The sequence below is a fragment of the Ornithorhynchus anatinus genome, chromosome X1 (genome assembly GCF_004115215.2).
Source record: "Ornithorhynchus anatinus isolate Pmale09 chromosome X1, mOrnAna1.pri.v4, whole genome shotgun sequence".
Lineage (NCBI taxonomy): Eukaryota > Metazoa > Chordata > Mammalia > Monotremata > Ornithorhynchidae > Ornithorhynchus > Ornithorhynchus anatinus.
Genome location: NC_041749.1, coordinates 46295947 through 46367763, shown reverse-complemented (window position 1 = coordinate 46367763; position 71817 = coordinate 46295947). Strand labels below are relative to the sequence as shown.

The following is a 71817-nucleotide window of genomic DNA, read 5'->3' as shown; positions in this document are numbered from 1 at the left end:
CCTGTCACAAAAAGTAAAAAAATTGTAAGCAAAGGATTCCAAGCTTCACACACCTCTCTCCCTCTTACCTTGCTGCTTTCATTCAATCACATTTATCGAGCACTTACTGTGTGCAGAGCACTGTACTAAGTTCTTGAGAGAGCATCCCAGCTCTTTGCTTTTCCCAAGACAACCTCTTAACTATCTCTTGCTCATGATCACCCCCATCCTAAACCTATTTCTCATTTCTTGCATGAACTCTTTCCCCTCACAATCTCCCTTCCTTACAAAATCTCCAAAAGCCACTTCATCCAAGAGGCCTTCCCTGATTAACCCCCAACCTTCCTCATCATGTGACCTCATCAGTTACACTTCAGACACTCAGTCATAGATCCTTTTATGTAATCATTTTATTGACTCATGTTTCTCTTTAACGTGTATCTATTGTAGAGAAGCAGCATGGACTAGTGAAAAGACATGGGCCCGGGAATCAGAGGACCTGTGTTCTAGCCCTGGCTCTGACACTTCATCAGCCGTGCGGTCTCGGGCAACTCATTTAAGGTCTCTCTGCCTCAATTTTCTCATCTGTAAAATGGGAATTCAATACCTGGGCTCCCTCTTACATAGACTGTGAACCCCATGTTGGACAGTGAATATGTCTGACCTGATGATCTTGTATCTACCCCAGGGTTTAGTACAGTGTTTGGCACATAGTAAATTCTTAACAAATGCTATTATTTTTATTATTACTGTCTCACTCTTTTAGCTATTGTATGTCTGTGTCTCTCTGTTCCCCTGACTAGAGTGCAAGCTCCTCCAGGGAAATGACTGACCACACACTTTTTACTTTCATCGTTGGCATTTCCAATGCCTGATATCGGTGTCATACTCTGGAAATAATCCAGGGTAGTGCGCCTCACTGGTAGGAATCAATTACAGAGCTTCTTGTACATGGTAGAAAAACCAGGACAGTGCTCCTTACTGGTAGCAGTCCACTACAAAGTTCTGTGTAGACAGTAGGTAGTCCAGGACAGTGCTCCTCATATAGTTGGAGTCCACTACAGAGCTCTGCGCACACAGTAGTTGCTCAGTACAGATGGGAAAGTAAGGAGGACTCATAGGCAAAGAGGGAAGATCATTAGTTGTGTTTTAGATGTGATGAGTTTGAGAATTCTGTGAAACAAGCAAGTGGACAGGTCTTGGAGGCAAGAGCAGATGCAGGATTTCTGGCAGAGGAGAGGGAGAGGTCATGGAAGTTCAGAAAAAGCAAGCGACACATTCTCTGTCCACACGGAACTCACCATCTATTGGGGGACGCTGACATAAAATGATTTACAAAGAGCAATCAAAATATGTAATTGAATTTGCAATTGAATAAATGTGTATATCTCTATGCTACTTATACACATGAGCCCCATGTGGGAGAGGGACTGTTTCACTTAATGAATACCATAATTATATATTCACGCAATTATCTATGAGTTAACAAATAAGGATGAATCTTAGGTGTGGGTCAGCCCTGCGCCTGTATTTCAACCTACATACAGCGCTCTGCAGCTTGAGCACCAGCGTGGAGGAAACGTGCTGTGGAGGTGATCCAGGGTGATCCAGGGTGGGAGTTGGGGTGTGATTGACATGAAAACAGAATGAGAGAGTTGAGTTGGAGGGAGAGGGCAGTGGAAAAGGTGTGGTTGGGTAGGTAGTCCAAAGGGGGCATGATGGCTTAGGATCAGTAGAGGGGCCATCTACAGATCAAAGGCTTCAATCTTTTCTCTGCTCTCTAAGCACAGGTAACCCCTTAGGTTCATTCATTCATTCAATAGTATTTATTGAGCGCTTACTATGTGCAGAGCACTGTACTAAGCGCTTGGGATGAACAAGTCGGCAACAGATAGAGACAGTCCCTGCCGTCTGACGGGCTTACAGTCTAATCGGTTAGGTTAGGGGTAACCTAATCTAATAGGTTACCCCTGGGTGTAGCAGTGCCAGCCAGTATGTGCACCCAGGGAGAGGAGCTGCCGGTGTCTGCTGCCATTTTCTCCGGGGACAATGCCAGTGGAGAGAGAGAGGCCTCAGTGCCCTTGCCATCTCTCGGGAGAGAGAGGAGGGCAGTTTGGGAACCTTAGACTGGGCAGCATTGGGGAATACATTTCAACACCGAGCCATGACTGGGGTGGCGGGTAACTGGCAGGGTGGCTTGGTGTGCTTCTGGCAAGGTCCCTGCAGTGGCCAAAACCCATTCAAAATTTGACGCAGGAGCCCTCTGGGGGGATTAAAGTGGATTATTTTCATGCTAATTAATCCCATGTGTCAGTGACTCTTTTAGGATGGTAAATCTGGCTGGACGATGGATCTGGGGGTGATGCTCTCCAGAAGAAGGTGACGGTTTACCATCCTCTAGGGCTTGGTTGACTCTCATGCCAGCCTGGGCAGGATTCAGAAATAGAAACAAACACCAAGGGGAGGCTGATCTCTGGAGGCATGAAGCAGCGTGGCTCAGTGGAAAGGGCACGGGCTTAGGAGTCAGAGGTCATGGGTTCGAATTCTGGCTCTGCCACTTGTCAGCTGTGTGACTGTGGGCAAGTCCCTTAACTTCTCTGTGCCTCAGTTACCTCATCTGTAAAATGGGGATTAAGACTGTGAGCCCCATGTGGGACAACCTGATTACCCTGTATCTCCCCCAGCGCTTAGAACAGTGCTCTGCACATAGTAAGTGCTTAACAAATACCAACATTAACATTATTATTAACTTCTCTGTGCCTCAGTTACCTCATCTGTCAAATGGGGATTAAGACTGTGAGCCCCACGGGGGACAACCTGATCACCTTATATCCTCCCCAGCACTTAGAACAGTGCTTTGCACATAGTAAATGCTTAACAAATGCCAATGTTATTAATATTATTATTATTATTATCATTTTATATGTGGGGAAGAAGAGGATTCCTATTCCCCTGTTCTCCTCCTCTTCTACCCCCTTTCCAGATCCCTGTAGCCCTCCAGCCCCAACTCCCAGGGAAATATAGCCAGTTGGGGGTTCAGGAGTGGCTAAAGGAGGGTCTGGTGGAAGGCTGGGCAGAGGATGAGGGCTGAGGGCAGAGGGGAGGTGGTGCAGTCATTTCCCTCTCGAACCTTGGTCCTGTCTACTTTGGCCTTACCAGGAAGAGGACTGGAACACACGTACCAAACTGATTAAAAGGCTTGGTGTGTGACCTTGGGCAAGTCAATTAACCTCTCTCAGTTAGCCTCAGTTACCTCATCTGTAAAATGGGGATGAAGTCTGGGAGCCCCATGTGGTTCATGGACTGTCCAACCTGATAACCTTGTATCTACCCCAGTGCTTTGAACAGTGCCTGGAACATAATAAGTGCTTAACAAATACCATCAAAAAAGAGGAAAGTGAACAAGGAACAAACAAGGTCACTTAAAAAACCATCACATTTTAGTGAGGTCCCAGGAGCCCTGCTGTCTCTGGGAGAAAATTTAAGTGAGGAGGGAAGAAAGGAAAAAGGGAAGACAGGAAAAAGAGAGCTACAGAGAGTGAGAGACCTAAAGAGAGGCAGAGGGTTAGAGACAGAGAGAGAATAGAGAGAAGGACAGAGACACGGAATGAAACAGAAAGAAACAGACTGAACAGACGGGCAGAGAAAGAGGCACCAGAGTAAAGAGAGGGACAGAGACACAAAAGGACAGATAGAGATGGGGGAGAGAACAGAGTCACAATGAGACCGAGATACTGAGAGTGACAGGGTCTGAGAGATAGAGACAAGGCCAAGAGAACAGAAAGCCTCAATGAGGCAGTCATTGAGACTGAGAGGGACAGAAGGGAAGACACAGAGAGAGGGTCAGAGAGATAGAGAGACAGACAGGGAGAACAGAGAGCCACAGTAAAATGGAGAAGGACAGAGCCGGAGACAAAGAAAAGAAGAGGGTGAAGAAGAGATGGCCATGGGCCAGTGAAACAGGTGAGATTTACGGGTGTTAGCTTTCATCTGTTCCTCCTAGGTAGTGATAAATCATAGAAACAGAACAGTTTTCCTCTGAAGGCAAGCCACTGACTTTAATTCTCTTGGGGATGATGATTTTTCACAGACATTTATCTTGCAGTCTTATGACCCAAAGGACAGAACTGACTACCCAAAGGCTCTGAAGCCTCTCTTCCTGTATAGTAAGGTCCAGTTAGCTGTCTTGTTGCTTCAGTTCTCCTCCTCCACCCTATTGCTCAACCTCATTCCACTGAATGGGTCTGGTTATTGTTACATTGTACTCTTCCAAGAGCTTAGTACAGTGCTCTGTAAATAGTAAGCGCTCAATAAATATAACTGACTGCCTGGAATGTCTTCACACCTACCAAGCAGCATCCCTCCCTTCCTTCAGACTCCTAAGAATCCAACTCTTCCAAAGGCCTTCCCTCACTAATCCCCCTCATCCAAGAAGCCTTCCCTAACTTCTCCCCACCTCCCTGGTCATGTCATTCCATCAGTCGGTTTAGCACGTATGTGGACGGATATCAGATTTTCAATTCTCAATCATTTCTTTAATTGTTTGGTTTTGTTCTGGTCTTTTGTCTTCCCTCTTCTTTTACCTATTGTACGTATATCGTCCGTGCTTTCCAGTCTCTTCTGTTGGACTGCAAGTTCCTGGGGGCTAGAAAGCATGTCTTCTTTTATCATATGTTCTTATGAACCTAACACATGCGGTAGGTGCTCGGTATAGTGCTCTGCACATAATAATGTTGGTATTTGTTAAGCGCTTACCATGTGCAGAGCACTGTTCTAAGCGCTGGGGTAGATACAGGATAACCAGGTTGTCCCACTGGGGCTCACAATCTTAATCCCCATTTGACAGATGAGGTAACTGAGGCACAGAGAAGTTAAGTGACTTGCCCACAGTCACACAGCTGACAAGTGGCAGAGCTGGGATTCGGACCCTTGACTTCCAACTCCCAAGCCCGGGCTCTTTCCACTGAGCCAAGCTGCTTCTCTAAGTAGTTGCTTAGTAGAGTGCTCTGCACACAGTAGATGCTCGGAATAGTGCTCTGAACGCAGTAGAAGAGCAGGACAGGGCACGTATTAAGGTAGCAGTGTGTCTTATTGGAAAGAGCCCAGGACTGGGAATCTGAAGACCTGGTTTCTAATCCCTACTCCCTAACTTGCCTGCTATGTGACCTTGGCCAGCTCATTTCAGTTCTCTGTGCCTCCTTTTCCTCATCTGTAAAATGAGAATAATACACCTGTTCTCCCTCCCCTTTAGACTTTGAACCCCACATGGGACAGAAAGGAACTGAGTCTAATCCAATTGTATTATATCTACTCCAGTGATTAGCACAATATTCGGTACATACTAAGGGCTTAACAAATAACATTATTGTGATCATTATTATTATAATTATTAAATGCTCAGGAGAAGGCTCCTCACACGGTGCTAAATTACGGCTGTTGTTGTTGACGCTGCTGATGATAGGTGGGTGGAAGTTGGTGGCACCAGGCCCAGTGGAAAGAAGTTCAGTGTGGAGCCTGTATTAGTGCCAAACTTGGCTGGACAACAGGCCTGGGAGTGAACTGGCCTGATTTGCCTCCAGGAGGAGGTGAAGTCAAAGCTGAGTGACTGACTGATCCAATCCCTTATGGCAGTAGCTTTGAAGATTTCTTTTGATCTGCTACTCACAGGACATTTCTTGTTTCACCAAGCTCCTCCCAAAACAGAAACCCACTGGGGAAGCCTCCTTCCTTCTGTCCCTCCCACTCCCTGACCCCAGCACACTGCCACAACCCCAAATGACTTCTGAGAGCACCAGGAGTTTTATGGCAGAGTGGAGCAGCCCCCATTCCCCGACCCCAGCTTAAACCCACTTCCCAAACAAAAGCTGCTGGTTTTTACTGCCAGGGTTTCTGACTTCTTGTACGGTTCCTAGTTTTTGCTGTCATTTGGATTATAGTGCTATGGGTCTGCCCTCCTGGACCTAGATTAGAAGCCCCTTGTGAGCTAGGACTGTGTCTGGACTGATTTTCTCATATCTACCCAATTCCTTCAGGAGGTCTTCCCCAATTAATTCACAACACCTAAGACTCTTCAACCCCATACCCACCCTTAGGGATAATAATGGTGGTGTTTGTTAAGTGCTCACCACCTGCCAAAAAATGCACTAAGAACTAGGGTAGATATAAGATAATCACATTGGACACAGTCCCTGTCCCACGTGGGGCTCACAGTCTAAGTAATAGGGAGAAAAGGTATTAAATCCCCATTTTATAGATCAGGAAAGTGAGGTGCAGAGAAGTTGTGACTTGCTCAAGGTCACACAGCGGGCAAGTGGCAAATTTAGGATTAGAAACAAGTCCTCTGACTCTGAGGCCTATGCTCTTTCCACTTGGCCACACTGTTGCCCTTAGTACTTATATTTTTATACTTATCATCAGGAACTATATACATCCATGTACTCAAGTACACATTCAATTTTTCAGCTAATTTCACCCTCATACACTTGTGTCATTCATTCATTCATTCATTCATTCATTCATTCATTCATTCATTCGTTCGTTCGTTCGTTCAATCGTTTTTATGGAGCTCTTACTGTGTGCAGAGCATTGTACTAAGAGGTTGGAATGTACAATTCGGCAACAAATAGAGACAATCCCTGCCTCCTGCCCACGGGCTCAGAATCTACCTTTTCAATTGATCAATAAGTAGTATGTTTTGAATGCATACTGTGCATAAAACACTGTAGTAAATGGCTGAAATAGTACAATAGATTAGCAGACAGGATCCCTACTCTCAAGAAGCTTACGATCTACTGGGACAAACAGGTGCTAAAATAAATTCATTCATCCATTCAATCGTATTTATTGAGCATTCACTGTGTGCAGAGCACTGTACTAAGCACTTGGGAGAGTACAAAATAAATGAGTTGGTAGGCACGTTTCCTGCCCACAGGTAGCTTAGAGTGCAGAGGGAGAGACTGACATTATTATAAATCAATAAATTATGGATATGTACATAAGGGCTATGGGGCTAACAAAACAATCCGAGTGCAAACAAAAGTGACGCAGAAGGGATAGGGAGTAGAGGAAGTGAGGTCTTAGTCTGGGAAGGCCTCTAGGAAGGAAGCAAAGAAGAGAGGGAGGAAGTGAAGAAGGGAAGAAAGGAGGGAGGAAGGAAGGAAGCAGTCAATAATACCAATGGTTGGTTGATTGATTGATTGGCCCACAGGTCAAAGAACTCAAAGTTCAGTGTGGAGTCCGCATTACCAACTGTTATACTGTACTCTCCCAAGTGCTTAATACAGTGTTCTGCAGACAGTAAGCACTCAATCAATACACTTGATTGATTGATTGATTGATTGGTGCCCAGGCCATGATGGAAATCAGTTCACGGGCCCAGGAGAACTGCATGTCTTCAACTTCCCCTCTGACTCCCATCTTGCTTGTTTTTCTGGAGCATCATGAGTGGGGAGCTCAAAGGAGGAGGGCAGATTATGACACTGGCTGTGAACAGCAGGAGCCTCTGTTCTCTGAGACAAGTGACATGAAGCAGTGTGGCCTAGTGGATTAGAGCACGAGCCTGGGAATCAGAAGACCCTGGGTTCTAATCCAGGCTCTGTCACTTGTCTGCTGGGTGACCTTGGACAAGTCACTTTACTTCTCTGGGCCTTGGTTCCCTCATCTGTAAAATGGATATTAAGACTGTGAGCCCTTTGTGGGTCAGCGACTGTGTCCAACCTGATTACCTGGTATATACCCCAGCTCTTAGCACAGTGCCTGGCACATAGCAAGTGCTTAACAAATACCATAAAAAAATGGGATGAGTTGTCAATGAAATGGGAAATGGTTTGGCTGGCAGGAGGAGGAGGGGGATTGTAGAGAAGGATGGAAATCTTCCAGGCTGGATTAAGGCACTGAAGTAAATCTCCTGGTCTCTAGTCACCAGAAGAGCTTGATCTAATAATGGAAAATCAAAATATCATCACCCCCTGAGTCTGCGTGGCATTGCTTATTTTCCTAAAGCCCTTTCATCCCACAACATCCTTATAAGGGAGGGAAAACAGGGATCTCATCCCCATTTTACCACTGAAGATATTGAAGCTCAGAGAGGATGAGAGATTTCCTCAAGTTCACACAGCAGGCCACTGGCAGAGCTAAGACTAGAACCTGGGTTTTTTTCTTCCAAGTCTTGTTCTCTCCCCACTAGACCAGTGTGCCCCAAGCAGTATGAGCTTCAAAACAACCCAAGCCAAGGGACCACCGTCTTCCAAGTAGCCTCTCGGCCGGCTGGAGGGCAGGTAGTTCCTTTGGCCAGCACTCTCAGTCTCCTTCCAGTTCCAACCCGGGCGCCTCCCTGAGCAGGTCAGAGGCCGCTTCTGGCCCCATTCTGGGTCAGAGTGAGCAAGAGGGCAGGTGAGCTGACTGAGCCCAGACACTTCTCTGGCTGGATGCTGCTGCCCAGCTTGAAGCCTTTTCTGCTCCAGCTCCAAAGCCTTTACAGAACTGGAGAAATATGTGTTTTCGGCTCAGCGTGCCAACTCCTTTGGAGGGAGCGGGGAGGGTGGGGGTGAGGGGGAGGGTGCTTAATCTTTTCAAGACTCTCTGGAAGAGAGCTGAAAAAAGAAATTACGTGGCCCATGCTGCTGTGGACCAACAGGCCCTGCTGCTCTCCTATAATGATGGCCAGGGCTCTGGCGTTGTGGGGTGCGAGGCTGCTCCATCAGTACAGTGGAGAGAGGACAGGGGAAAGAGTTTCCTGCCCCCAGCTGGCCTCTTCCTCGCTCTGGTGACTGCCCCCATACCCCAGGTTTGACTTCATTCATTCAATTATATTTATTGAGTGCTTACAGTGTTCAGAGCACTGTGCTAAGTGCTTGGGAGAGTACGATACAACAATAAACAGACACCAGAACAATAGATAATTGGCCTCTGAAAGGCCCGTGCCAGGGCAGCATACTTCCTTTCGCCTGCTCGAGGTGGATGTGCAGAGTTCCTGCCACCCCACGCTGACATTGCCCAGGGGACGGTGGCCATAATTGTTTCTTGATCCTCCCCTCCCCTTCCCCCCAAATAAAATTGTTTCCTGCCACAAGTTTGTTTTCTTATGGTGCTTTATTTAGGCAGCCAAGCTGCAGGGAGGTTGAATGATGTGATAGGAGGGAGGGGATGGATCGGCAGGAGCTGGTGAGTGGGCAGTGCGGGGGTCTGGAGCCCAGCCTCAGCTTCTGCCCCAGGAACCAGGCAGAGAAGGGACTTATGGAGCCCATCTGGGGCTTCGGCCCTGTCCATTTTACTGAAGCAGTGTAACTTTGCGGAAAGTGCACGGACATCAGAGATCCTGGGTTCTAAACCCAGTTCTGCCACTTGCCTTCTGTGCGACCTTGGGCAAATCATTTAACTTATCCGGCCCTCAGTTTCCTCATCTCTAAATTGGGGATTCAATTCCTACCCTCCTTCCCATTTGTTCTGTGAACCCTGTGTGGGATAGAGACTGTGTCTAACCCAAATATCTTATAACAAATTACATTATTATTATTAGTAGTAGTAATAATAGTACTATCAATATTATCTGGCTACAGCTCTAGTACTGACTTCTGAGAGTGCCCAGTACTCACGGGTGCCCACTGCTGCTGCCCTGCCCACCCCAGCCATGGCAGCCCCAGAGAGAAGCTGGTGGCTAAGGGGACTAGCACTTTCGAACCCAAAGCAGCCCACCTCCCTAGGGTGAGTCTGGGGCAGGGGCAGGGGCCGAGGGGCGAGGAGAGGAGTGTGGCTCAGCACTCGTGACTCAGCCAATTTAGGCTCATGGAAGAGAGACAGTGGTGGGTTGAGATGAGGAAGGCTCTGCAGGATGGGGAACTATCCAGCCACAATGAGCGGGGGGGTGGCGGGGAAGGGGAGGCTCGGGTGTTGCCCTTCCTTGTGGTCGACTTGTGTTTCCCACCCCTTATGGAAGTTTCTAGAAAGGCGGTGACTTGTGCCTCTCTCTCACAGGTGCAGAAGAAGTTGAGCCGGGAAGTCGGGTCACCTCCTGATGCATATAGGAGCCAAACTAACCTCTAGTTCCCCTCCCACCCTTCCCAACTTGGCATCTACACCACCCGGCCAGCCCTGGTGGGCAGCCAGATGTCTAAGACCCAAAGCTGGGATGAGCAGCTTGGGTTTACCCTCACATATGCAGCAAGTCACATGATATCATCAGGTCACTTGGGAGGAGGACCACCAATTGGGCTCTTGCATCAGGGCAGCCAAATGTCTGAAGCAGATCTGCCCTCACCTTGACCCCACTTCACCTGTGCCTTGGCGAAGTTTGACAACGGACAAGACCATTGCCATGATTTCTGCTACCGTGCCAGGTTCTACGAAAAGTGCTGGGACAATCAGTGGATCGATTGGTTCATGGTTGTTCAGTGAATACCACTGATAGGTTGATCGATCAATTGCCCAGTCAGAGGCACTCACTGAACAACCACGTTCTCTGCCCTTAAAGACCTCACAATCTAAGGAGGACATAAGCAAACAAAAAAATATTTTCAGAGTGGAACCAGAAGGAAGAACGAGGAAAAAACATTGGTTCTTCCTCCTCCACATCTCTCCATCTAAACGTCAATACATTGTTCCAGGCACCTATCCTATCCCACCTTGACTATTGCATCAACCTCCTCACTGGCTTCTCTGTCTCCTGTCTCTCTCCACTCCAGTCCATACTTCACTCTGCTGCCAGCATCAGTTCTTCCAGTGCTTCCAGCGCATGCTTTAGAAATACCATTACTATTATGCACAGGTGCCTTGGGTTTTCAATGGGTCCAGCACTTAGAAAAACCTTCATGTACACTTCTTAAGATGTTGGGCTCCTACCCTCCTACTTGCTCATGGTTCTCTGTGCCCACCAAGAACACAACCAGGTGGGATGAAGAGTGTGTGTGTCTGCACAAATCATAGTACAACCACCAAGTCCATTACGCAGAATTTCCATTCCAGGTTGGGGCTCGTCGGCCATTCGTGGAGTAAGACTCTATTATTGCTCAGGGGCCCGAGCCTTTCTGGGCTGACCTGGATAGCGGTAGCGGATTTCACTCCACCCAACTCCCCCACTCCTTGACAGCTCTTTGTCCACTCTAGGCTGATGGGATCCACCAGACCTTCATTCATTCAATTGTATTTATTGAGAGCTGTGTGCAGAGCACTTGGGAGAGTATAATATTACAATAAACAGACACATTCCCTGCCCACAAAGAGCTTAATTAGCTGAATATTCATTTTTTTTGATATCCATCTCTAGATATAGCCTAACATGATTACTACAGTTCAGGCAGAATCTTTTTTAAGTCACCACTACAATAGGCCCACACATGGAACATGAATCAAATAAAGCCTTCTTTTTATGTATGAAGTCATGCCTATAGTTGATATCCCACTAAGGCCAAAGAAATGAAAATCCAGAAAAAATGAATTGCTCTTGTCCTGAATTATCCAGACAGTTGCCTTAGTTTTCTAATTTCACTTTCCTAATACAAACCTGGCCATTCTGAAAATCCATTTAATGTTATTTCTAAGGCAGTATCACTATTATTTAAATAGAAAGGATACATCACCCATTGCTAAGTACTGAATTAGACCAGACCAAACAGCCACAGCCTAGGCTTAAATGTCTGTCTTCCCCTCTAGACTGTAAGGTCCTTGTGGGCAGGGAACATGTCTGCCAACTCTCTTGTATTGTACTCTCCCAAACACTTAGTACAGTACTCTGCACACAGTAAATTCTGAATAATTTTTTTATGGTATTTGTTACTCTGTGTCAAAGAACTGTTCCAAGCGGTGGGGTAGGTACAAGTTAATCAGGCCTAATACAGTCCCTGTCCCACATGGGGCACACAGTCTAAGTGAGGGAGAACAGGTATTGAATCCCCATTTTGCAGTTGAGGAAATTGAGTCACAGAGAAGTTAAGTGAGTTGGCTAAGGTCACCCAGCAGGTAAGTGGCAGAACCAGAATTGGAACTCAGGTCCTCTGGCTCCTAGGCTCATGCTTTACCAGTAGGCCAGGCTGTTTCCCAATCAAGTGAATGACTGATTCCTATCACTGGGGCCAGATCCTCACTGCTGGGAAATGCCCCCTATCAAACCCAGGAGATCCAAAGAGCAGAGACCCTGGCTGCTTCATGGGATCCCCGTTAAGGGGGTGAGGTTTGGTTTGTGGGAGTGGTTGCCTGTCAAATCCTCCTCTGTGTTTTCCCACCCGGCTTGCCTGGGGCTAATCAGATGTCCTTGTTTGGGTGATAAGAGTTTTCGTAAACTCATGCTTCCCCTACAGGTCAGAATTTCTCCACTGACACCGGATGTTGCTGGTGACCTGCATGAGAACTTTCCTTTCACTTCCCCTACCAGATGTGTTGCGGAAGAGTTTCGTCATCCACACCCTTCCTCCCCCAGAATGAGGCAGGCTGAGGTGGGGGATTGTTTGGGCCATCGTTCTTGAGTGGCTTGAGAGAGAGAGAGAGGTTGAGGTCAGGAACTCCACACCCACAAAATCCTATGTGAGACCGGTTCTGGCCCAGGCAGGAAACCTGCTGCCAGTCCCTGTGAGTCCCATGATGACATTGGTAGGTCTGAAGCTAACCACAGTGAGAAGCTTGCAGGAGCCCATTAATTTGAGGAGCCAGGAATCACCTGGGCAATGGCTGTCTAGATTTTTCCTCCTGTGGGAGGCATCTCCTGCTTTGATCTCTCTTGAGATTCACAAGCCAAAGTGAATAGAGCCAAATAAAAGGGGAACCCACTCCTATTACATTGCTAAGGAAGTAACTGTGCTGTTGGGCTTTACAGCCAGGAACAACCCCTAGAGGAAAACCCTCTGGCAACATTCTGGGTCCAACATAATAATATTAATTGTGGCATTAAGTGCTTGCTTTGCTCCAAGCATTGTGCTAGAAACATGACAGTCCAATCTTTCCCAATCCCTATCTTACTTGGAAGGACCTGAGTTCTAGTCCCGGCTCCACTGTTTGTCTGCTATGTGATCTTGGGCAAGTTACTGAACTTCTTTGGGCCTATGGTACCTTATCTGTAAAATGGGGATTAAAACTGTGAGCCCCATGTGGGACATGGACTGGGTCCAACCTGATGATCTTGTATCTGCCCCAGAGCTTAGTACAGTGCCTGGCAAGTAGTAAGCACTTAACAAATACCATTAAAAAACAATAAAGAAAAATCCAGGCATCTCATCTCCATTTTCCAGATGAGGAAACTGAGGCCCAGGTCAGCCACTAGACCAATGTCAAGTTGGGACTAGAACTTGGTTTCACCAGTTCCTAGTCACACTCTCCTTCTTCCAGGCCACGGTGCTTCTCTGACAGGATGAGGAAAACCTAGCAGAGAATGATGGAAAAGCTTGGCTTACTGAAACTAGGGAAAAAAGGCAAGGAGTTATGATTGAGGAAGGGAATATGAGGGGAGGACTAGTAAGTCTACGATGAGAAGCTGGACTATTAAAAGTCTTTTCATCTGTGAAGGTCTGTTCTTGACCATTCTGACCTGTCCTTGCATGTTTTGTGGGCCCAAACAATGGCTGGCCTATAAACATTCCATCTCATCCCAGTTATGATTCACATCACACATGATTCCAATGTATTTTTCTCTGATTTTATTATTACAAACAATTGTTTTCCACACTTCTCTCTCAGAGGATCTTTGCACAAACCACGACCTTTTATCTCTGGTAAGAAATGAAAAACGTCCCAACCCAAAGCATTCACCACACACAAGAAACCAAATCATAGCTTATATCATGCAGTTTCTCTAATTGAAACAGATTTTTCAAAACACACACCTCACACCTCAGAGGACCCTCATCAAAACAAGAAAGATAAGAAACATGATCTGAAACACTATTCAGAATCTGCAGTTACGTGTCATAAATTTGAGCTTTTCTCCTGGCTACGGTTTCTTTTGAAATGTATATAAAACAACTATTTCCAGGAAAATGAGTAGTCACACACACACGCGCACACACACACACCCCTCTCCCCACGCCCCCTAACACATGCACCTTTGGTCATCATCTTTCTCTAGATGGAGCCCACAGAGGTTGAAGTGTGATATTTGAATTGGATAAAATTCAGTATCTTTGGCCAACCAATTGTAACTGTGATCAAAAGCATTCACTGTCTGTCCATTCATCCAGCTGCTCTGCTGGTTATTGTTTCATCCTCTCTAACAACCTCCGATAGGCTGGAGCTGAAAGAGAAGGGGAAGAGAAACACACTTATCAATGGACAGTGCAGAAGACATGGATATGTATCTATCCAGGAATGTACTTTTCTTGTTTTCAGCTTCCTCCTCCACAGAAAGTGCAGAGGACAAGAATCCTACCATTCTCCTTTTCTTCTGGGCTAAATCCATTGGACTCCCCTGGCTTTTGGGAATTTCCAACAAGCCCCCTTGTAGTTGCCCCAAGCTACAAGCCTTAAACATGCATCTTCCATTAGTATCTACTCTCCATCATGTTGGCCTTTTGGGCTGTAGGATTTGGAAGTCTGTTTGGCAACAGACTGCAGTTTGCATGTCTCAGAAGGGATGAATAGGCATGCATATGCCCTGTTCTGGTCCGTTAATAGGCCACTGTTGAAGTAAGTGATGTTTGAACTGGTAGCTTAAGGTAATTAGGCAGGAGATCCACAGCTGAACTGACTGAAAAGCATTAGAGATTCTCCACGAGTCAATGAAATAAGAATTCCATAACTTACCCAGTCGTATAGATCTTTGAGAAGTCTGTAAGAAAACCAAGGGCATAGTATTTTAGAGGGAAGATAACATCAGGGCTTATCTTTGATTGGGAGTTACAACCTTCCCTACCCCTATCTAAATAACACAGCAGGTGAGTGTGGGTTATCCATGGTCTGAAGAGAGACAGGGAAAAATGTGCATAATTGGAACAGAGTTCAACAACCTCACTCTCACTGGTGGTTTCAAACTCCTCAACATGTTATTTTCCTCCAAATGGTTAAGAAAAAGCAAAATTTGAGTTTTGCCTCCTGCCACTGTCTCTGTCCTTTTCTGAGGATGGTAAACAATGAATGACCAAAAACGAGGTAGGAGTGGGAAGGTGGAGGTGGAGGCGGAGGAGACGGAGGAGGAGACGGAGGAGGAGGAAGGAACAAGGAGGATTAGTCCCTGCTGGGTGTCTAGAAGTTGAAATGCACCTACCCCATTCCTGATACCTGCCACTAAAACTGGGTGAGAGGAATGAAAATGGAGGCATTGCCCAAGAAGAAGAGCCACTGAAACTCACTTTGGAATACGCGGATGCCTGTTTGAAGATTTCCAGTGCCGAGTCTGCAAGCTCATCACCCCTTTCCTGGGGTCTGTTGGCTAAACACACAAGATTATGGTTTAGTGGATTTCTTCCCCTTCCTGTTTGAGTTAGTTACAACTGGTCCTTGGATGCTCCAACCTGCTGGAGTCTCCAATGGGAATGTTTTCCAACCACCCTGCCCTGAGGGTGCAGGGGAACCTGGATGGGGGTGCCCGGCTCATTCAGGGAGCCAAATATTATATTATTATTGTATTTATTCCAGGTTTCCTCTGGGCCAGGCAGTGTGCTAAAGGTTGGAATAGATGCAAAGGGCCACTGTGGGCAGGGATTGTCTCTGTTGCTAAATTGTACCTCCCAAGCATTTAATACAGTTCTCTGCACACAGTAAATGCTCAATAAATATGATTGAATGAATAATTGGATTGCACCCAATCCTTGCCCCACTTGGGTCTCACAATCTAAAAAGAAGGAAGAGCAGATAGTTTAATCCCCATTTTAGAGATGATGGAACTGAGGCCCAGAAGGTTTAAGCAACTTGCCCAAGGCCACACAGCAGGATAGTGGCATAGCTGAGACTAGAATTTGGCTCTCCTGTCTCCCACCCCTATACTCCTTCCACTGTGTCAGGCCACAGCTTCGTGTATGAATGACGCTGATCGAATGAAAAGGGCTCCGTTTCCAAGTGGAAGACTATGTGACTGGTGAGAACGTGGCTGAAGGAGAGCGTGCTGTAATTTGGTTGATGTGAATGGAATTAATCGATCAGTAATATTGATTGAGGGGCTATTGTGTGCAGAGCACCATACTAAGTCTTTTGGAGAATACGTGATTTCTACCCTCGATATGTTTAAAGTCTAGAGAGATTCTCTCTGTCTCCTCAGACCCGACAGAGAAATAACAAAGGAGTGAAGACTGTGTCATTGATTTAATTGTACTGTAGCTACTCCAGTACTTAATACAGTGCTTAGCACATAGTAAGCACTTAAATAATGATACGATTATTATTGTCATTATTATTTACTGGGAAAGATGTAGTGACGATGACTGCACTTGTTTGCTTTATATCACTGCTTTTAACTGCCTAGACCAGAGTAGGATTAGATACTGGAACATTCTGGGCAATTATCAGCCATGCTTCTTTTAGGACAGGCAGTTATAATTCTTTGGATTTCTATAGCATCTCTACTAAAAACTTACATCCCTCTTAGCTCCTTCACCCTCCTACTATTCCTACAAATAAGGAGCAACTGAGGCCCAGAGAGGATAAGTAGCTTACCCAAGGCCACGTAGCAAATAAGAAGACTGGGCTACAGACCAAATTTTCTGGCTCCTAGTCAAGTGGTATTCCCACCAGTCTTCCTTATTCTATTTCTCTTCCAAAGTGCAAGGGCTCAGGGCCAAACCCTTGTCTTACCTGGAGGTTGTAAAACACTGTTGATGGCGTAGATCACCCCATTCGTGGCCATAATGTCAGTCTCAGCAACCGGCTCTTTGTTGATGTTCACAACACTGTTTTTCTAGGAGGAAACAATGAAAAGCAAGCAGAAAATATAGAACTATGGATTCTTTCACCTGGATCCCACTCCTCTAACCAAACAGAGCCAACTTTCAATTACCCATGCTATGAAGGGGAAGAAAAGGGTTGGGGGAGAGCATGGATAATGGAAATACACAGAAAATTCAATAACTTCATTTTATTTCATTTCATTTCAGCTCAAACATTTTATCTCCCTCTTGAGTAAATATTTTATGAGAGCTAGAACAAAGAACAAAATCAACCCAAGTTCTGGGGGCAGGAAAGAGAGCATGTGCTAGTTAGCAGGGGAATAGACAGGTCGGTAAATAGGAGGAAAAGCGATAGGCCTGGTTAATTCATAAATGCAATTTATCAGGGCCTGTGCATAGTTGAGAATTGGCTGCCCCAACATCTTCTCGCTCATAAAATAATGATAAAAGTATGGGGAAGAATCCCAGATGCCTAATACAATGTCATGACTAAGGTCCCATTTTTACATCCATTTACTCACTAAACTTTTAGAATTCATCATAAGGGAGACTTGCTACCATCTTAATTCCCTTGGAAGGGTGAGAGGTGAGACAAAACCAGTCCTCTTTTCTCCACTCCAGGGAGATAACTTTGCAAAACACATTTAAATGGAAACAGGAACCTAAATTCTGCATTTCTAAATCAACAACTACTTGGGTTCCTCTTCTGCGGAAGAGGCCCGAAGATAGTTCTAGCATGGGGATTGGCTGCTTCTGGTCTTTTTCCAGAAGCTCAGCTTTTTCCATTCAACATTTAAGAGGTAGGGAGAACAGGGATTCGAGGTCCAGAGAGGTTAAAGGGAGTTGCCCTAAGTCACATTGGGCTATTTTCATTTTGGGGAGCTGGAGTTAGCCATTTCAAATCTGCCTCTTTGGGGCCAATGACCTTCTGAAAACATTCAGCAGTTCAAAACTGCCAGCCCCTCAAAGTTCCTATGGCTCCACTAAACTACCGGTGCTAGAGGGAATTGCTTAGACAGAGGGGGTGTATATTTATCTACTGGATGATGAATTGTGGTATTTATTGTCATATGAGGTAGAGCTTACACTATGAACCCAAGGTGGGTCAGGGACTGTGACCAACCTGATTATCTTGATTCTATCCAGTTCTAAACAAATACCACAATTCTTATTGTTATGAGTCAATCAGATTGAACGTAGACCCTTTCCCATATGGGTCTTACTATCTAAGATGCGGGGAGAGAAGGCAAGCTTATCCCCACTTTTACAGATGGCAAGGCTGAGGCCAGAGAGGTCCAGTGACTTGGTCAAGGTGGCAGAGTTGGACTAGAACCTGGATCTCCTGGCTCTGAAGCGTGTGCTCTTTCCATAAGGCCACACTGCCTCTCTTGCTGAACAAGACCCCAGTCAATTAATCAATGATATGTATTGAGCCCTTACTTTGGGCAGAGCACTTCCCAAAGCACAGAAAATCCCAGTTCCTCAGGGGAGAGCACTCACCGAGCTGACTTCCAGCTTGTCCCCTTGCAGGGATTTTAACCTCACCAGGGCCCCAACTGCCCCGCTCACCAAGATCTCATCCCCAACGTGGTACTTCAAGACATTGGCAAGCTCCTTGGTGTTTGCTGGAAGGATAGAGACATATGTGGTAAAACAAGAGGAGACGATGTCGCTTATTGTTCTGCTGTTTCTGTTCCTGAACTATGAGAGCAAGAACCACCAGAAGGGCCAAGCCTTAGTGGGATCTCTGCCAGCTCTCCCAGAATAAGTGGTCCAGACTGCCCATTCCTTCTGACCAGTTTATCCTGATGGCTGGAATGGCCTGCCTTTTACCCTCTTACAGGTCTGCCCCCAAGGCTATCATGGACTCATTCCGTAACATCTGAATACGGATGGAGAGGGTCTCAGCTGGCAAAGATGTTTCCTGTGCCTCAGTTTCATGAGCTGCAAAATAGGATTCCAGACACTAATGGGGGGTGAGGATGTCAGTGCCTGAAGAGCACATTGAGTTGTTTGAAAGAGAGATTGACAGCCCTGCTAGATCTATCCCTTTCAGATTTCTTCTGATCCAACAAGGTTTGAGTTAAACCTGTCAATATGGCCATCTCATCCGGGTGGAGCGATAAAGAGGATGGAGATGCGATTCTCCTGGCACCGGGACGACATTAGGTCATACAGGCTATGAGCATGACTCACATTTCACTGAGCTAAATATTTGCTTGGAAAGTCAGTGACATTTCCAGACATCCCATCTGGGGTGTTTTATCACCCAATCAGCTACAAATAGTTGCAAAATAGTAGTAAAAGATTTACAGACATTCTCCTCTTGTGTCCATTTGCTGTCTTGGACTGTGTTTTTTCTAAACTATGCAACTAAGAGGATAAACAGCTGGTCTTCGCAGAGGCTGTAAAAGTGGGGAGCCAAGAGGGCCATGGGTATCCTCTGTAATTCTCCAAGTCACGCAGCCCTGGATTCTTTCCAAGCCATGGCAAACCTCCGAATCACAAAAGAGAACTTTCTATGGCGTGGGGGAAATCTGTCGGTGAATACATTCACATCTCGACACCCTCCATTTTTTTGACTTGCTGGCTGCTCTGTGGTCTCCATTTAAGTGTAAGAGCCCTGTGGGCAGGGAACATGCCTTGTGCACCTGTGGTACTTTCCCAAGCACTCAGTAAATGCCATTGAAACTACTGATTTTGCTGGTCTCTCCTTTAGCTGTAACCTCCTCCACCTCACTGCCCTTGTCAGAGAGGCAGGAGGCAGGGGAGCCGGGGATACGGGGACACATTGAAGACAGGGAAGATTGAGGCATGCCCAGGGATCAAGGGCATTTTCAAAGCCAGCCAGGAGCCCCGCTCTCATTTCCACCACCAATGTCCAATTCAATCCAACTGAACATGCCATAGGACCCCATCTCATTTTTCCTGCCACTTTTCCAGGATGGCTGAGATGTGGTGAATTCCCAGACTGGATCCACATTCAGAGGCAAATGGAAGTGGATTGGGAGGAGCTGGGTCTGACCCAGGGAAAAGATTGAATGCTACTTTTGGAAGAGGGAACTCATGGTGGGTAGGAACTCCATAAGGGCTGTGGAGTAAATTCTAATAGGATCATTTTTTTCTGATGATTTCACTGGGTCACCAACCAAATGCATAAGATGTTCGACAAACTGTACTAGAGATATACACCAGGGGCAGCCATCAAAGAGTTAGCTGAGTCATGAACAGGTGACTATAATGATAATAATAATGATAATGGTATTTGTTAAGTGCTTACTATGTGCCAGGCACTGTTCTAAATGCTGGGGTAGATACTAGATAATTGGATTTCCACTTAGACACTGGAGAGGATCAGAGACTGAGTTGGGCATTTGGAATGATCGCCACCTCCATCATCAATAGCATTTGACAGGTGTCCACCATGTGTAGAGCATAGTACTGAGGGTCTTCTGGGTGCAGAGCACTTTGTAGAGAGTGCTATTTTGAGCACTTACTGTGGGAAGAGCACTCTACTGGGCACCTACCAGGTGCAAAACCCAGTACTGAGTGCCAACAAAATGCTGTTGGCATTTTGTACAGTGTGTACAAAATGCTGTTCTGATCACCTAGTCAGGGCAGAGCACTGCACTAGTTTCTGGGGAACCCACAGTAGATGAAAAAGACACACACCTCCTAGCCTTGAAGGCAAAAACTCGATCTCTGGAAAATGTTTAAGGCTTGGGTAAGATGGCCCTGGTGAGAGGCGGGGAACAGATCAGGTGGTGATGAAATGAATGAAGAGCCTGTAGGCCTTACCCACATGATGAACATCCATGTCTTGAGGGATTCAAATGTTAATTTGAAATGTTTTTGCAAAGGCAAGAATCTTCCCCCAACCAAGATCTACAATGACAACATCACTTACACATGGACATGTGGGGACCACATTGCCCAGCTGTCAACATTTTGCCGAGCTGGAGAGGAGGAGGAAAATGATGATCAAGAAATTCCACTACTCAGAGTGAACAGAAGAAGTTCGGAACGGGGAGGCCCAGGTGGCAGGTTTCAGAACTAGGGAAATGGGATGGGGGAAATGTGGGCCAGCCCAGAGGCAGGAGATGGGCTAGAAGAGCAGTGTTCTCCAGATGGACTGTCAATTCTTCTAGAATGCAGGGGGGTTCTTCAGAACCCCACTGAACTTTCTTGAAAATCCATCATATACCTGCTGTGATCAAACTGGGGCACACACTCACAACTCTTTCTTGATATCACAACACTCCCAACATTTCTTGACATAGAGAAGCAGCAAGGCCTAGTGGAAAGAGCACAGGCCTGGGTTCTAATCCTGGCACTGCCACTTGTCCGCTATGTGACCTTAAGCAAGTCACTTCATTTAGTTCCCTCCTCCTCAGTTCCCTCCTCTGCAAAATGGAGATTAAAACTGTGAACTTATGTGTGACAGGGCCTGTGTCCAACTTGATTATCTTGTATCTACCCCAGTGCCTAGTTCAGTGCCTGACACATAGGTAAGTGCTTAACAAATACCATTAAAAAAATCCTTGTATCATGCTGCAGGGTGCACTATAGGAAGGCAGATGTGACAAACATATTCTTTTGGAAGAACGCTCCCTAATTTCCCCAATAAAGCTCTGCCCCAAATGCACAATGACAGTGTGCATTATAGAAAACCAGACTGCACTAACAACTAAGATTTATAAGTGAAATCATGAGAGGCTAGCATACAGGGATCAGAGGATCCTGCATTCCCTTTCTGACCGATTTAGTCTATCTCTTGGACTCTCAGCCTACCTAACTGTAAAATGAATACATGCTGCCCTGCTCAGAACCAGTCAGCAACTGACTGGGAAAAGCCATGCTCTATGTGGGAGCAGTTCAACTCCCCCAGGCATTCTTGTGGGAATTACTGGACTGAGATAGGGATAAGTCCCTCGGGCCTTCTGGAAATATAGCTCTAGACACGAAGCGGTCAGGTTTGCCATTACCCATGAGCTTATTCAGTTCTCCAGGAGGCAAGGCCCGGAAGGCTTCATTTGTGGGAGCAAAGACGGTGAAGGCCCCTTCTCGGTTCAGGGTCTCAGTCAGTCCCGCAGATTGAATGGCAGCCACCAGCATGCTGCAAAGACAGAGGAGAACATGACATGAACCTAGGCCGATCCTCCCCCTCCCTCCCCAAAGCACCACACCACCAAAGCTCATCTGTCATGGTTGTGGGAGACAGCGTGGCCCGGGCAAAGGAAAGCCCCTATCATTTCCATCGTTCTCCCTGCCTTCTCCAACTCTTCTCCAGAGCAGGGAACCATGGGGACCATCTCTCCATCTCATCCTCAGAAGACCATAATGAGCAGTGAGGAGCAGATAAGGAGCAGAGAGGGAAAGGAAGGAGCCAGGGATGAAGCTGGAATATCAAGAGATTTAATCCCTGCAGGGGCACAATTCCTAGGGGATTCCAGATCTACCTTGGGTCTTCTGCCATTTGATAAGCATCTGCGATTAGGGGTATGGCAAGCCAATCCCATTCTCTGGACTATTAGGGCCTTAGAAACAGAGGAGGGCTGAACCAGTAACAAAACTTATATGATTAGAAGATATAAATTTGAGGAAGTTTTTGCTTACACTCTGGTTCCTAGGATACAGGGCAATTGCATTTTACAAAATGACCCTTCTTGGTACTAAAAAACTGGAGCAAAGTTTCCTTTCTATTTCACCAATTAGTAAGTTAGTAAGAAGGTTAAAAGCAGGGGAATTTTGCTACAGTATGGCAGATAATTAGGGCCTATGCTTTAATAATAATAATAATGTTGGTATTTGTTAAGCACTTATTATGTGCAGAACACTGTTCTAAGCGCTGGGGTAGATACAGGGTAATCAGGTTGTCCCACGTGAGGCTCACAGTTAATCCCCATTTTACAGATGAGGTAACTGAGGCACAGAGAAGTTAAGTGACTTGCCCACAGTCACACAGCTGACAAGTGGCAGAGCCGGGAGTCGAACTCATGATCTCTGACTCCGAAGCCCAAGCTCTTTTCCACTGAGCCATGCTTTCAGATTTGAGGCCCCGAGGCTTAGTGAAAATGGCATGGGACAGGAAGCCGGGTCCCACCTCTATCACTGGCTTGCTGCGTGACCTTGAGCAAGCTTCTTTCCCTCTCTGGGCCTCAGCTTCATCATCTGTAAAATGGGGATGAGATACTGCTTTCCATCCATCTTAGAGTGAGAGCACCGAGTGGAACAGAACCAGTGCCTGATCTGATTATCTGTGTCCACTCCAGCACTCAGTCCTGTGCTTGGCACCTGGTAGGTGCTTAATCAATCCCCTAATAATAATCAGGTGTGGTTCATTCCTCCCTGTTAGTAATTAAGGGTCTGCTTATGGTGGGGAGGGGGCTCATTCTTCACTCTCACCCTCAGAGTATCTAGAGTATCAACTCTTTCCTGACTTCCCCAGGATGGGATTTTGTTCCTGTCCACCTGTGAGCTCGACGAAGGCTGGGATGCAGGCTGAGGGTCACACCCTGGAACAAGGCCTCAATCCTGAGCCCCAAACCAGCTCAAGCACAGAGGATCTCAGCCAGGAGACATACCTGAAGCGGTTGTCCCCTTTCAGCATGTCCATGACGGTCCCCATGGGAGGAGATAACATCCTGTCCACAGTGAACAAAGTGCCAAACCGTCCTCTCTTGTCATGGGCTGCAATGCAACTGTTCTCAATGCACAGGTTCTGTGCAGGGGATAGCAGACAGACAGACAGACAGAAGGACAGGACTGTTTATCACAACACTCTTGGGAACTTCACCTCCCAGCCAAAGTCATTAGGAAAACCATCACAATCCACTGGGAGGCCACATTGATTTTCAGTGATAAACAGACTGTTTTCTAAGACAAAATGACTAAAAATGCCCATTTTGGGGTTCCAGTGCTCAGCATCATGCTTGGCACACAGTACGTGCTAAATCAACACCATTGGTATTTTCATTCCCTGCTCAGGATAAGTCCAACAGTAGGATGCCAGCATTCCTTTACATGGTAAGCTCCTTGTCGGCAAAGAACACGTCTATTAACTTTATGTTTTACTCGCCCAGGGCTTTAATACAGTCATCTCCCAATAAATACCACTGAGTGATTGATTGATGCTCAGGATTGATTCTCGACATTTGGTCTGGTAACCTGCTAAGGAGAGTAGGGTTTGCTCCTCATATTTCAGGCTGCAATTCAGCAGGGTTGTCTGAAAAATGGTTCGCTGGGAATTGGATGGTTTCTTGGTGCAAGTTTTCAGGTAACTTGAGAATCAGAGTGATTGACAGCTGCTTTCTGGGAGTGCTGGTCGTGGGGGACGGGGAGGGAGCTCTGGAGGGAAAAGCTGGGAATGCTGCCTGCCCATCACGATGAGCTGGTTGCCAGGATCCTGAGGTGGATTTAGGACTGGACAAGATACTCTCCCTCCATCACAGTTTGTGTGCTTTTGATAACCTTCATGTGGTCAAAAAAAAAAAGTCGCACTGGCACAACCAATATTTCAGTGGTAAAAAAAAGATTAGAATGAGAATGGCTGGAAAACATTTGAATAGTTATACAACACGTCATACCATGTGAAATTCAAGAGGGTTACATGTGACAAGAAATCTGCATTATCTGACCCTTTTTCTGAAAACTTCTTAGTGGTCATTAGCACCCCTCAGAGAAGCATTTTCAAATTGCTGCAAAGATAGCGTCTAGTAAAGAATTAATTTTAAATAGCGACAATTGATTTCCTTTGCAAAGCTAATGATTACTATAATAATGTCACCAAGGGATCAGGCCATCTGGCTTGAAACAAGTTGTACAGATCATTCCTGAATAGAGTTGTAAAATACAACCATGTTATGGTAACCATATTCTTCTATTCTTCCATTACATTCTATCCAAATTGGGCTCATAAATGTTGCATTCTGGCAGGAATGCCAGTATGTGATTCCTTTTCTGCTTGCTTGACTCACCCATTGGTAACATTCATTTGGTACATAGGGCCAAATACAGATTCAGGACCCTAATGGCTTTTCTTAATCAAAAACAGGCTTCAAAAGCTTGTCCTGGACTGGCGTGGCCCTTTGGAACTTTGGCTGTCGGAAATAAGTAATGGCAAGGAAAAAATGATCTCAAGGAACATTTGGTTGCTGCAAAATAACTTTCTGTACATTCATATTGTAAATTTTCTTTTATGGAATCATGTGGGCGGGACTGTGTCTACCAACTCTTACTATATTTTCCCAAGCATCTAGTGCAGTGCTCTGCACATAGTAAATGCTCAATAAATACCACTGATTGATGGACTCTCACAGGGAGGCAGCAAGGCCTAATCTAATGAAAAGACCCAGGTCTGGGAGTCAGGAGATCTAGATTCGAGTCCCAGCTCTGCCACTGGCCTGCTTTGTATGTTGGGCAAGTCACTTCATCTCTCTGTTAAAAGAGAATGGGGATAAACAGTACCTGTGAGGGACAGGTACTGTGTCTGAGTCTGCAGTCTTCTATCTACCCCAGTGCTTAGCATATAGTGGGTGCTTAATAAGTGCCACGCATAATATTATTAAGTCATGCCCCCACCTCCAAGCATGACTGTTTTAAACTGATCCCAGGTGCAAATCTGTTCCAGGTCTGAGCCGACTGTTTTGCAATGAGCCAATCTTGGTTAAAAATTAATATCCACCACTGGAAAAGCCCTCCAAAAATTCCTTGGCTTCCAACAAGCTTGCTTTTTCTGGAAAAAGCATTGTTTCCCACAAGCAAACTTAACTTACATTACGATAGACAAAAACTCTCAGCTTCTTGCCACCCAGCGTGTCCAGAGTCTGCCCATGATAGAGGTGTTTGGAGGCCAGCTGATCCTTAATAATGTGATTCAGAAGCAAATTCTTTGTGTTGCCATCGACTCGAGGAGTTCCATCTGTAACACAATGTTTATTAGGATTCAGTGGGGCATTTTGCTGCCAAGAACAAAGGGCTGTGAGTGGGTAGATCCAGTGCAACAGTCCTACCTACTGAACCTTTCAGAGCCAATCACCACTCGCTCCTCCGTGAGCCCTCAGGAGCAGGAAGCTGAGCTGTGGCTCTGAACAGGCAATCGAGCCTCTCTGGGGAAGTCATGTTGGCAATGGAGAGTGATTCAGTAGTGAAATGTAGAGGGAGATGGGAGGCAGATGGGACCGGGAACCTGGCTGTGTTTCTCGGGGACTCCACTCCAACAGCTGTGTCTCAACAAACTTTTACTCTGCCACGCAGTTCTTCAACGACACCATCCTTCATAGAGGGGGTGGGAAAATGCAGACCACCTAGACCACCAAATGAGACCCTTGATCACTCCTGTTACCTGCATTAATGGTGGTATTGATTAAGCCCATACTCTGGCCAAGTAGTACTAAGCGCTGAGGCGGATACATTGTAATTGAATTAGATACAGTTCCTGTTCCACATTGGGCTAACAGTCTAAGAAGTAGGAAGAACAGTTATCATTATCTTCCCCCCATTTTATAGCGGAGGAAACTGAGTCCCAGAGAGTTTAAATGACTTGCCCAAGGTCACGCTGCAGGCCAGTGACAGAGCTGGGACTCGAACCTGGGCCTGGAACTCTGAATCCTGTGATCCTTATCTTCTCAAGTTATAATCCCCCAACTACCTGTTCAGTACTTTTATGCCAACTACAAACTTGGGTACTTACACCCAGCCAAAGCCCTTCTATGCATATCGACTTGCTCTTGTATTTACGGACCAGCTCATACACATAACCACTTCTCTTTCTTCTTAACTGCGAATTATTTCAGTGTCTGTCTCCCAGTACTAGATTGTAAGCTCCTTGAGGGTAGGGGTCCTATCTACTATCTCTATTGAACTTTCCCAAGAATTTAGTACAGTGCTCTGCACACAGCAGCTATGAGAAACAGCATGGCATAATGGATAGAGCACAGGCCTGGGAATCAGAAGGTCATGGGTTCTAATCCCAGCTCTGCTGCTTGTCTATCGTGTGGCCTTGGGCAACTCACTCACTTCTCTGGGTCTCAGTTACCTCACCTATAAAATAGGGATTAAGATTGTGAGCCTTATGTGTCCAACCTGATTTGCTTCGATCCACCCTGGCGCTTAGTACAGTGCCTGGCACTAAGTGAGCACTTAACAAATACCATTATTATTTGATAATTATGGTATGCGTTAATCATTTACTATGTGCCAAGCAGTGTACTGAGCGTTGGGATAGATAAAAGATCATCACAGTCCCCATCCCACATGGAGCCCATGGTCTAAGTAGGAGGGAGAACAGGTCCTGAATCCCCTTTTAACAGAAGAGGAAACCGAGACTCAGAAAGATTAAATGATTTGCCCAAGGTCACCCAGCAGATTTTCAGTAAATACTACTGATTGATTTGGCCACTGAGGCCATGCTGCCTTTTCTGGTTCTACCGTATCGAACAGCAGATGATTGGACTCATGTTGAGTGGACATTCTTCTCCCATGGTCGGATATGCTGAAGAAGCATAAGCATGGGGCTGGTGGTGATGGGCTGGCGAGCTGTGAGGGCATCAAGTGGGCATTCTTTTCCAGGGTTACCTTTGAAAACAGTATTCAGTGGTGCGAGGAGGGTGAGGCGCTCGCTTCCAGAGAGATGAGACCCAAGCCCTGCTTGTTGAAAAAGGTCAATGGACGTCGAAACATCAGATTCTGCCGCCAACTCAAACAAGGTCTTAGCTGCAAGGAAAAAGAAAATCCGTTCCAGAGTTAAAAAGGTTGCTGGCATTCTCTATCCCCGGAACGCCAAGTATCCCCCCTCGAGCATTGCACACGCGGACAGGAATCTCGTCGGCCAGATAAACAACCACTTTAGGTATCCCAGATGTGGGGCAGAGTCCAAGGGCCGAGGCTCATGGGGAGAAAGAACCTGCTGTGGAACAGAATGGGAAGGGGCAGCTCCTTCCCAGGATCCTGAAGATAGACTAGGTTACATCGCTGGGATACACTGCTGGAGAACTAAGTTTGAGCTCCTCAATCTGCTGCTTCTGAATCATGGGAATGTTTAACTGGAAATGTCGGTGGAATCACAGGCCAGAGGTGGTGGTGGTGGGGCGGGGGGGTGGGGTGGGGGAGAGGAGAGCAGTGGTGTGACACACACTTATTATTGAAAGGAGTTTGTAGCGGAAAACTCCATTCGTGACCGAGGATGAATTTTCCCTTAAGGGCGAGCCTCACCAACTGATGTTTCCGGAGCCACGTCCCTGCCTCCAAGCCCGAGAACATGCTGGCCCAACACCCTGCAGTTCAAACTCATCCCTCTCAGGTCCCCGTGGATCTCGCCTCAGGTCTGTCTCCTGTTCTCCTGGTGCCCGGGAAGCCCCAGGGTGGATCCCGGAGATAACAGAAGGTGAGTGGGGCAGGAGTAGCTGGGCAAACCATGCACCTCCCTGACCAGACTGGGAGAGACGAGGCAAAACAGGAAACTAGGGAGACTTGCTGGAGCCAAAAACTAGGGTCAGTAAGAGCTATAACTCATGTGTGGTCCTGAATGAGAGGCACAATGCCCTACTAAGCCTTCCTGTTATCTGTTCCTGATGACTTTAAAGGTCATGCTTAGGCCCAGACCCATATGGGTTGAAATTCGAGTATGGGGAGAGTTTGGGAGAGGCCCCCTCTGAGACCTGGGTGCATCCTTCTCCTGATCTGGCCTAATGAACCTCTACGCTCTTGACAGAGTGGGAGAAGAAATCTGAATTGTGAATCCTTTTAAATCCATAAGCCAAAAGAGAATCAGAATCCTCTCTCCCTCTAGCAGCAGCCCCATCAGGAGCAATGACATTTTCATGGTTCACAACCATGTGAGCACTTTTTCCAATAGAGGTCCTTTTTTCTCCATTCAGCCATAGCCATTGTTGCTGGTAAAACACTTTGAGGAATGGTTTTTACCATAGGTCTCAGAGCCCACTTGATCTTGGTGGGAATTCAGAGCCCCTAAAGGAGACCCCATTCAGGCTGGAGTGATTGAGGGATCCAAAACTCAAGCCCAAACCAGAGGGCTGCCTATAAGAAGAGTGATTTTGTATTGGAAGTTATTATCCTAGAGGCCTGATGAATGGCGTGGGGAGAAAATGTATTTCCTCCGTTAATCCATCACATCAGAACTTAACCACCAAATTGAAAGCTCCTCAAGGGCAGTGATGAAGACTTATATATTGACTGGATGCTCTTAAACTTCTAGTTCAGTGCTCCGCACATACTACCGTCTCAGACTGAATGTAGAGCACTGTTCACGGTGTCCCCTTTGCTGAGAGCATTGTACTGTCTTCTCTTATGCTGTCAATCTGATTCTGACCCATAGCAACTCTATGGATGCAACACTCCTAGAACACCCCACCTCCATCTGCAATCGTTCTGGAGGTCTATCCATAGAGTTTTCTTGGTAAAAATACGGGAGTGGTTTACTATTGCCTTCTTCCATGTTGTAAACTTGAATCTCCACCCTCGACTCTCTCCCATGCTGCTGCTGCTGCCCAGCACAGATAAGTTTTGATTTGTAGCAGATCGCCTTCCACTCGCTAGCCGCTGCCCAAGCTGGGAATGGAATGGGTATGCCTCTGCTTGACGCTCCCTCCCTTAGCCGAGAGGGTGGAGTACTGGAAATTCTCCAGGTTGATCCTAAGAGGCCTACACTCAGTAGGCATTCAATAAATGAATAGCTGCCTGACGACTGTGCCGGAAACCCTCAGAAGAACTCTCTCCCACTGTCAATGGGGAAAACGGATGGAAACACCACACTGACGCAGCCGGGACGCCACATGTACCTGAGTCAGGGATCAGCAGTTCATCGATGTAGTGGACCACGCCGTTGGTGGCCAGTATGTCCTTGTTGGAGATGATGGCTCTCCCATTCAGCGTGAGCACATCACCATTGCAGCCAACCTCCAGCTGGGTGCCCTCCAGGGTCTCCATGGAAAGGCCCGCGATGATGGCTTCGGCACACATGGCTGACTTCAGGATGTGGTGATTCAACAGGTCTACGAGACACGTGGGCTGGGTTACAGAACCGGCACTGGCCCCAAATACAGGGCTGTAAAGGCGATTCAGGCAGGATTAAAAAAAGCCTGTTTTCTGCTGAACCCTCTCGCTTGAGCTTTGGGGACTAGTAGCCCTCCTTCCTCTGGTCAGGGGGATCCATTGTCTAGTGGGTCTGGGAGTAGGGAGACAGCCACTGGCCTGCTGATTGATTGCTGATTACTCTTGGGTAAGGCGCTTAACCTCCCTGAGCTTCAGTTTTTCCATCTGTAGAATGGGGAGAATAATTCCTGCCTCTTCCTCCCTCTTAGGGAATAGGGGTGGTGTGAGGGTGAAATGAAATGAGAGATGTTCAAGCACTTTGGGAAAATAAAAAAACTAAACTAATGCAGGATGTTGTTGTTATTATTATTATTGTCATGTCAGGGCTCCTTGCTAAGCTGCCCATCCAGCTTCTTGTTCTCTCGAGGCCTGAACCTTACCCAGTGGGAAAGAAATTGAAAACCCAGCATGACTCAAAGTGCAGCAACTGAAGTGGCTAAACTGTGATTCACTGCAGAGCCTTGTGGCTCTAAAAAAAGTGTTTATTCCAGCAGGAGCTTTTCTAGAGTGATGGCCAGGTCGGAAGGGGATGATAGCTGCACTTCAGTGAGGCGGCTGGGTTTCTTCTAACCATGTTCACTGCACTGGATTAGCTCATCACACATTCCTTTGGCTCAAAGAAGAGGCTGCCCAAGTGCACCCTGGGATTCTAGACATTTAAACTAGGCAGGCAGGGCCCAAACAAGCAGCTTCAAGGGGCAGGGGCATGATGCTCTTTGACAGCCCCAGGGAGCCCAGCCCTGAAATCCATGAGGTTTTCTGACCCATGGCCCCAGGAAGGGGTTGTTATCCCTTTTCCTGCCCAGTGCAGAGTAGAGAGAAAGGGAAAGCCTAAATGGACCAGAGTTAATAGTCCCAACTTATTTCTTCTTGCTCTGTGTATGCAGCAATGTGTTTTGGAAAGAGGACAATTGGAATGCAGAGACATTCCCTTCCCTGCATAATTTTTCTCTCTCTGTCTCTGTCTCTCTCTTTCGTGGGGTCACGTGGATGAAGGGTCACATCTCACACAGAGTGCTTGGGGTTTAGAAGAGGTCTTACCTTTCAAACCTGTGCTCCTCTGCAAAAAGCACCATTTGCCTCCCAGCTGCCTGAACCGCCTGCGGTGGTTCAGGGGCAGAGAAGAGGTCAGGGCCGGGACAGGGCAGGGTGTGAGGCAGGGTTCAGGGTGGAATTCAAGAGGGTTAGGTAACCCACACCCATTAGCCACAGTGAACGAAGCCAGGGAGGGGGGAGGTTGAAGCACAGCTCAGGCTGGGCAGCTTGGAGCTCCCCAGTGACCCCTAGAGTCAAGAAGGAAGTCCTCCCGAGAGCAAAACCCAGTGCTTTGTGCCCTGGGAGGCCCAGTTCCGACCAGCCAACCCCAAGCTGCCCTCTACCCAACCCCACCCCATCAAGTTCTATCTTCTCAGAAAAATGATGTCCAGGGTTAAGGGCGATTCACCTTTTAGAGCTTCCGGGTCACCCAGGATTCGGTTCAGTGTCTCTTTAGGGATCTTCTCAAAGGCTTCATTGGTTGGGGCCAGAAAGGTGAACTGTCCATCACTCTCTAGCAGCGTGTTAAGGCCAGAAGCTGCTACGGCAGCCTGAAATAAATGAGATGCAGATCACTCTTTCTACTGCCCAGCTCCTGAGGGAGACATGATCCTTTTCCCCAGACAGGAGAAAGAAGCATGGTCTCAGGATCTCAGGAAGGTCTAAATGCTTTAAACACTTGGGAGAGTAGAATTATCAGACATGATCCCTGCCTTCAGGGAGTTTACAGTCTAGCAGAGGAGACAGCATACAATAATTTTCCAAAGAAATTTTGTATTCTAAATCATATTAATGGTAGCCTATTGGGTGAAAAGCACTTTATAGGGAATCTACCTTGGGCAGGGTGCTGTACTAGGCACCTACTGTGTGCCTTGTATGCTAACTTTGCGCTCTGAACTAAGCACTTGGGAAAGTAGTCATAATAATAACAATGATGATAAGGATGGTATTAAGCGCTTATTAAGTTCCAAGTACTGTACTATGCACTGAGGTAGAGACAAGACAATCAGGTCGATACAGTTCCTAACCCACTTGGGGTTCACAGTCTAAGTGGGAGGGAGAACAGCTGTTTCTGACCCTGACTAATGCCTCATTCCCCACCCTATTCACTCCTCTTTCTGTGTCACCTATACACTTTGGTTTATACATCTTAAGCATTGTGGCTTGGAAATAGCACGGGCGTGAGAGTCAGAGGTCGTGGATTCTAATCCCGGCTCTGCCACTTGTCATCTGTGTGACTCTGGGCAAGTCACTTAACTTCTCTCTGCCTCAGTTACCACATCTGCAAAATGGAGATTAAGACTGTGAGTCCCATGGGGGACAACCTGATTACCTTGTATCTATTCCAGTGCTTAGAACAGTGCTTGGCACATAGTAAGTGCTTAACAAATACCATCATTATTAGGATCATTAAGCACTTTGATACTCACCCTACCCCCAGCGCCACTGTACTTGCGTACATATCCTTATACTCTGCTGTTTTGCATAGCTGTAATTTATTTTAACACCTGTCTATCTCATCAGATTATAAATGACTTGGAAGCAGGGATCCTTTTGACCAACTCTACGGTACTGAACTCTCCCAAGTATTATGTATAGTGCTCAACCCACAGTACATGCCCGATATTTAATCCCCATTTTACAGATGAGGAGACTGAGGCACAGAGAAGTGAAGTGACTTGACCCAGGTCACACAACAGTCAAGTCACAGAGCCAAGATGAGAACCTAGGTCTCCGGACTCCCAGTCCTATGGTCTTTCCTCTTGGCCACGCTGCTTCTCCCACTGCTGAGTACTCCAGAAGCACATCCAGACATACATAACACTGTCTCCCTATGTCTTCCAATCCCACTTTGGTTCAGAAGTCCCCAGCCTCCTTCTCCTCAATCCTGCCTCTGGAATACCCATGCAAAAGGGGACCCATCCAGATCACTAGAATTACCCAGATTCTCCAGGCAAGACGTGGACTGTGACTTCCATGAGTGACAGGGACTGTGTCCAACATGGTTATCTTCTATCTACCCCAGTGCTTAGTAGAGTACTTGGCATATAGTTTAGTGCTTAACAAATACCACCACTATTATTATTATTATTAATGATAATAAAAAGACTTCCCTTTCATTACACTAGGGAGAAGAGTGCTTATCTCTTCTGGGGGCCCCTTCAGGACAGGAGAGACACCCCAACCTTCACCCACCCGATCTAGGGTTTAACTAATTGGAAGTTATTTGCTGTGTATAAGCAAACACACTTCTGCTGCAAATTCCTCCCATTTGTCCACAGGGAGGATGGGTATTGGCTAATTACCACCCACAGTGGGAGAAAATTGTATCCTGTACCCACAGAGGACTAAACTCCCTCCCCACAGGCACAGAAGAAGTCAACAGCTCAGTCTGGAATTAAATCCCAGGTTCGCAAGTCCTAACCTGTGGCTTGCCCGCTATTTGGAGAGGACGGGTGTATTGGATGTGATTGGCTGTAATGTTTCTGAAGGTGGACCATGGTTCAGAAACAAACATGGAGGCTGACACAGGCTGAAGAACAACAAACTAGGAAGAAAACATCCCATCTGGATCTAATTTACTTTCGTATTTTTATTAAGGACAGTTTCTAGGTAACCTGGCACTGTACTCAAGTCTCCCTCATTTGGAAAAATGGGTAGGTCCAGTTAAAGGTAATTAAATAGAAAACAGTAAAAATCACAACAGTGTTCTAGTTCACACACATACAACCCCATAACCCTGTGAACGTACTACCTAGATCATCTTCTTGAAGTACTGTTTGGCATATATTTCTCAATTCTTCAAAAACCTCCAGTAGCTACCCATTAACCTCTATCAGGAAGAAATCCTTTCTCATCAGCTTCATATCAGTTCCCCATCACTCCTAAATCAATAAATGGTATATGTTGAGTGCTTACAGTGCTTGCAGAGCACTTGGTTTAGTCAGTCGGTTATATTTATTGAGAGCTTACTGCATGCTCTCAGTACTAAGTGCTTAGGAGAGTACAGTATAACAATAAACAGACAGATTCCCTGGCCACAATGAGGGGAGGGATATTAATAGGGGTTGAGGAGAGAGATATTAATATAAATTTAAAAATTACAGATATATTCATAATTGCTGTGGGGTTGGGAGGGGGTTGGATAAAGGGAGCTAATAAGGGCAATGCAGAAAGAAGTGGGAGAAGAGGAAAGGAGGGCTTAGTCGGGGGGCCTTTTGGAGGAGATGTGGCATCAATAAGGCTTTGAAAGGGTGGAGAGTAATTGTCTGTCACATAGAGTAGGAAGGACGTTGCAGGCCAGAGGCAGGACATGGGCAGTGAGATAGACAAGATCGATGTACAGTGAGAGGGTTAGCAGTAGAGGAGTGAAGTGTGTGAGCTGTGTTGTAGTAGGAGAGTAGTGAGGTGAGGTAGGAGGGGGCAAGGTGATTGAGTGATTAAAGCCAATAAGGAGGAGTTTCTGTTTGATGCGGAGGTGAATGGATAACCACTGGAGTTTCTTGAGAGGTGGGAAAACATGGCTTAAACGTTTTTGTAGAAAAATGATCCAGGCAGCAGAGTGAAGTATGGACTGGAGTGGGGAGAAACAGGAGGCAGGGAGGTAAGCAAGGAGGCTGATGCAGTAATCCAGATGGGTTAGGATAAGTGATTGGATTAACATGGTAGCAGTTTGGATGGAGGGAATAGGGTGGATTTTGGGATGTTGGGAACATCGAACTGATAGGATTTAGTGATGGATTGAATGTGTGGACTGAATGAGAGAGAGGAGTCAAAGGGTAACGTCAAAGTTACTGGCTTGTGAGACAGGAAGGATGGTGGTGCCATCTACAGTAAAGGGAAAGTCAGAGGGAGGACAGGGCTTGGGTGGAAAGATAAGAAGTTTCATTTCAGAAATATTAAGTTTGAGGTGATGGGAGGACATCCAAGTAGAGATATCTTGAAGGCAGGAGGAAATGCAGAGAGGGAGAGAGATCAGGGCTGGAGATGTAGATTTGGGTGTCATCTGCATAGAAGAGGTAGTTGAAACCATGTGAGCAGATGAGTTCTCTAAGGGTGTGGGTGTATATGGAGAATAGAAGGGGGCCCAGAACTGAACCTTGAGGGACCCCCCAAGTTAGTGGGTTGGAGGCAGAGGAGAAGCCCGTGAAAGAGACTGAGAATGATCGGCCAGAGAGATAGGTGGAGAACCAGGATAGGACAATGCCAGTGAAGCCGAGGTTGGAGAATGTTAGCAGGAGAAGAGGGTGGTCAGTCATCAGGATTAGGATGGAGTAGAGGTCATTGGATTTGGCAAGAAGGAGATCATTAGTGACCTTTGAGAAGGCATTTTACCTTTGAGAAGGCATTTTCTGTGGAGTGAAGGGGAGGGAACCCAGATTGGAGGGGGTCAAGGAGAGAATCGGAGGAGAGGAACTTGAGACAGCGGATTCAGAAAACTGGCTCAAGAAGTTTGGAGAGGAATGGTAGGAGAAATATGGGGTGATATCTGGAGGGAGCTTTGGGGTCAACGGAGGGGCTTTTTTTAAGATAGAGGATACGTGGGCATGTTTGAAAGCAGTGGGGAAGAAGCCATTGGAGGACTAACAGTTGAAGATCGTTAGGGAGGGAAGAAAGCAGGGGAAAGGAGGGGAAGAGTTGAAGAAGGGGTATTAGAGGGAAGAGACTGGGGAGGGGCAGGGAGATTTTAGGGGGATCACACCTGATAGTGTCAATTTTCTCAATAATTAGGTGGCCAGGTCATTAGGGGCAAAGGATGGGGAAGGGATGGGGGTTTGAAGAGGGAGTTCATCTGGAACAACGAACAAGGGAGATGGGCATAGGTGTCAATAAGGATGGAAAAATAATTTTGCTAGGCAGAGGAGAGGGAAGAGTTAAAGCCTGCAAGGATAAATTTGAAGTGGATGAAGTCAGCCTGATATCTAGATTTCTGCCAGCAGCACTCTGTGGCTGATGCACAAGAGCGAAGGAGCCAGACTGTGGAGGTGATCCAGGGCAGTGGGTTAGTAGTATGAGATCGATGAAGAGATAGGGGAATGAGTTGAGTTCAGTAGAGAGGGTGGTGTTGAGACCATCTACTGAGTATACTACAACAGAGTTAGTAGACACAATCCTTGCCCACAAGGAGCTTATAGTCTATAGGAGGAGAGAGGCATGAAATATCAGGTAGGGGGAATAATAGAGTATTACACTTTTAGTTCCTCCCAAGATCAACTAAATACTTCCTCATTTTTGACTCTCCTTCCTCCAAGACCTCATTCACACTGTTCCTCCTGCTTGAAACTCATTCATTCATTCAATAGTATTTATTGAGTGCTTAGTATGTGCAGAGCACTGTACTAAGCACTTGGAATGTACAATTCAGCAACAGATAGAGACAATCCCTCCTTTCCCCCTGAGATCTGCCAGACCACAGCTCTCTGCCTCTTCAAAGCCCACCTAAAATTCGCCCTCCTCTAAGAAGTCTTGGGGAAGTAGCGTGGCTCAGTGGAAAGAGTCCGGGCTTGGGAGTCAGAGGTCATGGGTTTGAATCCTGGCTCTGCCACTTGTCAGCTGTGTGACTGTGGGCAAGTCGCTTAACTTCTCTGTGCCTCAGTTACCTCATCTGTAAAATGGGGATTAACTGTGAGCCTCACGTGGGACAACCTGATTACCCTGTGTCTACCCCAGCGCTTAGAACAGTGCTCTGCACATAGTAAGCACTTAAATACCAACATTATTATTATTATTATTATTAAGTCTGCCTTTATTAAATCAAGAGTCCAAGTTGCTTAAACCCAACAGCACTTATATACTTTTACCAATTCTCAGAGTTCCCAGAGCTAAGGATAGTCAATTGGACTGTCAATTATATATTTCATTATTCCATCCTGACATGCTCATTCTACTACTTATTATATCTTTGTTCTTCCTCCTATCTCCACTATTTGTAAATCATTTATATTTTCCCATTTCTCTTGTTAGAATGTAAGGTCCTTGGAAGCAGGACCTGTGCTTTCTTTTGTTACTGTGGTATTCTCCAAAGTGCCCAGTAAAGGGCTCTGAATACAGTGTTCGATGAATACCATGGATTGATTGATTGATTCTCTTCTACACAGAGATCACAGGTTTGAAATGGTCTGGGGAATATACCTACCCGAAGGGTCTCGAAGGTGTCCTCGATCTCAATGATGTGCTGGATACTGTTTGTCGTGGTGGAAATGACTTTATCTATCAGGTGGACCACTCCATTGGTAGCGTGGTGATCAGCTTTCAGCAGGCGGGCACAGTTGACTGTGACAATCTGCACAGAGGGAAAACAAGGTGGTTGTAATTAAGAGGGGAGCTGGCCATGGGAAATCAGAAATTGGTCGAGATTTTAAATTCCCCTTGACCATGAATGACTTATCAGGAATCTTAAGGATTTCTTCCTTATGCTGCATTTTCCCAACTATTCTCTTCTAATAACTCAAGGCTCTCACCCTAAGATGATCTCTTCCCCTCCATACCCATGGGAACCAGTTCCAGGAGAGCCTTCTCTTGCGGTTCTTGCAACCAGCCCCGATCCCTGATCTTTCACAGTGGAGGTGGGAGTACATGACCCCCCTGCAGGCTTGGATCCTTTGAATCCTTTATCCCTTCCCTTTTGCCCAAACTGGACTAAATTCTCTTAACGTGGCATGATATTTCAGGGCACTAGGAGGATGTAATCCCAGATTGTAAATCCCAAGAGATCAGGGACCTCCCTTGTGATCTCAGATTGTAAGCTTCTGGAGGGCAGACACCTCCCTTATGGTGTGCCCTAGTGGAAAGACCTGATTCCTAGTGGCCTTGGAGTCAGAAGCCCTGGGTTCTGATTTCAGCACCACCACTACTGCTGTGCCTTGGGCAAGTCACTTAAACTTTGCTGTACCTCAGTTTCCTCATCTGTAAAATGGGGATTCAATCCCTTTTCTCCTTCTTTCTTAGACTGTTAGCCTTGTGTGGAACAAGGACTGTGTCCGACCTGATTATTCTGTATCTCCCCCAGCACTTAGTACAGTGCTTGGCATCCAATAAGCTCTTAGCAACTACCAAATACCAAATACTTATGATGATGATTAAACCTCTACAGTGTGAATTTGGGTTGGATAAACTGTAGAGAGCAGTGAGTTGGATTTTACTCCCTGTCTCCCATAACCACCCGTCACCGAGAGCTAGCTCTCCAAGCAACAGCCTCTGTCTGGTCAAGCAACTCCAAGATAGACAATGGGTCTGGGAGAGTCCCAGGGAACTCACTCACTCCATTCGGGTAGTGGTGGATCTGGATGTCAGAGTTCTGGTACATGGAGGACAGGGTTGTCCCGTGTTTGAGCTCATCGGTCAGGACCCGCCGGTCCACCATGTGGTAGCGAAGTGCGTTGAGCAGCTCGATGTTGACGTTGCTGACTAGGGAGTCCAGCATTTCCTGAAAGTAGCCAAGTCGGGTTAGGGACAGGGCTGGGAACCTGACTGCCAACATTCCCCGATAGATCTGTGACTGAAAATGTCATGGGCCACAGGGGCTGGAGGCATCTGTGATCCACCACCTTAGAGAGGCTGCGAGGAAAGAGCCTGCCCTGAACTGCTGCCCACTGGGATGGGTGGAATAAGGCCTGGTGGAGCCAGAGGGAGGCTGGAGCAGCTGTTCCTGAGCTCTGGTCAGCCCAGGCTGATGCTTTCTCCAGTGCCAGGGTCTGGGCTGGGACTAAGGCTGAGGGTAGGAGCTGAAATAGCTAGGAGGAGTGGGAAGGAGCCTTCAGAAGGAGCTGTGGGAGCGAGCGGCCCGGAGGAATGGGGCGATGGAAGGAGAGCCTTGGCTCTCCGCCCATCACTCAAAGTCCAATTCTTCTTCCAGGAGACCTGGGTTTGGGAAGACTACATCCAGAAGCAGGTAGGATGACGAGGTGTCTCATGGTTCGGGAACAGGAGGCAAGAACTCAAGCAATGAATAGGACAACTGCAGCTGGAGGGGATAAGTTAATCAAATATAATTCCCTGCCTCTAAAGTCACCCCTCAATCATCCCGCCTTCTCTCCCGGTTTTCTCTCCCAGTGCTACAGATCTCCAAGGAAGACGTGGTCTCCAACTTCTCTGAAAGGCAGTGTGGTTTAGTGGAATAAGCACAGGACTGGGTGTCAGGAGACCTGGAATCCAGTCCCAGCTTTGTCCTTAGCCTGATGGGTGACTTTGGGCATGTCACTTAACCTCTCTGGGCCTCATTTTCCCCAACCATAAAATGGGGACAAGATAACTGCTCTTCCCACCTCAGACTGCGAGCCCCATTTGGAACAGGGACTGTGACCAGTGTGATGATGTTATTTTCAACCCAGCACTTAACGTATAGCAAGCACTTAAATGCCATAATTGACACTGATTGCCTTCTGGTTATATTTACTGAAGTCTCTAATTCTTTTAGGCTTTGCCCTCATTCACCACTCCCATCACCAGCAGATCAATGGGTCAAAGCAGAATGGGAAGAGTGCATTTCCTCTCCCTCCAGCTTGTGCTCTCCTGGGGCAGGAGTGTAAGTGAACACAGCACATAGGGCATGCATCAATCACAGCAAGGCTTCAGTTTCCCAGCCACCACCCCGACCCGTTCCCAAGTCCCAGTTTCCCCCGGAAATCTCCTCCTATAGCAGCAGTCTCAGCTTACGGGAGAGAGAGAGTTCCAGGCATCGTTGCTTGGGGCGAAGATGGTGAAACTTCCAGGTCCCTCAATTTCCGGCCTCAGCTTCTCCGTGCGGTCAGCGTAGAGCTGCGTGGTTGTGGCCCCTACAACTCCCAGAGTCTCATAGATGTTGGAAAGAGGCAGCGCTAAGAAGGGAATGGAAAAGGATGGGGCAAGTGGAGATATGCATCACCCCCATCCCCCGAGTTGGACCAAACCCCCAGAATGACCCAGTGAATGTGGTTTCTTGACCCAGGCACTCAGTCTAGCTTTGGCTTGGGCTGGGCCCTCAATCAATCCACCAATTCTCTGAGCTCTGTGTGCAGAGTACTGTATGAAATGCTTACTGCTCAGTGTGCACCTGTACTCTCTGGCCCACTGTTGTCCAACTTCAGGTTTCCATACTAACCATATAGCCCTTCATAAACCCAGCCTGAGCCCCTTTGGGGGTTTCAGAGGCCCAAGAGACCATTCATTCATTCATTCAATAGTATTAATTGAGCGCTTACTTTGTGCAGAGCACTGTACTAAGCGCTTGGAATGAACAAGTCGGCAACAGATAGAGACAGTCCCTGCCGTTTGATGGGCTTACAGTCTAATCGGGGGAGATGGACAGACAAGAACAATGGCAATAAATAGAGTCAAGGGACCAGAAAGACCAGCTCCCCTGCTCCTCCTCCCTGCCCTCCAATCAGCTGAATTTCCACTGGAACAGGACCCTGTCATAGGGGAAAGGCAGAGCCAGCTGGTGAGAAGACTGGGCTGGGAAAGCCCCGCCCCCCGGGACCAGCCAGGAACTCTACCCTGCTAGACACAGAGCTCCAAGCCTCCAGGCACTGCCCCATCCTAAATCTCTGAGCCTGAACTCCCTTTCATCTCCCATCATAACACAGGGGGTCATTCCAACCCTGCAGTCTCCAGTAAAATGGCTTCTTCAGGTCATCACTCCCAGTTCCTATGGCAAAGAGCCCGACCTAGAGAGAGAATGATCTCAGAACCAGTCCCGAGACAACTAAAGCTGGGCCCAAAGTGAGGCCAGCTCTGGCGTTATTATCTCCACCTGAACCTTTGAGGCCATAATGCACAGAATGGAAGAGGCTACCTGAGAGTGTGGAGTGAGACTCCTGCTTCTTGCTGCAGACTCCACACTTACAAATCGGACTGCACTCTGAATAAACTGTTCCGAGGGGAGGGGGTTTGACTCATAGCGAGTCCATTCATCAGAAAATGTGCCTCTCTCTGCCAGTTCCAATGCTTTTTCCCTCCAAATCCCCCTCAGGTTAGTGCGGATGGTGTCTTAGTCCCTCCAACCACCCCCCTCCCCCCCACTGAAATCCCTCCTCCAGCAAAATGCAAGTCTGGCATTACCAGCTGGGCAGCCTTTTTCCCCTGGAACCTTTTCGTATCCAGGGCAACATTCATAGCTGATGATTCTGCAATGAAACACACACATTGGGGGTTAGACCTGTCAACCACTGTAACCACTGGGTTACAGCCAACAACTGTCTCGAGCTGAAGGATGCGTCAGTTTGCATCAGTTTCTCTCAGTGTATTTGGGCAGGAGTTTCATATCCCTGGCATTATCTGTGATAACACGTTTGTACTCTCTCTCTTTCTCCTCACTCTCTTTTTTCTTCCTTCTTTCCTTATCAGCAGCTTCAAAGAAGCCCTTTACCCACCCTAGATTTAAGCCCCATATCCCATATCAGTCTGGGGTGTGGCTTCATGAGAACTTCCAGTTTCAAGCAGCAGTTTGGCTTTTTAGTTGTTCAGTGGGGTAGAATTTCATTACTACAAGTGATTTTTGTCCCCAACTCCTTGCCATATACCTGACCGATCCATTATTTCACCTGGCTAGACTCTCAGCTGGACCTTGGGAGGGACTTTGCTGGGTCAAACCAGGCAGGTGACTTTTCTGACTACTAGAATTAGGTACCTTGGCTGCTCTGAGTTTAAGTTGAGGGTTTTTGGTTTTAGACACCTCAACCCATTAGTTGGTAAACTCCCCGAAGGCAGGGAAGGAGTGTCTTGCTTCTTTTGCACTTTTCCAAGTACTTAGAACCCTCTCTGCCTGGAGTAAATGCTCAATCAATAACACTGGGAAGAAGCATGGCCTAGTAGAAAGATTATGGGGCTGGGAGCTAGAAGACCACTTGCCATATGCATGCTGTGTGACCTTGGGCAAGTCACTTCACTTCTCTGTTCCTCAGTTTCCTCAACTGCAAAATGGAGATTCAATACTTGTTCTCCCTCATTCTTGACTGTAAACTCCATATGGAACAAGGAGTCCATATGGGTCTGGCCTGATTAACTTGTATCTACCCCAGCACTTAGAACAGTGTTTGACACATAGTAAGCACTTAATGAATACCATTTAAAAAAAACCCAAAAAGTTGGTTGACCAGACACATGCAATTAGTATGAAATGAAGTTTGCTTATATTCTGAGAGAGCTTTTCACCCAAGATGCTCTCTGAAAGTTTAAGAACTGAGATGATAAAGAATTAAGGGAGGCACTTCTTGTCGAGAATGAAATTAATTTTATTATGCTATTTATTATGCACTTACTATGTTTCAAGCACTTTCCTAAGTGCTGGGGTAGACACAAATTAATCACTTGGACACAGTCCATGCCGAACATGGGGTTCACAGTTTAAGTAGGAGGGAGAACAGGTAATAATAATAATGTTGGTATTTGTTAAGCGCTTACTATGTGCAGAGCACTGTTCTAAGCGCTGGGGTAAACACAGGGGAATCAGGTTGTCCCACGTGGGGCTCACAGTCTTAATCCCCATTTTACAGATGAGGGAACTGAGGCCCAGAGAAGTTAAGTGACTTGCCCACAGTCACACAGCTGACAAGTGGCAGAGCTGGGATTCGAACTCATGAGCCCTGACTCCAAAGCCCGTGCTTGAGGAAACTGAGGCACAGAGAAGTGAAATGATTTGCCCAAGGTCACATAATAGACAACCGGCAGAGGCAGGATTAGAACCCAGATAATAATAATAACAATAATGGTGTTTGTTAAGTGCTTACTATGTGCCAGACACTGCACTAAGCGCTGGGGAGGATACAAGCAAATTGAGTTGTTCCATGTAAGTCTTACTGTCTCAATCCCCATTTTACACATGAGGTAATTGAGGCACAGAGAAGAGAAGAGACTTGCCCAAGGTCACACAGCAGACAAGTGGCAGAGGCGGGATTAGAACCCATTACCTTCTGACTCCCAGCCCCGAGTTCTATCCACTACACCATACTGCTTCCCTACACCATTCTGCCAGGTCCTCTGACTCCCAGGCCGATGCTCTTTCCACTAGGCCATGCTGCTTCTTTTCAAACCAAAGAAAAGAAAACTGTATTTAGGTTTAGGGGTTTGCCACAGAGACTACCACTTTGAATAGTAGCAACAAATGATAGAGAGAAAAGCAGTTCCCTACATCAGTTTCCATTTGGCTTGAAACATAGTTGAAATTGGCCTTTGGAAATTGTGGATGTGGGAAGGTTCATAGCTCTCTCCTCTCCTGGCTCTCCACCCAGCTAAATTATCCTAGGAATTTTGCCAAATTGTTTCCCACACTTTGACCTACGGCTCCTGGAGCAGTCAAATAGATTGAAAATGTGTTTGAAAGGATGAAAAATGGAGGGGTTTGACTACAATGACAAGGAAGCAGCTGATTTCTCCATTGATGGATCAGCCCTGCATTCACCAGCAAGGCTACTGCTGTGAACAGGGGCAATCTCTGTTAGCAGGAATTTCTCTTGTTCCCTCTCTCTTGTCCACTTTCACCTTGGAAGATCAGAGAAACTAGTGCAAATGGCATCTTAATCCCCATTTTATAGATGGTGGTAACTGAGGCACAGAGAAGTTAAGAGACTTGCCCAAGGTCCCACAACAGACAAGTGGCAGAGTCAGGATTAGGATCCAGGTCCTCTATCCACCCCAGGTCACACTGCTTCATTATATTCATTCCTTACATCCCCTGGAGGAAAGCCCATGGGGAGAAATGGGTCTGGCCCAAGGAGAGCTGCTGAAGTGTACGCAAGACCCAAGACCTTCTTATTTTGCTTTTCCTGACCATGCCCAGCAGAGCATATGATTCTGCTGGGATACTCTTCCTACTTGTTTTGGTTAGAACCTCGTGGTGGAATGTGGGCATCATCCATCCATCAGTGATGGGTGCATTCATTCATTCAATTGTATTTATTGAGCACTTCCTGGGTGCAGAGCACTGTACTAAGTGTTTGGAAAGTACAATACAGCAATAAAGAGAGACAATCTCTGCCCACAACGGGCTCACAGCCTAGAGGTGGGGATTCAGACATCAATATAAGAAAAAAGGCATCGATATAAAGAAATAGTCCATCTATCTTGTCATGGTGTGAAGGTGTCAGAATAAACAGTAATGTGTATGGGCAGGGAGTTGGCTACCAAGTGACTATGGAATTTGCTGGGTTCTGCAAGAACACAACGTCTGTGTTCTAGGAGAGGTAGACAGGTCATATTGAAGCCCTCCTGGCCAATTGGTCTTTTTATGTTCCTAAATATCTCTAAAGAAGAATGCTGATCAAGATCCTTTAATCTAATGACCCATACTGACTTTCCAAACCAATGGCCAGTCATATGGGCAGCCAACTCTGTGGATGTAAAGAGCAAAGGACAGGCAGTAGGGAGATCTCGGCCACTGGCCTGCTGTGCGACCTCAGGCAAGCCACATAACCTCTCTAGGCCTCAGTTTTCTCACCTGTAAAATGGAGGTAAGGGACTGCTCTCTTTCCTTCTTAGATCATGAGCCCTAGATGGAATAGGGACTAGGTCTGATCTGATTGCCTTGAATCTACCCCAATGATTAGTGCAGCACTTGACATGTAGTGAGTGATCCATAATTGTTATCAGACTTCACTGGCCTCCTTAGTTTCCCAGATTCCTACAAAGGGGAGTTTAATACATATACGATGGTGGAGCGGGGCCATCTAGGAATTGCACAGTCCCTAGTTTTGCTATGAACAGAGGAGAAGGTGAGACAGAGGTTTAAACTTCCAAGTAAGGTGGTCCAGGACAACCTCTTTCCCCTATGAGAAACATGTCTTGCACATCATAAATACTTATTAAATACCTCTGAAATGGTGAATTATGATGTTAAAGAAAAAAGCCCTTTTTGTATATCCTTAACCTATACAATAATAAAGTGCCATCAGTACCCCACTTCTATCTGTCCACAGGACAATGAATTGATTCCATAGGGCTGTTAAGCCTTAATAGGTCTCAGAGATTCACCTTGAGCAGATGAACACTGAGCTTACTATTAAACATTAAATTCACTGTAGAAAAATCATCAGGTTCAGCAGAAACACATAAAAGCCACAAATTAAGATCTTTCCTTGAACTGCTGTCTTTTCTGACACAGTATGTACTTATCCGTAATTTAGTTATATATATAGTAATGTCTTTCTCCTCCTCTAGACTAAGCTTGTAGGTAGGGGACGTGTCTACCAACTCTGTTGTACTGTACTCTCCCAAGCACTTAATACAGAGCGCTCTATAAGTACAGATTAAGTGCTTAATAAATATGACTGATTCTCTGGCTAAATTTAACTTTACAATTGCATGATGAAGTAGGCTGTGAGGGAAAGGAAGAAAATCCAGAATGTTTGTCTGTCTTGCATTGCACTCCTCTGAAATCAAGGCAAAAGTTCATGGTTGGACCGATCCCCACTAATTAGAGAAGTACCATAGCCTAGTGGAAAGAGTATGGATCTGGGAGTCGGGGGACCTGGGTTCTCATCCCAGTTACACCATCTGCCTCCTGTGTGACCTCGGGCAAGTAGCTGGAGTTGACTGGGTCCCAGTTTCCTCATCTATGAAACAAAGATTCAAAGCCTGTTTTCCCTCCTACTTAAAGTGTGAGCCCCATGTGAGACAGCAACGGTGTCCGGCTTGATTATTTTTTGTGTAGTACAGTGCTTCACACATAGTAAGTACTTAAAAAATAACCGCCGTTATTATCAATTAGGAACACAGAACCAAGACCAATAACTGCACTTTGGTGATGGGGAATCCATTCTGTGGAATGATTTCCAAAGAAACATGCAAAGCAAACCAGACTCATTGTCTAGACTCTGGATAGACCATGTGGGGAACAGTTTGCCTAAAACAATCCCTTTCATAGCTGGCAGGTCATCTCTACGCCAAGTTGTTTTCCATTCTTTAGCTCTCACAGTGTTGCATAGAACCCTTTCTTTTCACCCTAATGGTTTAAGAAGCACATGCACCCACCTCCAGGACTCTGACCACTTTTCAGGCTGGGACTTCCATAGTTACTTAACAGTAACTGGCTAAGATAAAAAAAAAATTCTTGAATTCTAGCCCATTTTATTGGCCGGTAACAGTGCCCACCAACACCCACACACTCCTGCACACAGAGGGGAATGATAATGACAAGGATAATTACCACTACTTATCTTGAATTAAATAAGTATTAATTGCTTGGCATACTTACCATATACCGAGTACTACACTGCCTCTAGACTGTGAGCTCGTTGTGTCTGTTTGTTGTTATATTGTGCTCTCCCAAGTGCTTAGTACAGTGATGATGATGATGGTATTCGGTAAGTGCTTCCTGGGTGCCGAGCACTGTGCCTTGCACACAGTAAGCGCTCAATAAATACGATCGAATGAAAATACACCAAGTGCTGGGGTAAATACATGATAATCAGATCAGATATAAGACCAGGAGATATAAGACCAGGAGATATAAGATCAGGAGAAGCAGCGTGGCTCGGTGGAAAGAGCATGGGCTTGGGAGCCAGAGGTCGTGGGTTCGAATCCCAGCTCTGTCACTTGTCAGCTGTGTGACTATGGGCAAGTCACTTAACTTCTCTATGCCTCAGTTCCCTCATCTGTAAAATGGGGATTAAGACTGTGAGCCCCACGTGGGACAACCTGATTACCCTGTATCTACCCCAGGGCTTAGAACAGTGCTCGGCACATAGTAAGCACTTAAATACCAACATTATTTAAGACCCTGTCCCATATGGGGCTCACAATCTGAGAGAGAGAGGAAGAACAAGTATTTAATCCTCATTTAGCAGATGAGGAAACTAAGGCACAGAGAAGTCAAGTAACTTGCCTAAGGTCACACAGCAGGCAAGTGGCAGATACATCCCATCTCCAACTTCATGGCTGGAAAATTTCAGCTAATGCCAGATTCCCTCCCTCCCCTGGGCAGAAGTCCACTGAAGTGGTGGTGGATAAGCACACCACAGGCACCGGAGTGAGAGAGGCTGCTCGGACTGGTCCACTTGAATGAAAATCTGTCCTGAAATTGACCCACTTTGGGTTCCAAAATGGGCAATTGCTGAACCTGAGTCGTAGGACCTGACACTCTGACATCCCTTGTACCTCCCCAAGGATGTGACCTGTGACCCAAACTGCCCTGGCACTGCTTCAACCTCACTATTTTGGCCTCACAGATATAAAGCCGGAAGCGATCCTGAATTAATCTGGATCTCGAACAGATCTCTGTCTGCTGGGGCCCAAATGGACAGCTTCCTCTACTTTCCCCCACTTCAAAGCCTTATTGAAGGCTAATCTCCTCCAGGAAGCCTTCCCTGACTGAGCCCTCCTCTCTTCTTCTCCCACTCTCTTCTGCACCACTCATACTTGATCCTTCATTCATCCTTTCTCCCTTACCCGCAGTGCATATGTATATATCAATAATTTATCCATTTATTTATATTATCTGTTTCCCCTCTAGACTCTGAGCTCGTTGTGGGCAGGTAATGCGTTTGATATTATATTGTACTCTCCCAAGTGCTTAGCACATAGTAAGCACTCAATAAATACGATTGGATTGAATTGAATTGAATTCCTCTATCCCAGGAGAAGAAAATCCAATCAGGGACCTAATTGCCAGAGCAGAGGGGGCTATAGACTGTATATTCCTTGTAGGCAGGGGATGGCTGTTCTCCTTCTGGAGCACTTTTCCAAGCTCTTAGAACAGCACAGTTAAGTAGAGAAGCAGTGTGACTTAGTGGAAAGAGCATGGGCTTGGGAGTCAGAGGTTGTGGGTTTTAATCCCGGCTCCACCTCTTGTCAGATGTGTGACTTTGGGCAAGTCACTTAATTTCTCTGTGCCTCAGTTACTTCATCTGTAAAATGGGGATTAAGACCATGAACCCCATGTGGGACAACCAGATTACCTTGTATCTACCTCAGAGCTTAGAACAGTGCTTGGCACATAGTAAGCACTTAAGAAATACCATTATTATTATTATTATTATTATTACAGTACACTATAGTACAGCTCAGTTCAAGGCACTCAGTAACTCCTCACATTGATGATGGGCTGGACTCAATAAGATTGTCACTGACTAGATCTGGGTCTAGGATACCTGATGATCAGTTAGTTCCCTAAGGCCGTGTAATGTCTGTATCGGCAGACCCTTTCAGGGCACTCTCATACAAAGGAGGCTTGTCAGGTACTTGGAACGCTTTCTCACCACAATTTCCTCTGCTATTGGTTGAGTCACTGCACGTAAAAATGTTATGATTAATACTTCTGGGTCCCCATTGTGCTGTGTGCTTCAGCAGCTGTCAGCCGTCTGCCCCTCACCCTACCCTGCAGGCTCTCTATTATTTATATTCATTGTCCCACCCCAGTTGGGCATTTTAAGATTCGAAATGAATTCTGGGGTGAATTTTTTAAGGTAATGAAATCAGCTCAGGCTACTAAATAAATAGCCATTTGTAACCATTTCCTGTAACAAAATCCTTATGTTTTGGATTTACAAGCAGCAAAGTTTTTTTTTTTCTTGGAACTGGAAAAAAAAAATGAACCTTCCAAAGATTTAGCAGTGGAGGAAATGAATGCAAAATCTTCCACAGCAACAGGGAAAAGGAGATGGTGGATAATCAGAATTCACAGATATACTTTATTAAACCACATCCTTGCTCAGCATTAAGCCATTGGCCAGTACTTCTGATACACTATCACATGCCTGCATTTCATTAGAATCATTTCCTTCTTTGAAATGAGGAACGTCTCTTCACGAGACAACAGCTGCCTTACCCAAGAAGTCCAGTAATTTACCCCCATTCCCTGCCGAACCAAAGGGATTCAACCCACAAACCTCTCTGATTGGCATTAGGGAAACAGTCCAAGCCTGATGCAGTGTGGAACTAGGGAGGACTAGTGGAAAGAGCCCAGGACTGGGAGGTAATAGACCTGAGTCTCTTTTGTGCCTCTCAGTAAATAAAGTAATTTATTAAGCATTTACTATGTACCAAACACTGCACTAAAGTCTGGAACATCTGTAAGATAATCAAACCACCGTAGTCCTTGTCCAGTGAAAGAGGGAGGGAGAGCAGATTGCTTATCTCCATTTTTTAGATGAGAAGAATGAGGCTTAGAGAGGTTAAATGACTTGCCCCAAGACATACAGAAGGCCAAGGGCAGAGCTTGGACTGGATTCTCAGCCTCCAAGTTCCCAGGCCCATGCTCTTTCCACCAAGCCAAGCTCCTTCCCAAAGACAGAACAGATGAAGGTTTTTTATCTGAGCCTGAAGAAATCATTCCTACAGGCGATGGTAGAGGCCATAGAGTAAATATCTGGAAAACCTCCGAGAGGGTGGTGATGGCGTGAGTTTGGTACCTCAGCCTCTGTGTCACAGAAAGCCCATACAAGAGCCTCTGCAGTACATCCATTCAGACAACAATCCTGCCTGGCCCAGGGCGACGTACCCTAGGGGCACTCCGGAATATTGGCCCCCCCACCCCATGAGCCTACTGCAATCCAGCCTAAACATAAGGACGGACGATCAGAGAGCAAAGTGTGTGTTTGCTGCTGGCATGAAAACAGCAAGCAACTCTAAGGGCTTCTGTTCAAATGTGAAAGCTCCTCCGTTTCCAGTGTACCCTGAACAAGCCTTCCAATGGCATCCCTTCTCTGAGGGAAAAGCCTGGGGGCACGGAGCCTGTAGAGTCACGTCAGGGGAGCCTGGCTGCTGCTGACAGCTCCTTCCCCTGGAGAGACTACATGGTGCTTAGCCCTCCCTCTGGGCACTGGGTCTCTCTTCTCCTCTCTTTCTTAACTCCTAGTGCAAGGAGGCTGAGCTAATGATAATATTAACTGTGGTATTTGTTAAGCAAGCGCTTACTATGTGTCAGGCACTGTATTAAGTGCTGGGGTTCATTCAAGCAAATCGGGTTGGACATAATCCCGGTCCCATGTGGGGCTCAGTCTCAATCTCCATTTTACAAATGAGGTAACTGAGGCCCAGTGAAGTGAAGTGCCTCGCCTAAGGTCACACAGCAGACAAGTGGCAGAGCCGGATTTAGAACCCACAACCTTCTGGGGAAGCAGCGTGGCTCAGTGGAAAGAGCCTGGGCTTCGGAGTCAGAGGTCATGGGTTCGACTCCTAGCTCTGCCACTTGTCAGCTGTATGACTGTGGGCAAGTCACTTAACTTCTCTATGCCTCAGTTACCTCATCTGTAAAATGGGGATTAACTGTGAGCCTCACGTGGGACAACCTAATTACCCTGTATCTACCCCAGCGCTTAGAACAGTGCTCTGCACATAGTAAGCGTTTAACAAATACCAACATTATTTAATTATTATTCTGACTCCCAGGTTTCTGCTCTATCCACTAGGCCACAATGTTTATCTAGTACCTGAGGGGACAAGTGACGCCGGTGTGTTGCTCTCAGAAAAAGTCTGTGGCTCAGCTCAGAATTGGCCTCTGTTTTGCAGTTTCCACTTGGATGGGAAACTGTAAGGGTTTTCAGCAGGGTTGGACTTTCAGGCTCTGCTTCTCTCACTAGAAAACCTCTGGGGCCCCTGAGGCTCCCTGTCTAGGATTAAGCGGGGTTATTTGCAAGAAAAACAGAGACCAGAGCCACTGTCTTTCTAAAGAATCCCCAAGGATTCCCCAAGGTTGCCTAGGGAGCATCAGATGTGATAATATTGGTGGTATTTGTTAAATGCTTACTTTGTGTCAATCACTGTACTAAGTGCTGGGGTAGGTATAAGATAATCATATCCCACATGGGTCTTCCAGCCTAAGTAAGAGTCAGCCCGTCAAAGGGCAGGGACTGTCTCTGTTACCGATTTGTACATTCCAAGCGCTTAGTACAGTGCTCTGCACATAGTAAGCGCTCAATAAATACTATTGAATGAATGAATAAGAGGGGAACAGGCCTTGACTCCTTATTTCATAGGTGAGGAAACTGAGGCAAAGAGAAATTTGGGAAAGTGACTTGCAAGCTTCAGACCTGAATTAGAACCCGACTCCCTGGCCCGTACTCTTTCTGCTAGGCTATGTTGCTTCTCTGGTCTCCTTGAGGGTAGAGCACAGGTCTTCAAGTTTACTGTATGTACTCTCCCAAGAGCCGAGTGAAGACAACCGTAGAGGTGGACTGTGGCTTTCTGGAAGAGGGAGATGTGGTGGCCACCAATGCTTCTCAATTACAGCTCATGGTCAGCAAATCCCTGGGATCTGTGGCCTACTCCAGGCTCAAACTCCACTGTCTGGCACTAGGCCCCTGAAGGACAGGGACTGTATCTAATTCCTGCCAGTGAATTCTCTCTCAGACTTTGTACAATGCTCTGCCCACAGTTAGTGCTTAATAAATACCATTATTACTGCTTCTGCTCTCTCGACTGTCCCCTAGAAGGATGCCCGTCCCAGGGAGGGAAGAAGGGGAGTCTGCCTCTGGCACCCCCACCTGTTCCCCCACCTGGAGGTGCCAGGTGACATATTTTGCAGGGAGGTGGGTGGGTGAGGGAGCTGTAGGGTGCAGAGGATGACACTCATTCATTCATTCATTCATTCAATAGTATTTATTGAGCGCTTACTATGTGCAGAGCACTGTACTAAGCGCTTGGAATGAACAAGTCGGCAACAGATAGAGACAGTCCCTGCCGTTTGACGGGCTTACAGTCTAATCAGGGGAGACCCGCAGACAATAACAATGGCAATAGAGTCAAGGGGAAGAACATCTCGTAAAAACAATGGCAACTAAATAGAATCAAGGCAATGTACAATTCATTAACAAAATAAATAGGGTAATGGAAATATATACAGTTGAGCGGACGAGTACAGTGCTGTGGGGATGGGAAGGGAGAGGTGGAGGAGCAGAGGGAAAGGGGGAAAAGAGGGTTTAGCTGCGGAGAGGTAAAGGGGGGGTGGCAGAGGGAGTAGAGGGAGAAGAGGAGCTCAGTGTGGGAAGGCCTCTTGGAGGAGGTGAGTTTTAAGTAGGGTTTTGAAGAGGGGAAGAGAATCAGTTTGGCGGAGGTGAGGAGGGAGGGCGTTCCAGGACCGCGGGAGGACGTGGCCCAGGGGTCGACGGCGGGATAGGCGAGACCGAGGGACGGTGAGGAGGTGGGTGGCAGAGGAGCGGAGCGTGTGGGGTGGGTGGTAGAAAGAGAGAAGGGAGGAGAGGTAGGAAGGGGCAAGGTGATGTAGAGCCTTGAAGCCTAGAGTGAGGAGTTTTTGTTTGGAGCGGAGGTTGATAGGCAACCACTGGAGTTGTTTAAGAAGGGGAGTGACATGCCCAGATCATTTCTGCAGGAAGATGAGCCAGGCAGCGGAGTGAAGAATAGACTGGAGCCTAATAGACACCACTCCAGGAGGGTGGTGGGGTCTGGGCCCTGTATCCCCCAACTTTGAGGAAGGAAAACCCTCCCTCCTCCACTGTCTCATTCTGGAGGCAATCTCCAAGCTGAAGGTCTGAGCCTTCACTCGTGTTGGCATAATACTATTTCTCCTACTACTGCTATTTTTTAAGTGCTTACTATATACCAGGTGTTCTAAGCACTGGGATAGATACAAGTTAATCAGGTCAGACACAGTCCCTGTCCCACATAGAGCTCACGTGGGGTTCATATCATGTCCCAACTTTTTAGATCCCCCCAAGTATCTCCCCTCTGCCCTCAAACCAGGATGGGAAATCCCCATCAACCACCTTTCCAAAAACGGGCTCACTACGTTATACCTTAGTCAAAGATGCTTAAAAGCTCATGCTCCTCTGGTATGCTTGTGCAAGTACTAGAAGGGATTTTTCTAGCTTTCCTGAATGTTTTGGTCCAGACAAAAACAGCTTATACCACACACACATAACGCCACCTTCTCTATGAAGGTTCTGGATAGCTTTTGGGAGCTTACGTGGATTTGCCGCAGATTTTCCTTTGGTACCACTGCTTGCAGTTTGTGAAGTACTTCTTGTTCGTCCCAATGAGTTTCTGCACTGCACACACATTGGGCCTAAGAAAGAGAAAAGCGAGCGAAAAATTAGATTGCAAGCACTTCTCTTGTCGATCTCTGTTGATCCCGCTTCCTCTAAAGTGCAGACCATTCCTGGGTTTTAAATGACTTGTCCTGGAACATTACTGTATATGGCCCAGAGCCTGAGCACAGCAGCAGAAAGACCAGCCCAGCGGGCAGCAATTGGAAGAGTATTTGCTCTCTCTGAGCAGAAGCCTGGTGAAGATTGAGAGGCAAAGAGGCAAGCCCAAACAGAGATTTGGAAATAGCCAAATCAGCAAAGAATGTGGGAGGGCATTTTGGCCATCACTGGTCTTTCTAGTCACACTAGCACCCATATACAGGTATGATCTTGCCGACAATAGCCCCATCTCTAATAATAATAATAACAGGCATTTGTTAAGCACTGTTGTTTCAGACAGTAGGCTGAGCATTAGGGTACAGAGTAAAACAGAGTAATCACGTCAGACACAGTCCCTGTCCCACATGGGGCTCACAGTCTAAATAAGAGGGAGAACAGTTATTGAATCCCCATTTTACAGATGAGGAAACTGAGGCACAGAAAAGTTAAGTGACCTCATCCAAGCTTAAACAGCCTGCCAGTGGCAGAGACAGTATTAGAACTCAGGTGCTCTGATTTCCAGGTCTGTACTCTTTCCACTATCTTTCCACTCTTTCCACCCTCCCTTGACCCCACGGCTCCCTCAAGCTATCACCCATCTTTCTCCTACCATTCCTCTCCAAATCCCTTGAATGAGTTGTCTACACCCACTATCTCAAGTTCCTCTCCTCGACCCCCTCCAATCTGGCATCCATCCCCTTCACACTCAGAAACCACCTTCTCAAAAGGTCACCAATGATCTCCTTCTTGGCAAATCTAATGGCTTCTACTCTATCCTAATCCTCTTTGACCTCTCGGCTGCCTTTGACACTGTCGACCGCCCTCTTCTCCTGGAAACATTATTCAGCCTTAGCTTCACTGACATTGTCCTCTCCTGATTCTCCTCTTATTTCTCTGGCAGCTCATTCTCAGTCTCTTTTGTGGGCCCCTCCTCTGCCTCCCACCCCCTAACTGTGGGGGTCCTACAAGGTTCACTCTGGGTTCCCATCTATTCTCAATCTACACCCACTCCCTTGGAGAATTCATTTGCTCCCATGGCTTCAACTACCACCTCTGTGCCAATGATTCCCAAATCTACAGCTCCGGCCCTGAGCTCTCTCCCTCTCTGCAGTTTCTCATTTCCTCCTGCCTTCAAGACATCTCTACATGGATGTCCTACCATAACATATCCAAAACAGATCTCCTTATCTTCCCACCCAAACCCTGCCCTTCCACTGACTTTTTCATCACTCTAGAGCACCACCATCCTTTCTGTCTCACAAGCCCATAACTTTGGCATTATCTTTGACTCCTCTCTCATATTCAATCACTAAATCCTGCAGGTTTAACCTTCACAACATCGCTAAAAACCATACTTTCCTCTCCAAAGTGCAGCCACATTTATCCAAGCAATTTTCTTATCCCACCTCGATTCCCAGCAGCCTCTTTGCTGACCTCCAGGCCTCCTGTATCTACCCACTCCAGACTCTACTTCACTCTCCTGCCCAAATCATTTTCTACAAAACCTTTTGGTCCATGTTTTCCCCAAGAACCTCCAGTGGTTGCTCATCCACCTCTGCATCAAACAGAAACTCCTTACCATCAACTTTAAAGCACTCAATCATCTTGCCCCCTTATACCTCATCTCGCTACTCTCCTTCTACAACCCAGCTTCACACTTCGCTTCTCTAATGCCAACCTGACTGTATCTCCATCTTGTTTATCTCACTGCTGACCTCTCACCCACAACCCCTGTCTCCTCCTCTACACTGTACGTTCGTTGAGGGCAGAATGTGTCTATTATACTGTTGTGAGGTACTCTCCCAGGTGTTTAGGACAGTGCCCTGAACACAGTAAGCACTCAATAAATACGATTGATTGATTGACATACTATGCCTACTCTCAACACCAGATTAAGGGCCTCTGGCTACTACACTGCAGAGACAATAAGCAGGGGCCGGAAGGAGTTAATAAAACTTCCACTCTCGAGTAACCAGGCACGGAAAGACTTGTTCTCCCTGTTATATCTCCAAGATCCCATGAAAGGTCGAGTTAATAACTCCCCCAGCCAGGATTTCACTGTGAATGCAGGAATTTACCTCTTCTGTGCATGGGGTCAGAGCAAGAGAAGTACCTAAGTGAGGTCAGCATTTCCATCAGGATCTCCTGGGAAGCAGAGGGAATTAGGATCGAAGGGGCAGAGGTGCATCTGCCCCAAACCACAGCCCTCAGTCTGCTCGGTCATGGCGCAGCAGAAGAAAACAAGAGGAGGAAGGACTCTTACATTTTGATGATGCCAAATGACTCTCAAAGACACCACTTTGTTTCCTCCGAGTTCAAAATGGGACTCAAGGAAGACAAGTGGAGTTTGGGCACTAACGGAAGATTTCCTTGATCTCCGCTATTCCTGTCACTTCATTCTAGTTCATCAAGAGCTGCTTATCTAGCACTTTCCTTTCAAGGAGCTCAAAGAACTGTCCAGGTTAACCAATTAATCGATCAGTGGAATTTTTGAGCCCTTACTGTTGCAGAAGTGCTTGGGAGAGTACAGCAATAGAGTAAGTAGACAGACTAGACAGACTGATCCCCATTCTCATTGGGGCTTACAGTCTAGTGGGGAAGACAGACATTAAAATAAATCACAGGTAGGGGAAGCAACAGAGTATAGGGATGCATTCATTCCATCATATTTATTGAGCGCTTACTGTGTGCATAACACTGTACTAAGCACTTGGAAAGTACAATTCAGCAACAGAGAGAGACAGCCCCTACCCAAAAACGGGCTAGGGATTGAACATAAATGTTCTAGGGGTGGAGAAAGAAATTATTTCAGGTCTTACTTCATTTGCCACCCTACATTCCACAAAGCAGTTAAAGGACAAAGAATATTACCTCCATTTTGCAGTTAAGGAAGCTGGTCCTCAGGAAGGCTGAGGGACAGTGGATCAGGAGTATTTACTAAGGGCCTGCTTTGGTGGAGCACTGTACTGAGTAGTCACAGTTGCAACCCAGAAACAGAATTGGAATCCTCCAGTTCCCAGAGTGCTCTTACCAGCTACCTAAGGAACTTATATGTTATGTTTATACATTTTGTATACCATTGCTTTCAAAAGATGCATGAGGGAATAGAGGAGCCTGAATGCCTGGTTCAAGGTACAGTGTCCTGCTTTATTCTTCAGAAGCTATTCTATTGAAATTTCCCAAGTGCTTAGTACAGTGCTCTGCACACAGTAAGCACTCGATAAATATGATTGAATGGATGAATGAATCTTGAGAATGTCCCTACCTTCCTTTAGTCACTGCTAATAACCAGGAACCAGTTATTTCTGCAAATTCCCTGAAGGCCTCTGTGGAAATTGGCTTTTCTTCAATAAATTCTCATAAACACTGCCTTCTCATTCTTCCCCAGAATTAGTTTCAGCTCCCTTTCTGAGAGGGAAGGAGACTACTCCATGAACCATCAATCAATCATATTTCTTGAGCGTTTACTGGGGGCAGAGCAGTGTACTGAGCGCTTGGGAGAGTACAAAATAAGAGTTGGTAGACATGTTCCCTGTCCACTAGGAACTTACAGTCTACAGGGATACAGCCAAGCCATTGTGGGTCTTGTCAAGGGAATGGTCTCCCAGGAAATGTATGAGGAATCAAAATCAAAATGTCAAAATGAACCAGTTTGAGAGACATTCTAATCCACTTTGTTGGTTAGAAGACCACCTTTTGATTTCAATTTCATGTGAAGTCTGAGTGCTAAAGGAGGCTGATTCAGAGTTTTGGTTGTTGATCGAACTTGGTGGAAGTATTTATCTCGGTCAGCTTGCTTCTGCTACAGAAGGTAGAAGCAGCATGGTTTAGTAGAAAGAGTAAAGCCCTGGGAGGCAGGCGACCTGGGTCCTAATCCCAGCTTGGTTACTTGTCTGCTGGGTATCTTGGGCAAGACACCTAACTTCTCTGTGCCTCAGTTACCTCATCTGTAAAATGGGGATTAAATCTTCCTCTCTCCAACTTTAGACCTTGAGCCCCATGTGGGAGGACTGCATCCAACTTATCTTCTATCCTTTAGCATGTAAACTCCTTGTGGGCAGGGAACTTATACCAACTTTGTCATATTTTACTCTTCTGAGTGCTTAGTAGAGTGCCCTGCACACAGTAAGCACTTAGTAAATATGATTGATTGACTGATCTATCCCAGTGCTTAGTACAGTGCATGGATCATGGATCATAGTAAGTGCTTAGTAAGTACTGAAAGAAACTAAAATTTTTTTTTTTTTTAAAAAGTTCCTTCCTAGTAATTTGTACTATTTCCTGCTGTAGGCTTGTCTTCCTCCTGCTCCCACTATGTGCGTGTGTGATTTGCATACGTATCTCCCAGTAGACCGTAATCTCCATGAAGTTCTGTGGATGTGTAACTTGCTCCTGTGGTATATAATGCGTTGTCCTACTGGGCTAAGTAGTCAGCTCTTTGTGGGCAGGGGTTGTGTTGTATCAGACTTTCCCAAGCATTTAATACAGTGGTCTGCACACTGTAAGTGCTCAATAAATACAATTGATTGAGAGTGTCCTAAAAAGCTAGAGGTTTTTCTGTCTTGTGGAAGATTGGGGTTCTTGTGGAAAAGTAGCATAGAGAGTCACAGCCATTGCATAACATCAGTCCAACTGGCAGAAATTACAGTCTACACCCCGACAGAGAAGTGAAGCCTGTGAACACGCCCTTTCTTTGACTCTTGTGTAATGGCCTAATATGACAAACCTGTCAGGGGTCCAAAGACTCACCCATCTCTCTTCTCAACAGTTGGGACTCCAGCAGAGCCTTTACCCTGAAGCTTTAAAAAGGAAACATGGTAATGCCAAAGCCACCTTCTGCAGACAGCACCCAGCCGGCAAGCGCTAGTGGTGGAGGAGAAGTAGGTTGGACTTCCAACCTGCCAGAAGCCTGGAGAGCCGTCAAGGGGAAAAGAACCGGACAGATTTCCGGGTTCCTGGGGGCCGTCACAGGCTATGCGTCTCTTTGGGTAGGACTTCTCCTATCCCTAATCTATTTTAATGTCTGAATCCCCGTGTAGACTGAAAGCTCCTGATAGGCAAGGATCATATCTACTGTGTTGTATTGTACTTTTCTGAGTTCTTAGTACAGTGCTCAGCACACAGTAAGTGTGATTGAGTGTGATTGACTTTTTGGGGAAATCTTTATCACTGAGAATGGCCGGGAACACCACTCTCCCAGCCCAGATGATCTGAATGCAACATGGAACAGGCAAGAGGTCTCTGGGAGACACAGGTGGGGCTGGGAGACCCTCCCCGTCCTCCCCAGCTCCAAACTACCATCAGGAAGGAACAGGAGTCAAAGCAGAACATCAAGCCCAGGTTCTCCCTATGGCAAAAGTTTGGTTCTGGGAAGTCCTCTGCACTGGTAGCCAGCCTGGCCTAGTGGAAAGAATGAGAATCTGGAGGTTGGGAAACCTGGCCTCTAGTCATTGCTCTGTCAGCAACCTTGGGCAAATCCCCTAACCCCTCTTTGTCTCGGTCTCCCCACCAGCAAAATGGAGATCATGAGTCCCATGTAAGACAGCCAGGGGTCCAACTGGTTAATCTTGCATCTATCATCGTGTTTGGCACTTAATAAACACCCCATTCATTATTATGATATTATTGATCAGTAATCATAATCATACCAGGCTGCAGAGCTATGGCATGGGGAAACAGTCTCTCAAGACCACTTGAGACTAGATGACAGATGACGCCAAGACAGCAAATCCCCTTAGTGAAAAGGGTGAAAACCCTTGTGTTCTGTCCTGTCCTCACTCAGCCAACCCCCACTCTTGGCCAAACCCTTCTCTCGGCCAGACTCCTCTCTCAGCCAACAAACATCCCTTTCATCTCTTCTGGATCCAATCCCAGCCAATGTGCCTGCCCTCCCCTCACCATCAAGCCCTGGCTTGGAAACAAGATGCGCCGCTCTGCGCCTTGTCCAAGCCGCTAGCTGACCAGTTCTTGGGAGGGGTGAGGGCCCAGGAGCGGACAGAGCACAGTCAGGAGGGAGAGGAACAGACTCCCTCCTTCCTGGGAATCTCTCACAAGAGGCGAAATGAGCCCAGCACATCCTATGTCCCTGAAGAGTTTCAAGATCAACCAATCCATCAGTCGTATTTATTGAGCGCTTACTGCATGCAGACCACTTCACTAAGTGCTTGGACAAGAAGAACACAAGAATATAACAGAAACATTCCCTCCCCACAGTGAGCTTACAGTCTAGAGGATGCATCTGGACCATGAAGCACACATTTTCCCCGGGCGCGGATAAAACAACAAATGAAAATCCTTACTTGCGCTTGCCGCTTCTCTTGGTCTTCTCTGTCAGGGAACCTGAGCAAGTTTCCTTACTGAGCTGCCTCCCAAGGTCCTTGGAAAGGGCTCAACCCTGATATTTTTTTTACATCAGAAATGGTGTCAGGGCTTCAAAACAGTAGGCTGTGTTCCCGGCCTGCTCACAGAAGCCTTGCTATGAGGTCACAGAGAAACCAGCCTGGGTTCTGCTTTCTTTGGCATTGCATGGTTGGTGGGAACAAAGGTGGATTCCACGAAAAAATGAAAATCACCAAAGTACCAAGTAAATCTTGCAACGAAGAAATCCTGCCAAAATATACCCAAAGCACAGCCCTGCCTGGGTCTGGTAAACATTGGGACATGAGTCACTGGGCCCAAAAGCAATTCCATCACTTGCCGACTTCTTACCACTGCTATTGTAAATGAAGGCCAGTTTTAATTGCACACAATGTATGATGAAATCTTGAGAATTGGTGCTCGGAACAAAGTTCACCTCCTGGCTCCATCACTTACTACATGATCTCAAGCAAGTCCTTTGACCTCTCTGGACCTCAGTTGCTCTGCCAAATGAACCTAATAATAATTTCCATCCTTATCTCCCCAGAGACCCTGTGAGCATAGATGAGACGGTTTACAGAAGTGCCAGTGCTGTGAACAGTTAATAGGAAAGATACTATATGAACCCATGATGTGTGTGTCTCGGAAAGAGTCAGATCACTCGAAAAACTGGATTACTATCCAGATCTCTCAGGGAATAATGAACTCCAGCCTCATCTGGGTTCAGAGATATGTAATAAAGACTGCCCATGATGAAGGAGAGATTAGAGAAGATAGTTAGAACCTTGATAGGCAAATGACAATGAGCCTTACACCTGGTCATCGTATTTGATTTTTACAAATGGGTCTTATACAAACTCCTTTCCTGAAGACCTTTGAATTCAGGATAGATTCTCACTTGATCACCTTTACAATTATGGTATTGATGAAGTGGACACATAATCAGAAGCACTAATCCTCTGGAGAAGACATTAATGCTAGGAAAGGTCCAGAGAAAATGTGGAAGACGCAGACCAGCAGCTAGATGGATAGAGACCATAACAACGATAACGGAAGACCTGTTAGAAAGGTTGCGGATTATGGCAGAGGACAGGACATTCTGGAGAAAGTATACCCATGGAGTCGCTACGAATCGGAAACAACTCAGTGGCACTTAATAATGATCATTTATGACGTGCTTACTCTGCACTGAGCACTAGGATAGAAACAAGACAATCAAATCAGACACAATCTCGGGGATGTCCCTCACAGGGCTCCCAAACTACGAGGGAGTGAGAATAGGTCTCTTTATTCCCTTCTTAACCAAAACACAGAGAGGTTAAATGGCTCAGCAGAGGTCACGACCACTGGTCAGGGGCAGAACTGGAATTAGGACCTGTCTCGTGACTCCTGGTCCCACGCTCTTACCGCTGAGTCACACCATCCTCCCTTCCTGGAGAGATTTAGGCATAACTACCCGTAGGCAGAAGGATGATCGGAATGACCTTTGGAGACTTGGGAATATTTAAATCTCAACAAGGCATTCCAACCTGGACAGTAAAACTGCTGGACTCGTTACTCAGTTGGGTCTCCACCGGGTCAGAGTCAGAGGCTGGACGGGTCTATCCGAGAAGGTGACCCTTGAAGCTTATAAAGATACCTGCCTCTTGGCTGGGTCGCAGCTAACCGTATCATCTTGCTTATCGTTCAAATGCTTCGGGCACTGAAATTTCCTCAGTCCCAACTGGCCCAACCTCTGCAGTGTAGGTAAGTCCCCGGCTGTGGTGGTCCCTTTCCTTCTCCACAGCGGGCAGGTCATAAGACCGAGAGAGGATGGGCTACGGAGGCCTAGCTGGAAAGAGCCTGGGGATGAGGAGAACCAGATCCGAGTCCAGTACCTTCCCTGTTGCGTGACCTCGGAAAAGTCACTTGACCTCTCTGGGCCTCAGTTTCTTCCTCTGGAAAACGGAAATGGGATTTCCCCTCCCCGTTCCTGTTAGCCTGCGAACCCCGTAGGGGCCAGGATCGCTGTCTGACGTGATTATCCTTGGCCTACCCTAAGCCTCTGTCCCAGTGCTTGGCACAGAGTAAGTGCTTAGTAATAATGACGGCATTTGTTAAGCACCTATGTGCCAAGCACGGTTCTAAGCGCCGGGAGGGATAGGAGGTGATCAGGTTGTCCCACAGTCTTCATCCCCGGTTTCCAGGTGAGGTAACTGAGGCATAGAGAAGTCAAGCGACTTGCCCGAAGTCCCCCAGCTGACAAGAGGCAGAGTCGGGATTAGAACCCATGACCTCTGACTCCCAAGCCCGGGCTCTTCCCACTGAGCCACGCTGCTTCTCCAAGTAGACGCTCGGTTAAAGAACTGGAATAGACAGACGGACGGATAAATATCTGCCGAGGATCAAACGTCAGCCTCGTGTCCGCGGAGGGTTCTAGCCCGGGGCGGTGAGCGGCTCCGACCTGGCGTCGGTGTCTCTGCGGCCAAGACCCAGGAGCCTGCAGAGGCGGCCCTCCCGGCCCCCGGCCCGCCCGCAAGCTTCACCTCCAGGTTCCCGGACTTGGCAGCCCCTTCCCTTTCCCGGCTGTCGTTAGGAAGGGTTGGCGAGGCCAGGCAGTTGGAGGCTGCCCGGGCCCGTGCGAGCTCGGCCCCCGCCCCTCCCAGCCCGGGAGCGCGGGGTGGGGGGCGGGCGGCCGCGGGGGCAGGGGCGAGGGCGGCGGGCCTCCGGGCTCCGATTCCCCCCGACCCGACCGCTGCAGCCGGACGCCGTTTGGCCGGGGTCGGAGTCCCCAACCCAGAGGGAAGACAAACGGAGAGGAGACGGGAGAGCGGCCAATCGGGCCCCCCGCTCCTCCCTCTCCCCGGCCCCAGCCCAGGCTCCGGCCCCCAGCCCCTCCGTTCCTAGCCTCTGCCCTCAGCTCCTGCCTCCGGCCCCAGCTCTTGCCCCTGCCCCTTGCTTCTGCTCTCAATCCCAGGCCCAGCCCCCGGCTCCCAGACCCTCTGTTCCTAGCCTCTGCCCTCAGTTCCTGCCTCCGGCCCCAGCTCTTGCCCCTGCCCCTTGTTTCTGACCTCAGTCCCAGCCCCAGCTCCCAGCTCTGTTCCTAGCCTCTGCTTTCAGCTCCTGCCTCCAGCCCCAGCTCTTGCCCCTGCTTTTGCCCTCAGTCCCAGCCCCAGCCCCCGGCTCCCAGCCCCACTGTTCCTAACCTCTGCCCTCAGTTCCTGCCTTCGGCCCCAGGTCTTGCCCCTGCCCCTGCTTCTGCCCTCAGTCCCAGCCGCAGACAGAGACCATCTCTGCCCCTCGGCCTCTGCTCCAGCCCCTACTTCTGCCCCAGCCTCCGAACCAGCCCAGCCTCCTAGCCCCCTGCCTCCGCCTCCACCTCCTGTTCCAGCCGAGCCTCTGAGCCCCTGCCTACAGCCACCAGCACATGCCGTGCCTCGGCCTCCGGCCCCTGGTTCTGCTCCGGCCCCCACCCCCAAGCCCTCCAGCCCCTGCCCTCCCAACCTCACCCGTGCTGTCTGCCTCGGAGCCGGCTGTGCTGCAGGACCAGCTGGTAGGGGGACTTGGCCGCCCCGGAGATGGGTGGCCACCAGATCTGCGTCAGAGCCAGGGGGAGAAGCCACACAAAGGAGTTCATGGTCCCCGGGCGGGGGGGGGGGGGCGGGGCTGCCGCCTGAGGGGCTTCGGGAGGGTCCTGAGGGGAGTGGGAGCCGCAGCCTCACTGGAGCTGGATTAAATAGGAGCGAGAAGGGGAGGGGAAAGGGCGGAGGGTGTAACTCCGAGGCTCCGCTGCCTCGATCACACCCCCCCCCCCAACCGCCCCCTGGGCCCCACCCCTCCGATTTCCTGCTCACCCCCTCCCCCGCTGCCTCCCCCACACCCTCTCCAGTAGCCCTGGGGCTTGGGACTTTCCATTCAACCCCTCCCTCTTCCCCCTTCCTCCCCCCACCCCGCGTCCCCACTGCTCTCCCAGGAGCAACAGAAAAAGCTGGCTTCTTAGAGCATCTCCCCGTTTCTGCCCACTTGCTCAAACGCCCTCCTGTTGCCCCTTCACCACCCCCAGCCATCAGCCCCAGGGTCCTCAGGCCGGGACGGACCCAGTGCAGGTGAGCAAGATTTAATAGCAGGGAAAAGGGCATCGGCAACCCCTCTTCTCCCTGGTTCAGAACCACGCTCCCCTGCTCTGCCCCACCTTCCCCAAGCAGGCCCCCAAGTGCAGACCAAAGCACACAGCCTCTCCAAATGGGGTTCCCCCGGCCTCCCAGATCTCTTTCTCCTCATCTAGAGGACCTGCTAAATAACAGAGCCACTAACGAATTCTCAAGACTAGGAAGTTGATGGAGGAATCTGCTGAGTTTCTTGGCCCCGCTCTGGTTTAGGGTCCCCTCTGGGTGACAGGTGGGCCTGTCTGAATCCAGGTTTCCCCAGTTGTGATAAGGAGGGAGTGGGAAGAGAGAAGAGTAATTAGCCTGGCAGGGTAAGGTGGTCTAAGACGCTTAGCTTGATGATGGTAATTATGATAACTATAATTATTATTAGCATCGTCTTAGAGAGGTGTCCTGCAGGAAAGGTAGTTGATATCTGAGAAGGTCATTATGAGTTCTCTTGTCCCAGAGGTTTGGCATTAATAAGGGGCTGTGGGTCACTCAGTTCTGTTAGAACACACAAAACACACAGTGCATGGGAAGCAGCATTACCTAGTGGAAAGAAGAGCTGGCTCCCCCACTTGTCTGCTGTGTGCCCTTTGGCAAGTCACTTAATTTCTCTCTGTCTCAGTTACCTAATCTTTAAAATGGGGATTAAAACTGTGAGGCCCACATGGGACATGAACTGTTTCCAATCTGATGAGCTTGTATCTACCCCGGCTTTTAGTACAGTGCCTGGCATATAGTAAGTGCTTAACAAATATGATTTGAAAAACAAAAAAAAACCCAAAACACATGTGTTTCCAATAAGTTCAGGGCAATGTGCTAAGCGTTTAGGAAAAACAAAACAAAGATGTGATGCAACACCTTCCACTAAGGATCTTAAACTCTGATGGGGAGAGAGGCATAAAAATATTCATGAATAACTGAATGTACAATGAAATAAACATATTTACATGGACTGAGGATAGATGTAAGTACATCAATCAGTGATATTAATTTAGCAGTTACAAGTATTTATTAAGCAGGGCATAGTGCTACAGATGCTGGAGGTGCTAGAGATGGCCAATCCATCAATCGATCAATCATATTGATTGAGCACTTATTGTGTACAGACCACTGTAGTAAGCACTTGGGAGGGTACAGTATAACAAAGTTGGTAACACGACTTGGGGTGCTGGGAATTAATCAGGGAAGGTTTGTGGGAGAAGATGGGATTACAGATGGGCTTTGAATATGGGGAGGGCTATGGTCTGTTAGATCTGGGGAGGGAGGGTGTCCCGATCTGGGAGAACAATGTGAGCAAGGGAACAGAGGTGGGAGAGGTGAGAGTGAGGAACTATTAGGTTGGCTGGCTTGGGAGGAACTGACGAGCAGTCAGTCAATCACGTTTATTGAGTGCCTACTGTGTGCAGAGCACTGCTCTAAAGTGCTCAGGAGCATACAATGTAACAATATAACACATTCCCTGTTCACAACGAGCTTCCAGTCTTTAGGGGGAAGCAAATATAAACATTGATATAAGTAAATAAAATTACAGATATGTATATAAGAGCTGTGAGACTGGGGCAGGGGGGATGAATAAAGGGATCAAGACAGAGTGGCACAGAAGGGAGTTGGAGAAGAGGAAAGGAGGGTTTAAGGATGGCCTCTTGGAGAAGACGTGCCTTCAATAAGTCTTTGAAGGTGGGGAGAATAATTGTCGGATACAAAGAGGGAGGGCGTTCCAGGACAGAGGCAGGATGTGGGAGAGAGGTTGGTGGCGAGATAGATGAGATGGAGGTACAGTGAGAAGGTTGGCATCAGAGGAATGAAGCGTGTGGGCTGGGTTGTAAGAGAGTAGTGAGGTGAGGTAGGAGAGGGCAAGATGACTGAGTGCTTTAGATCAGATGGTAAGGAGTTTCTGTTTGATGTAGAGGTGGAGAGGCAATGACTGGCGGTCATTGAGGAGTGGGGAAACATGGCCTCAACAATTTTTGTAGAAAAATAATCTGGGCGGCAGAGTGAAGTATGGACTGAAGTGAGGAGAGTCAGGAGGCAGATTGAGGAGTGCTGGGTGAAGAGAACAGATATGTACAGAAGGATGAGTGATGGAGAGACTTGAAGCTGATTGTGAGGGGCCTCTACTTGATGCAGAAAGACCTGGGAATCCAGTGGAGAGTACTGAGGTGTGCCACACTCACTCAAGAGAGTGATTTGTACAGCCAGGCGTAGTATGGAATAGAGGGGGAGGGCCTGGAGATATGGAGGTCAGCAAGAAACTGCTACAGTAGTCTTGTCATAGTATGACTAGAACTTGTCCAAGGGAATAGTTGCTAGGGAGAGGAGGAAAGGATGGATTCACAACAGACGTAGAAAGAAGTGACAGGATTTTGTAGTAGAATGAATGGGAGAACTGAAGGATGAGGAGAAGTCAAAGATGACACTGAGGTTGTGGTCTTCTGCGCCACCAAGGAAGGTGGTTTTATTGACTGAGAAAAGTTCATTCATTCATTCATTCAATAGTATTTATTGAGCGCTTACTATGTGCAGAGCACTGTACTAAGCGCTTGGGATGAACAAGTCGGCAACAGATAGAGACAGTCCCTGCCGTTTGACGGGCTTACGGTCTAATCGGGGGAGACGGACAGACAAGAACAATGGCACTAAACAGCGTCAAGGGGAAGAACATCTCGTAAAAACAATGGCAACTAAATAGAATCAAGGCGATGTACAATTCATTAACAAAATAAATAGGGTAACGAAAATATATACAGTTGAGCGGACGGGTACAGTGCTGTGGGGATGGGAAGGGAGAGGTGGAGGAGCAGAGGGAAAAGGGGAAAATGAGGCTTTAGCTGCGGAGAGGTAAAGGGGGGATGGCAGAGGGAGTAGAGGGGGAAGAGGAGCTCAGTCTGGGAAGGCCTCTTGGAGGAGGTGATTTTTAAGTAAGGTTTTGAAGAGGGAAAGAGAATCAGTTTGGCGGAGGTGAGGAGGGAGGGCGTTCCAGGACCGCGGGAGGACGTGACCCAGGGGTCGACGGCGGGATAGGCGAGACCGAGGGACGGCGAGGAGGTGGGCGGCAGAGGAGCGGAGCGTGCGGGGTGGGCGGTAGAAAGAGAGAAGTTAGAAGGCAGAGGAGATTTAGGAGGGAAGATGAATTGTTCAGTTTTAGGCATTAAGTTTGAGGTTCTAGCAGGACATCCACATGGACACGTACTGGAGTTTGAAGGTTCAGTAAGAGGTCAGGGCTAGAGAGATTGATTTGGGAGCCAGCTGCTTAGAGGTGGTAGCTGGAACGATGTGAGTGGATCAGTTCCTCTGGGGAGAGCTGAGTGTAAAGCAAAAAGTTTAGGCAAACCAGAAAAGGCCCTTACGGGAAGAAAGACAGAAGAGGAACTAGCAAATGAAACTGAGGCCAAATCAGAGAAGTAGGAGAACCACTTTACTCAATATGGGTAAATCCTGATGAAAGATTTAGAGAGCAGAAAGCATCAATTGTTTCTGACAGTAACGGTGATGATAATTGTTAAGTGCATACTATGGGCCAAGCAAGATATAATAATAATAATAATAATAATAATGATGGTACTTGTTAAGCGCTTACTATGTGCAGAGCACTGTTCTAAGCACTGGGGTAGATACAGGGAATCAGGTTGTCCCACGTGGGGCTCACAGACTTCATCCCCATTTTACAGATGAGGTAACTGAGGCACAGAGAAGTGAAGCGACTTGCCCACAGTCACACAGCTGGCAAGTGGCAGAGCCGGGATTTGAACTCATGACCTCTGACTCCAAAGCCCGGGCTCTTTCCACTGAGCCACGCTGCTTCTCTATAAGATAATCAGACCAGACAGAATCCCCATCCCACTAAGTGCTCACAGTCTAAGTGAAAGGGAGAACCAGTATTGAATCACATTTTACAGATGAAGAAACTGAGGCACCGAGAAGTTAAGTGACTTTCCCAAGGTCACACAGGAGGCACGTGACAGAGCGGGCACTAGAACCCAGGCCTCTGATTCCAGGGCCTGAGCACTTTCCACTGGCCAGGTGGCTTCGCTGATGTAACACGATTCACAAGTTGGTACTATTAGCCCAAGTGAAGGATGAAACCTTTATGCAAATGCACTAGGGGTCTGTCGAGATGTGATACTGCTTTGCTGCCCAGCCCCAGGCTCAGTCTAACTGTACCTTGCAGAAGCAGCATGGCTCAGTGGAAAGAGCCCGGGCTTGGGAGTCAGAGGTCATGGGTTTGAATCCCAGCTCTGCCGCTTGTCAGCTGTGTGACTTTGGGCAAGTCACTTAACTTCTCTGTGCCTCAGTTATGGGGATTAAGATTGTGAGCCTCACGTGAGACAACTGGTCTCTGTGCCTCAGTTACCTCATCTGTAAAATGGGGTTGAAAACTGTGAGCCCCATGTGGGACAACCTGATCGCCTTGTATCCCCCCAGCGCTTAGAACAGTGCTTTGCACATAGTAAGCGCTTAACAAATGCCATTATTATTATTGCTCCCTTTGTTCTTTCCCCCTCCCTGCTCCACAGCACTTAGGTACATATCTGTAATTCATTTATATGTATTGATGTCTGTCTCCCCTCACCCCCAGACTGTGAACTCATTGTGGGCAGGGAATGTGTCTCTTTGTTGTTGTATTGTACTCTCCCAAGTTCTTAGTACAGTACCCTGCACACAGGAAGCGCTCATTAAATATTATTGAATGAATGAATGAAAAACAATAGTATATAAATGTGTTTGGAAAAAATGTCTTTCATCGTTGTATCTTTTTTAACCATATTTGTTAAGCACTTAGTATGTACGAGGCTCTGTACTAAGTGCTGGAGTAGATACAAGCTTATCAAGTTGGACCCAATGCATATCCCACATGGGGCTCACAGTCTTAATCCCCATTTCACAGATGAGGTAACTGAGGCATAGAGAAATGAAGTGACTTGCCCAAGGTCACACAGCAGAAAAGTGGTGGAGCTGGGAGTAGAACTCAGGTCTTCTGACTTCCAGGCCTGTACTCTTTCCACTATGCCACTCTGCTTCTCCCTTTAGCCCATTCATTTCCACTGAACCAGTGGCTAAAACAATGCAGTCTTCACCCACACGAAGGTCTTCAGGAATGCAATTCCCTCCTTTGGGCGAACTTTCCACTGAGCTTGATCAGGACCATCAAATTGTATCCAATCAGGGCTGGGAGGTAAACATACCAACTACTTGTTTCTGTTTGTAACTGCCTCCCTGGCCCTCAGAGGGTCATTCTCTTAATCGACCCAGGTTATTTGGGGTTCCATTCCTGCCTTGCAAAATGTTGGCAGTCAATCAGTGAATCAGTGAGGTTTATTGAATGCTTACAGAGTGCAGTGCACTGTACTAAGCCCTTACTCTCCCAAGCACTTAGCAGAGTTGTCTGTACACAGGACTCAATAAATAACAGTGATTGCTTGGGAGAATGCAATAGACAGAGTAGACACAATTCCTGCCTTCAAGGAGCTTACAATCACCTGCCCCATTTTGTGTCAACAACCACCTTGAGGAGTGAGCATACCCCCAGTTCCTCCCTCCACACCACCAGGAAAAAGACTGAGTAGATTCCCTATGGGAGACCACAGATCTCTCCTCTTCCACCTCATCATCCTTCCCTCCCTTCCTTCCCTCCACCGCCAACCCCACCCCCCCCCACCCCCCTGCTGGGGTGTCCCTGGGTTCTGGTGTTCTACCATCTCGGCCCAATTCTCAAGCCTCCCAGACAACCACTTGACAGTGATACAGCTGAAGCCACACTTTTCTATGGCTGAAGCCACTCATGACCCCCACCACCCACGCCCCCAGTATGATTAGGGTTGGAGGGCAAGCAACTCTCAGTCCCCAACACCTGGAATGGAAATCATCTTGACATCATCTCAGCAGTCATTATTATTATTATCAAACACTGTAATAATGATAATAATACATTATTATGATGATGGTGCATATTAAATACGCTGATTCAAGCACTGTTCTAAGCACTGGGATAGACACAAGATAATCAGGTCAGACACAGTTCCTGTCCCACATGGGGCTCTCTGTCAAAGCAGGAGGGGCATCGGGTATTAAATCTTCATGTTACAAAAGAGGAAACTGAGGCCCTGAGCAGTGAAGTGAGTCGACCAAGGTCACACACCAAGCAACTGGCAGAGCCGGGATCAGAACCGAGGTCCACTGACTCCCAGGCCTGTGCTCTTTCCACTAGGCCATGCTGCTCCTAGAATGGCTCTGCTCCTAGGATGGCTCTGCGTCTGGTGGAAATATCAATGTTGCTCACTTCTTGTCCGGTGTTCATTATAATGTCTTCAGTATTTGTCCTCCTGCTGCTTCTCAGAGATCAAATAACTAATTGAAGATCATATCTATTAAGCACCTCTTAGGTGCTGTGCCTTGATCTATGTGCTGGTGCAGGAACAGGATAATCAAATCAGACATCTCCAAGGAGCTCATCATCTAAGAGAGAGGGAGAGTAGAAAGCAACATGGGTGAAGTGGATAGAACACGGGCCTGGGAGTCGGCATTTGTGGGTTCTAATCCCAGTTCTGTCACTTGTCTGCTGTGTGACCTTGGGCAAGTCACTTCACTTCTCTAAGCCTCAGTTTCCTCATCTGTAAAATGGGGATTGGGACTGCAAGTCCCACGTGGGTCAGGGACTATGTTCAACCCAATTTGCATGTATCCACCCCAGTGCTTAGTACAGTGCCTGGCCCACACTAAGCATTTAACAAATATCGGAATTATTATTATTATTATTATTCCCATTTTACAGTTGAGGAAATGGAGGCTGAGAGAGGTTAGGTGATTTGCTCAAATCCATACAGGACTCGGTGGCAGAATTGAGCCTCAAATTCATGTCTCTTAACTCCCAGTCCCATGCTCTGTCCCTTTGGCCATCTTCTCAGAAGTTCTAGGAATTCTCTGCTGATTGGATCTAATTACAGAAATTTTCTGGAACTGAGATTCCTCTGGTTCCCAAAGGAATTCCTTAGACTGCGCCGTTACCTTCATTCACAACCCAAAGGTCCCCAAGATCCCCCATTTTCCCTCGTGACCATTGCTCTCCTCTCCAAACATTCCTAATCTTCCCTATGGGATATACATCAAGTAAACCAATCCATTGATCAGATTTAATGGGCATCTACTGTGTGCAGAGCACTGAACTTGGTGCTTGGGAGAGTACAGTAAAATGAGAAGATATGATCCCTACCTTTGAGGAGTTTACAATCTGTTAGGGCAAGCAGACACTAAAATAAATTTCAGTTAAGTAGCAGAAATAGAATTAAAAAGATATGTCCATAAGTGCTATGAGATGCAGGGGAGAAGTTACCCAAGTGCTTAGGTGGTTCAGAAATGCTGAATAGGTAGTTTGGGGGATATAGAATGGAGAGCTGAGAAATTAAGCCAGGAAGTCCTTCTGGAAGAGGTGTGATTTCAAAGGGCTTTGAAGATGGGGAGAGCAGTGGTCTACCCACTGTGAAGGGAGAGGGACTTCCAGGCAGGAGGGAGGTTGTGAGCAAAAGGTACATGGTGGGAGAAGTCAGAATGAGGTACCGTGAATCGGTTATCCGGGAGGAACTAAGATTATGAACTGGGGTTTAGTGGGAGAAGAGAAAGGATAAGTAATAATAATAATATTTATTAAGTATTTACTATGTGCCAAGCACTGTTCTAAACACTAAGGGTGGATACAAGGTAATCAGGTTGTTCCACGTGGGGTTCACAGCCTTAATCCCCATTTTACAGATGAGGTAACTGAGGCACAGAGAAGTTAAGTGACTTGCCCAAAGTCACACAGCTGACAGCGGCTGAATAGGGATTTGAACCCATGACCTCGGACTCCCAAGCCTGTGCTCTTTCCACTGAGTCATGCTACTTCTCTATGCATTATGAGGGTCTATAGCATCAGGTAATGATTTCACATGGATCACTTTGCCAAAGCCTGAAGCTAAGTCAAGAACCTACCTAAGGTAAAAACAAATGCCAAAGGCCATCTACTAAGGATTTTATGTATCAGCAGATCTCAACATTCCTACGATCAAAGGAAAACCTCGAGTTGTAAGGCAGCCCCACCTCCATGCTGCCCGCCACCGCCTCTGACAGTGAGTTCGGTGGTGACTGCTTCTGCTTATACTGTCAGAAGCCAGCCCTGGACTCTCCTCCATCCCGGAGAGCTTTACTATTCACCCCAGTCAATCAGTCAATCAATTGAAGATATTGAGTGCTTACATTGGGTGCTTGGGAGAGTACAAAGGAGATGGTGGACACGCTTCCTGGCCTCAAATAGTAAGAGTAATAATAATAGTTGTGGTATTTGTTTAGCGCTTACTATGTGCCAGGCACTGTACTTAATGCTGG

At 47.1% G+C, this 71817-nt stretch overlaps 1 protein-coding gene across 1 annotated transcript; it reads right to left on the bottom strand.

The window, feature by feature from the left end:
• Window positions 1-13575: 13575 nt before the first annotated feature.
• TGFBI (transforming growth factor beta induced) lies at window positions 13576-62985 on the bottom strand. The gene is made up of 17 exons (XM_029051361.2): window positions 62818-62985; window positions 52753-52851; window positions 40959-41023; window positions 39576-39736; window positions 38182-38346; window positions 37057-37203; window positions 31330-31471; window positions 29573-29785; window positions 27351-27488; window positions 25550-25695; window positions 23360-23496; window positions 21761-21891; window positions 18276-18400; window positions 16684-16786; window positions 15246-15325; window positions 14701-14725; window positions 13576-14191 (listed from the first exon to the last, which is right to left on the bottom strand). Exons 1-17 carry the CDS (start codon window positions 62943-62945, stop codon window positions 14151-14153), a joined length of 2046 nt encoding a protein of 681 aa, XP_028907194.1. The 5' UTR covers window positions 62946-62985; the 3' UTR covers window positions 13576-14150.
• Between the last annotated feature and the right edge of the window lie 8832 nt (window positions 62986-71817).

What these genes read in the sequence shown, in the direction of transcription:
- TGFBI (XM_029051361.2), bottom strand. Translation starts at nt 62,945, where the DNA reads ATGAACTCCTTTGTGTGGCTTCTCCCCCTGGCTCTGACGCAGATCTGG. An exon ending in CAGTGTTTTACAACCTCCAG is followed by an intron (nt 15,326 to 16,683) that starts GTAAGACAAGGG and finishes TTGTGTGTTTAG; the next exon opens with CCAACAGACCCCAGGAAAGG. An exon ending in TCAAAGATCTATACGACTGG is followed by an intron (nt 14,192 to 14,700) that starts GTAAGTTATGGA and finishes CTTCTCTTTCAG; the next exon opens with CTCCAGCCTATCGGAGGTTG.